The sequence below is a fragment of the Halyomorpha halys genome, unplaced genomic scaffold, assembly GCF_000696795.3.
Source record: "Halyomorpha halys isolate HHAL.00 unplaced genomic scaffold, Hhal_1.1 Scaffold1342.1, whole genome shotgun sequence".
Lineage (NCBI taxonomy): Eukaryota > Metazoa > Arthropoda > Insecta > Hemiptera > Pentatomidae > Halyomorpha > Halyomorpha halys.
In genome coordinates this window covers 402082-474170 of record NW_027111782.1, presented here as the reverse complement: position 1 = coordinate 474170, position 72089 = coordinate 402082, and the positions used below count along the sequence as shown (strand labels likewise).

At 29.9% G+C, this 72089-nt stretch overlaps 2 protein-coding genes across 4 annotated transcripts; one reads left to right on the top strand and one right to left on the bottom strand.

The window, feature by feature from the left end:
- Nucleotides 1-25054: 25054 nt before the first annotated feature.
- Invadolysin (leishmanolysin-like peptidase, invadolysin) lies at nucleotides 25055-50108 on the bottom strand. Of its 3 annotated transcripts, XM_014434296.2 has the most exons (14): nucleotides 49865-50108; nucleotides 46385-46485; nucleotides 41781-41811; nucleotides 38687-38769; nucleotides 35539-35656; nucleotides 34923-35098; nucleotides 32677-32877; nucleotides 32185-32410; nucleotides 29077-29264; nucleotides 28868-29000; nucleotides 28452-28611; nucleotides 26576-26742; nucleotides 26284-26403; nucleotides 25055-25350 (listed from the first exon to the last, which is right to left on the bottom strand). In XM_014434296.2, the coding sequence occupies exons 1-14, from the start codon at nucleotides 49976-49978 to the stop codon at nucleotides 25180-25182; spliced, it is 1989 nt and encodes a 662-aa protein (XP_014289782.1). In that variant the 5' UTR covers nucleotides 49979-50108; the 3' UTR covers nucleotides 25055-25179. The 3 variants fall into 3 exon arrangements, with proteins under 3 accessions (XP_014289782.1, XP_014289783.1, XP_014289784.1); XM_014434297.2 differs by lacking the exon at nucleotides 26284-26403; XM_014434298.2 differs by lacking the exon at nucleotides 49865-50108 and having other exon boundaries at nucleotides 41716-41811.
- A 5580-nt stretch (nucleotides 50109-55688) lies between these two features.
- Nucleotides 55689-71693, top strand: Sep2 (septin 2). Its single transcript, XM_014434301.2, has 9 exons — nucleotides 55689-55804; nucleotides 56131-56248; nucleotides 62112-62254; nucleotides 62479-62672; nucleotides 64509-64620; nucleotides 65822-66014; nucleotides 66206-66333; nucleotides 67719-67892; nucleotides 68727-71693. The coding sequence occupies exons 1-9, from the start codon at nucleotides 55778-55780 to the stop codon at nucleotides 68904-68906; spliced, it is 1269 nt and encodes a 422-aa protein (XP_014289787.1). The 5' UTR covers nucleotides 55689-55777; the 3' UTR covers nucleotides 68907-71693.
- Nucleotides 71694-72089: the final 396 nt, after the last annotated feature.

Below are 72089 nucleotides of genomic sequence, written 5' to 3'. Positions count from 1 at the left end.
TATTCCTATTAAATCCCCACAGCTTGAGAAGAATTTACAGTAGACAATACTTTCTTCTGCAAAACATGACTACCTCCAGTCCTGCTTCCACTATGGGCTAATAATGCCAAATTGCTGAACCATTTCACAATATTAAAAAAAAAAAAAAAAAAAAAAAGATTTTACAAAAAATAAAATAGGTTCAGATCTTTAGTTTCAAACTTTTAAACTGTTAATTATGTCGATATTAATCAATATGTGTATATAAATATCCTTCTTTATTGCGTTAATGAAACTATTGCTTTCAAACAGTAACCTGAGACTAACTGCTTAGTATGCAAATACACCAAGGACGGTGTATTCTTACGGCTTCCAAACTCTCATTGTCCTATCAATTTCTTTACCTCTGTGAAGTTGGCCCCCGTTCTTATAATTTAAAAATCATTTTTACATTAATCATTTTAAGAAATTATTCTGTTGTTTAAGACCCGAAAAATACCATTCGAAGATACGTGCAACATTTAACATGGTAAAACATTTTACATTTAACACAACATCATGAAGACCCCTAATATTTACACAATCGACCTGAGGATCCCTGAGCCCACTCTATCCCCCATGTGTAGGGGGAGAGCAGAGCTCAAAACTTCATATTAATTAAACAAGTAACACAAAAAAAATACAGTCCCAGAAAGCCTCTGGACTGTTGAAACCAACGCCAGGTTCCAGATAACCGGGAGAAAGAAAAAAGAAGTGAACAATTGTTATTTAATTTTTCTATACTAGAGGTATTCATGATATTGTGTTAAATGTAAAATGTTTTACCATGTTAAACGTTATAGGATTGTGAGTAGCCCTACTTAAAGTCATGTTAAATGCGTAAGAGCTCCTAGCGGATTTTCTGAGCAATTTGTTTAGTAACCTTTCCTTCCAAAACTTCATGTTATTGTTTACTTCTAAGTTTTGATTACAATAATTTATTACAACATGCCTAAAATAAGTGAAAAGTAGAAGTGTAAAAGTTTGGCTACTGATTGTCTTTTTTAAAAAGTCCAAAACACAAACTCCGAGTAAGTAACCTAACACGACAACAAATAAAACGGTGACAAGCTCAGCTGGTCTGCTTCGTAACGTCATTCTCCATTTAACAGACCAAGTAACAGACTCTCAGCCATGTTACATGTTATATCGTTTTAACATGGTAAAAGAAGGAAATATTTCTCCATTTAACATGTTAAACTAAAGATCATGAATACCCCTACTATCGAACAAGCAGCATGTTTATATCTGCTCAGTTGACTTGGTCACGAAATTCCGTCGAGCAATGGTAACAATGGAAATCAACATATTCTCCAAGATTCGTTCCAAAAAAAAGTAGTCTCGACTGAATATATCCATTAACAATTGAATCATATCATGACACACATTAGGCAATCCTACCGGAAAAATTATTGTATCAAGACAATGATATAGCAAGCGTCAACAGACGAGGCCAAGGCCGATATTTGCATTGTATTAATTATATTACACGAGTATCAACCAATTATTTCTTGATATAGCAGTAGAAAGTGATAATTTTAAGTAGCAATTCAAAATTTCTCTGGGAAAATGGAGGTATCTTAAAGCTCTCACTTACCTTGAACAGAGAAGACAAGTCGCATAAGAGTCGAAGATTGACAAAGGAAATATACAAAGATAAGCCTACAGAGGAACCTTCCGTCCCGAGAACAATTGTAAAAATGTTAATTTAATATAGTGACTAATGGTTAATATAATGTAGAGATACAGGGAACACGGAGTCAAGTTACAGGTATATACTTGCCCACATATTTTATTCCAAATGTTCATAATAATCGACCTTTAAAATTTCCTAATTCTAGATCGACCCGCTTCTATAAAAAATAATAAAAAAACAAAAACAAAAAACTGGCATGTTTTTATAATGGTTTATTTTTGTTTTGAAAAAAATAATTAATTTTACTGAAAATCAAAGGCACTAACTACTTTTGGTCAAAAGAATAGATTAGTAATTTAATTTGACATTAAAAACAAATCATTCAATTAAAACAGGATAAAAATATTGAATTGATTTTTTTTTTTAAATGATATAATGCAATAAATTTTATACAATGAGAAGGCTGTGCTAGACCAAGTAAGCAATTTTTTTTTTGTTTCGGTCTTAAATTGAGGAGGAGCTTCATATTTATTCTCAGATTCGACCATACAAAAAACTTGGGAATGGAATTAAAAAGGGAAATACATCAAGGTTATGGATAATTTTGTGTAATATTTATATTATTCCAAAATTCACTTATAATTAAATTATTAAATTAAAATATAAATTTTGGCTTGAAGACCAACTAATAATTTAATGAAAGTGGCGCGATTATCGTTTCCTGCATACCCATATTTTCAATATTTGAAAATATTTAGTTAAAAATCATCGGTTGAAAAGTGGAGATTATTTTTATATGAGATGTCGATAGAAAAAGTGGTGTAAATCTTTCAGATACCATCAAAATTAATTTTCAGAAAAATGAATTGATTAATATCTAATATTTTTAAATACACTGGATATCGTTTATATAATCGCTTATGCCTCGTCCATGGTAGGTCCATAAGCGATGTACAGTGAAGTTGCATATACTTGTGGCAGAAAAAGTTGTTATCCCTTACTTAACCACTATAGAATTTGCTGAAGTTCTGTTCTTCTCATAACTACAGGTTTGACATAAACCAATTTTGCATTCAACGACGCACATTTCAAACCCTTCGTCGGTTATAAGCAATCATAAATTTGAAAAGTTATGTAACAATAAAGATTTAAACAAGTTTAATTCAACTTAAAAGTTTAAAATGATTGTCTATGATTCACCTAAATTTGTAAGTAAGCAGCAATCATCGATTCCTAATTATATAACATCGACTTTGATTATCCCCGTTTTTAGTCCAATATATATTGATATATAACCGAATATTTTTTGATATTTTACTGAAAATTGGAGTAGCGAGACCCGTTGGCCAATAATAATGATGATTTCTTATCGTGAGGTCAGGGGGCAACCCAGATCCTTTAGGGAATCCATTGATACTATCTCTTATCGTGCCTTCTTTACGTACGTCTCTCATTACGCAATGTACATTAACTCATCCGATTCGAGGATAATTACACAATCTTTATTTTTTTTTTTCAACTTTAGCAGTTATGACCGAAAATATATAACATATTCCTTGACGCACATGTTCGAAAGTTCGAATAGTTGGATTAAACGTGATAAAATCCTACTGGCTAATAATTATGTACTAGCTGAAATAAAAGTCCGTGGTTTAACCCAAGAATACTAATACTTCTTAGTGAATACTATAGAAATACTAATACTAAATTGAGAGTTTCAAAAAAAAAAAATTAGTTTTTAAGAACTGTAATAACCCTTATGATAATAAAATTATTTACAAATATAATAAAAACAATTATGAACGTGATGGAGTCTTAGTAGAAATAGTTAATCCTATTAATTAATATAAGACGCCATAATTTCATAAAGCGAATCCCATGGTTTAACTTTAAATCACGGATCTTCTCAGTATGCAGGTAATTACAAATTATAAGTAAATTTTACTCTCTTGAAGAATTTTCAGGAAAAAAAATAGTTTTCAAGAGCTGTAATAACTCTTATATTAATAAAGGGAATAAATACCCTTATGAATGACAAATCATAGTTTGATATTTTTAATTCGACTACTTATCATTTCCATATATATATTGATAATCACTACTGTAACTAAGTAATTTTTTTTATCTACGCAACATTAATGTACTAACATTTTATTAAACATTCTGTACTAAGAAAAAATATATAGAACTCCAAGTGTTATTTTTTGTGAGAATATTACACACTGATACTAAAAAATATAAGTAAAATTTTATATAATTCATAAACACAATATTTCCACATTTAATATATTAATGACTAGTGAAAGAATATTTAGAAGAATAATTGTTATTAGCACAATAAGGTTTAACAAAAAAAAAGACCGAATTTCGAATTTTTTAAGTAATAATTAAAATCTTTATAAACTGCCTGAATTGTGACTCTTATTCCATTATTTAGTCAACTAACGTGCAACTAGCCCTTAGATTATATTATCTAACAATTATTCATAGATGTATTCTGAACACCAATATACAATTTAAAAGTAAAGTTAAACAAAGAACAAATGAAATAAAATCACAAAAATGGACAACATCGACTAATTCTTTTACAGTCGTACTTTCATTTATTTGATCATAAATGATTTTATGAAAATCATAATTATTATTTACAAAAATTTGAAAATTCTGCCCTCCATAAACTGATTTTATATATAGTTGTATTTTTTTAAATTAATTTTTGTGCAGCACAATTAATAATTACAACCAATTGGTTAAAAAATGTTCTTCTTTTTTTTTTTTTAATGACTTAAAACTTGAACTTGGTTCAGGAGAATAATTTTTTTTAAATTAATAATTAGACTGGTATTGTCGATTCGATCTTATTTTATATTAAAAATTTACAGAATTCTCATAAAATTAAGTAATATGGCCCCTAAAGTAAAAATAAATGACAGATTTACTCGTTAAAAATTAATTATTGACTAATTTGTCTAGATATTTATTTTATTTTACACGTATAGTTGATTTTTTAAATCTTACAAATATTTATAATTCTCATACTCTTCACATATATTTTTAAATATACTTACCCGTCATTTGGCGACCTCTTCACAACTTGTTATATCCTACAACAATCACAGTACACTTTACACTCACCCGACTCTGACAACAATCGCTATGGGAATTGAATAGTGAAAAGAGTTTTATTGTTTTCATTTTTCCTTTTTTTTTTTGGTTAATTATAATATTCGGTTATAACTTATAATTATTTAACGTTAAAATAAGCGCATTCTATTGTCCAGTCTTCGCCTGTCAATTTTTTTACGTGGTGATATAAGTTTTTATTTATTTTTTTTTAATTATGAATTTATACTTTGTTTAAAAATCATGAATGGTGTCAAGATATTTATAAATATCGTTAAAATTCATTATAAACTTATTTTTAGAAAAGGAATCGATAAAAAAATTAATTGATCTGAACTGACCAAATATTAGCTCTTATTTAAATAGGAAAAATAATAGGATTATAAATATGAAAAAAAAATCGTATTAAAATCATTTTCATGTTTAGTCAGTAAAAAAGTAAATTATAAAAAAAAAAATATTTTTATCCTTATAGAAAAAATTCGTTCCACGCAGATACCATCTTCTTTTTATGTTAAATAATTCTTAATCTTAATCGGTGTTGGTATAATCACTGTCAAAAAGCAAATGAACCCTAAATAAAATATTTGATCTTTTTTTTTTTCAATTTGTAAAAATACATCTGTTTGAGCGATAGAACAAAATCATATTTCGAAGATAAAAAGTAATGCCTCATTTATACATTAATGAAGAAACAGCGATAAGACTTGATCTTATTTTCAAATGCCTTTCAAATTTTTTTCCTTTACTTCATTATTATGCCTCGTTTTATGATTATTTCTGAGAAACGGAAACGAACTGAGACTCATACAAGTAATTAAAAATAATGAAACTATTGAGTCTTGATACGGAACATTTTACGTTATAAATAATTTTCATAAAAACATTGAAAATATCAAATACAGACAGGCTTTACAATAATTATGTTTAACACTCATTATAATAGGTTTCGGTTCATGCAAGCCATCTTCTGTTTTTACTATCATATTCAAATTAGGTTACCTTTAGCGAGTCTGATAAAAAAATTAAAACTGTACTCAATCCTCTTTAAATATATATTTACATAGTACACATAAAAAAAGTACAAATTAAAAAAAAAATACATAAGTAAAACTTCATTAATTATAGATCAAAGAATTAACAACCTTTTACAAGATCGATCTCTCTTGATAAAGTTTCTTAGGTGTATTCTTTTAAATTTCAACTTATACATTCTTTGACGTGTATTATATTATATGTATATAAAAAAAAATGCATTGAGTAAAGTTTTAATTTTGTTATCATAAGGAATAAGCTTAGTAACAAGAGATTTTTTTTCTTTTCAAAAAGTGTGGAATTTGTGTTCCCATTGGAGTATGTTGAATTACTTTAATATGAAATTGCCTCACTTAAATAGTGTTTACTTATCGTTTCCTATACAACAAAAAACTTGACTTGCTTAAAAAATATGAAACTTAAATTTCTTATTTTTCTAAGCAGAATAATAAACTCTCCAGTCCATCGCCATTCCAGAGGTCTAGAGATGGGATTCTAGTCCATTTGCTACCAAAAAGTTCTTATGAACCATGGGCCGTTTTCAAATAATAAAGCAGGAAATTTAAGTTTTGAGTGTTTTTAAGCAGATCTTGTTTGCTTGGTGATAGGTGGAGGTGATGGTGGGCTTTAAGAGTAACAAAAAGGATCTATTTGGACTGCTCTTCCCATTTAAATTTTGAATTTAAGTTTTTTGTTTTTGTTACATTACATACACTATTAGGTGAGTTGCAGGGTAGTTTTAAATTGCAGCGTAGTTAAAGCATAATTTTATTTACAAAAAAATTAGTTTTCATTGTATAAACCATATAAAGAGGTCTTTCAAGCGGCTAAAAAAGTTCAAAAAATCATTTAATTCAAAGCCAATTGTTTTAACAAAGACAATTTCCATCTGTATTTGAAGTATTTTATCTAGTTTTATACTACAATCCGTACGAACCTAAGTTAAAGTTCTATACTTCTATACGATTATATTTCTTTCAAGGCCAACTACCGCCTCTTCAAAAATTAATTTACCTATGCCAAAAAAAAAATTAATTTCAAACCACATTTTCTGGCAAATCCGGTGACCAATACCAAAAGAAACCTTGACTTCACTTACAAAATTAAAGTTTACTGAGCGTAAAAGGTTTTTAGAAGAGGGTTAACATTACCCCAACAGGGGGCTGAGAAAATCATTCATAAACAAAGTGTGATTTATAAGCAATAAATCAAACTTTTCGCTATTGTTCCGTCTGCTTGTAAGAGAGAGAGAAATACTTTATTCATCTATAAAATATAGATTTTCTCCTTTTATGTAGAGAAATACGATCTTTGTCCATATCAACTTGTTGCTCTTTGGTCGATCCTGATTTATTCAGTGTACGGGATATAGGTAGTTGGAGTAAACAGGTTTATCCACCCTAATATCTACGATTTGCACATAAGCAGTAGGGAAAATTAAAAACAAACATTTTTTTAGAATTCGAAGAAAATACCAGATCTCTTGTGTACCCACTCTCAGAGTGATTTTTTCCCTCATTTTCGTACTATTGATAGGAAGGGCCTCTGAAGCCCTAAAGTTGCCAGGCAACGGGCGATCATTGCATGCTATGGTTAGACCTTTGAGCCACCTTCTCTTGGCACCCGAATCACCACTGCGATGTCATCAGCAAAGCCTATTGTTTTGGTACTCTTTGACAGGCCTTCTCAACTTTTCCAATTGCCAGATCTATGTCTGCGAATCACATCATTGCAATGATCGGCGACTGTCTACCAACTGCAGGGCTTCTGAGGCCCTTCTTGAATTCTTGAAGAAATCACTCTGAGAGTATACAAGAGATCTGGCACTTCCTTGGAATTCTAAAAAAAAATTTTATCTTTGATTTTCCACACCACTTATGTGCAAATCGTAGATGTCAGGGTTGATGAACCTGTATACTGCAGTACACAGGATAAATCAGGATCGACCAAAGAGCAACAAGTTGATATGGACGAAGGTCACATTTCTCTACATAAAAAGAGAAAATCGATATTTTATGTTTTATAAGTAGACGAAACAATAGCGAAAAGTTTGATTTATTGCTTATAAATCATACTTTTTTATTAATGATTTTCCCGGCCCCCTGTTAGGCTAAAGTTAACCCTCTTCTAAAAAACCTTTTACGTTCAGTAAACTTTAATTTCGTAAGTTAAGGTTTCTTTTGGCATTGGTCATCCGATTTGCCAGAAATTGTGTGGTACAATTAGATTTTTTTTAGCATATGTGAATTAATTTTTGGAGGGATGTTAGTCGACTTTGAAAGAAATATAAAAGCAATGTAACAAATCCATACAGGAAACCATCAAATTAAAGTTTTATATATTTCGTTAAGTAACTCATGTTATTTTGTTGAATAGATAACGAACGTTAGCTTAAAAACTATAAATTTTTCTTGGCTTAAAAACTTCAACTTGGGTACTTATAAATTGTAATAGAATAAACTTTTCTTAGGATAAAATTTTCTTCAAAGACAGATGTAAATTGTCTTTGTGAAAACCATTGGCTTTCAACTGAATGATTTTTTGACCTCTTCATATGGTTTATACAATAAAAAAAATCTACTTTTTTTGTAAATAAAACTATATCCTGTTTACTACGCTGCAATTCAAAATTAACCTGCAACTCAGATAGGAGTACTACTACGTAACGTACTAGTTTTTAGTTTAGGTAGTACCCAAAACTCACGTAGTTTTTATCGATATCCCTTCTTATTTAACAAGGAAGGTAACGTTTAAAAAAACATAAAACTTAAATTTCTTGCTTTTATGAGTGGAATAAGACGAAAATCAATATGGACCTTACTGTTACTCTTGAGGTATACTGAATACTTTTTGGTATTGGTCACCCGGTTTGCCAGAAAATGTGGTGAGAAATTACTTTTATTTTTTAGCATAGGTAAATTAATTTTTGAAGGGGTGATAGTTGATAGCCTTGAAAGAAATATAATCGTATAGAAGTATAAAACTTTAACTTAGGTTCGTATGGATTGTAGTATAAAACTAGATAAAATACTTCAAATACAGATGGAAATTGTCTTTGTTAAAACCATTGGCTTTGAATTGAATGATTTTTTGAATTTTTTTAGCCGCTTGAAAGACCTCTTCATATGGTTTATACAATGAAAACTCTAATTTTTTTGTAAATAAAATTATGCTATAAATACGCTGCAATTTAAAACTACCCTGCAACTCACCTTGTAGTGTATGTAACGTTACAAAAAAAAAACTTAAATTCAAAATTTAAATGGGAAGAGCAGTCCAAATAGAACCTTTTTGTTACTCTTGAGGTCCACTGTCACTTCCACCTAACACCAAGCAAACAAGATCTGCTTAAAAACACTCAAAATTTAAATTTCCTGCTTTATTATTTGAAACCAGACCATGATCCGTATAATACAAGAGGAAGAAAAACAGGCAGTAATCGCACCCCAATTTTTGATTACTTTAATGAAAACTAAATATAATTACTATTCAAAATTGATGAGTCTGCCAAGTATAGGTAGAGGAAATAAAAAATGGCGGCTGTTTCAAAACCTTAAAAAAACATTAATGTTTCATTCAGAGCTCTATATCTTAAAAACAAACAACACTAGAAAATCTATGAGAACGTTATTTAAAGAAGAGTAAATTTGCTAAAATATTAGCCCTAATAGAGCTATTTACGTCCAATAGTTCTCCAGATATAGATTTTTAAAAAGCAAAATTTCTTAAAAATCTACTGAAAGATTAGTAGTTAGTTAATTTATTTTGAGAAATCTATATCTCAGGAACTATGTGACGTACCAATGTCCATTAGCACTCAAATCAAAGCTAGTTTAATGAAATATAAAGAAGTATATGACCTTTGCCTTCGTAGGAATAGTAGTTTTCATGACAATTGCTAAAATAAATTGATTTATAGTTGTTCAGACAATAAGTTTGATATATGAAAAACTTCATTTCAGAAACCATTGGACGTACAGATGTCTGCCAGCGCTCAAATTAAAGCTAGTTAAATTTACTACAATGTTGATCTTAAATTTATTACAATGTTGATCTCTTTATCTTGATCTACAAGGTTGATCTTTGTAGGAATAGTAGTTTTTTATGATATTTGACAAAATAAACTCACAAAATGTTAATTTCTAGTTGTTCTTATAAAATGTTGAATTTTTTAAAAAATATATCTCTAGATCCATAAGACGCACATATGTCTGCCAACACTCAAAATAAAGGAAATTTAACTTTCTATAAAGTAGTTTATGACACTTATCTTCGTAGGGGTAGTAGTTTTTATGATATTCACATATGAATATAAATTTGGCAAATGAAAATTTGTCCGAACAACTATAAATCAATTTATTTTAGCAAGTTTCATGTAAACTATTACTCCTACGAAGATAAACATCATAAACCACTTTATAGCTAAAACTAGCTTTAATTTGAGTGCTAATAGGCATCTGTACGTCGAATGGTTTTTGAGATATAAATTTTTTCAAGATAAATTCACTAACTACTGATCTTTCAGTACGTCCCATACAACATTTTTCTGATACGTTGCTTTTTAAAAAGCTATATCTCTAGTGCTCATATTTTAGCAAATTTACTATTCTTTAAATGACGTTCTCTTAGATTTTCTGGTGTTGCTCCTACAATCCCTTCTTTAATTAGCTTTCCGGCTACCCAAACTATGTTAAAGTCTGTTACAAAATAAGCTGAAATTCGTCTCCAGTTTCGTAAAACAACAATACATCCAGAAATTCTATCTCATAATTTCATTATTATGCAGCAAAAGTTCCGTGACACACAGAAACCATTTTTCCGATTCATTCTTTCAAACACATATGCGCGAATCATCAGTTATCCACTGGTTGTTCATAAAGTTTTATTGGCCTACACAATTGACAGTAAAGCATTATTGGAAAAGATCTAGACAAAATGTCAATGATTATCAGTGTTGATTTCAACATCAACTTCAACACTGATGAAGCTTCATTGCTAAGATTTTTGGGTGAAAAATTCAAGTTTAAATTGAAACTAATAAAGGTCAAACTACATCCATATCAAAACTACCTTCGATGCAAAAGTGTAAATTACTTGTATCATACTTCAGCTTTCTTAAACTTCTTTGTTAGAGTATGAATTAATGAAAATGAAGCCTCACCCATATTTTTTAACTATTTAAATGGACATTGTATATGTTTTTTTTTTTTTCTAAAAATTAAATCAGAATAGTCTTTGATTTATAAGATATAAATCCAGAACTTTTCGTAGAGCATCGTCTCTTCAGTATCCCAAATTTTTCTAAACATAAAGAGAGAGAGAAATATTTTATTTATTTATGCTGCCTAAATACATCAGGTTGCTATCTCACACAGCATACTTATCAATCCGTAATCGGACATATATAAATTACACATACATGGTATAATCAGAAAAAAAAGAGATACAATAATAAGATATAATAAATAATTTTTTTTCCCCTACAGTTTCCTTTTACAATAAATTTCGGTCTGTACAACACATACATGTTTCAATTCATTCCTATTTTTCTTTCTCATTTCTGCTCCTCCAATTTCACCATTTCACGATTTTTATTTCACCCGATCAATAAATTCGCTCTCCGGAATTCACCCTCCTAGATCCTAAAATAAATCAAACACTGCTCTTTTTTTAATGTAGACCAAAAAAAAGATAAAAATTGCAATATAGAAGGTTTGAAGCTAAAACAAATAACATATATTTCATTAAAGCAATTTAAGAACAATCGGAACTACAGGAGACGATTAACAAATATTTTTAATATAAATACATTTTTAAAAAAATTATTAATTGTTTCTTTTACAGATTTGTAGACCGCAATTAGTTATTTTTTATACTTTCTTAAAATTTGTACGGCTCATTGCTCCCACCCACTTCAAAAATTTGTTTTTTTAAAAAGGAAAATTTGGTGCTATTATTTATTTAATTGAACTTAAATAATTATGTAGTACCCTTTTTTTTTTCTTTTTTTTTAGTACTGTAATCAAAAGATTTTTTTTTAACGCTGCTGATAGATTTAGAATAATACTTGAATTTATGTAACTATTATATGCTGAATTATTATTGTTGGAGTTGTTAAAATATTTAACAAGTAAAACTAAAAATTACATAAAATTATCTCTTCCATGCATGTACTATGATATTTAATCAAATAATATAATTCTGAAATATTTACTATAACACTAATTTAGAAAAAAAAAATTATATATATATATTTTATTGTTATAAAATGATCCCCACTTCGACAATACAACGATAAATTATAAATAACAGACTAATTTACGTACCTATAAAACCATATGAAGTGATCAAATACAAGACAAAGTCATCTGAAACTCCTCGATGTCTCTAGAGTTACACAAATCAAAGTAATTGCCATTCCTGAAGATGGCCACTCGCGTTAAAATTTGTTATTGGTCCACAGTAGAATCACATCCAAATCGATCTAACACACACTGAAAGATTCATTGAAAATAATAATTCGTTATCATATCACTCTATACTGATAGATTCTTCTCAGCTCAGATAGAAGATATAACGGGGCTATCTTCAATACCAATAATCGATTCTCTACCATCCGGTTCATCAAAAAAAAAAAAAAATCGATTTTTTTCCTAAAATAAACGTAACAAGAGAATTTCAACTTTAAAAATATATAAATGATTGAAAAAAATACACTAATAGATTACTTTATACTCTATAATCCTCTCATTAGTGTGAAAGATAAATTTCAATGGGGAAATAAACCAATTTAAATCATAATTTTATTTGATTATCCACTATCTAGGAGCCACCGCTGCATCTATTTATTGAATTCCAAAAAGTTTGATCCCTCCGGTGGAAGATTTTCGCTTGATAGAACTAGTGGAACCAGAGTTTGATAAAACGAAGATATAATATTTTCGTTTCTTTTCTCTCTCGTTTATTTTGTCGCATAATTTTCTCTTTACATCTTCTGATTATCTCTCTTCTCGGTATTCTAACCCTTCAAGGGCGTACCCAGGATCAAAACTAGGAGGGACAAGCCATAGTGAATCAGGTTGTGACATTTCAGCACGGAGAAGGGGAATGAAACCAAAATTATATGTAATTATGGTAGTACTTTATAAGTTATTACAATTAGTATTTACTTGAAAAAAAAATTATTTTTAGATTTTTATTAAATTAATAATTTTTTTCACTTCTAGGGGGGGCAGCCGCCTCCTGCCCTCGCTGGGTACGCCCATGAAAACCTGCCTCTGAATTGTCCTATTGGATCGATATAACAAAAATCTCAAATGGGAGTCGCCAACAAATAATATCTGCTTTAATATCTGAGATTGAATAGCCAAGTAAAGGGGACGTTCCACATTAGACACCTTTTTTCGTTTAAATAATAACTTCAATAAAGGTATCAAAATAGTAAAAGAAAACTATTTTCCGTTAATCAACGTTTCGCCCCACTTTGCAGGGCTTCGTCAGGGCTGTCAGATTGAAACAGGACCCCGTGTTTGTTTATTCATATTACTATCTTTAATATACTATCTTCTTTCAATATGAATAAATAAACACGGCGCCAATCTTCCTTCAATCTTCTTCCAATAATTGTTTTTAAATTAAAAACTGCCAATTTTTCTTTATTTTTTTTCTTGGTCCGAAAAATTACTTTTTCTGAGCCCCAATTGGCCTATGTAAGACAACGACGCTAGACAGGTAGTAAGCATTAATTCCAAAAGTTTCTTTTCCCACTATACGGCCGAATATTTCTACCATATTATAATCTAAATATAATTTCTTTATTTCAGTTATTTTTGCGATATAAGACAAAGGTCTTATCGCATTTCCGTCATTGTTATAACCGTCACACTGGATTCCTGCTTAGGAATAGATTACATTTCCCATTGAAGTACTTCAAGTTTTAACTAAGCAGCCAAATTTCTGTCGCGTTGATTGTAAAACTGTGTTGATAAAATTACATTTAATTGTACAACCGAAGGTAGTGATAAATAAGTTAAATAAGAATTTAGCAATAAATTGGACTGTGTCTGCAATAAATCACCGTGAAAATAATACTAGGAGACGCAGTGGAGAAGAAGTTCTTTATCTAACGATCAGAAAAGAAATATAACCAAATATACTAATTATTTTATTAAATATAAAAAGGATATCCATAAGTACACATGAACATCTCCCAGTAGGTCATATGACATAGCTAGCTGAACAAAATTATTTTAATACCATTTAAATATTTTTGAAGCTGCTGACTTCGAAAGAAATGTTTAAAAAGTCGGAAATCGTTGATTTATTGAGACATACTATTAACATCACAAATATATGCGTAATATTTTTTTTATTTATTTATTTATTGCTATTTACAACTGTGCATTATAATACATTTAATAAATTTGATATCAGTTAAATTGTAGTGTTACAGGTATATAGAGAAACTACCCATTGGTAGCACTCTAATGACACGCAATAAATAAATTTACACTTTCCCATGATAAAGCAAAAATAATGGCACTGTTTTGAAATCTCCCAACTAGAACAGCCCTGACGAAGCTCTACAAAGTGGGGCGAAATGTCGGTAAATAAATATTTTTTGTTCTCCTTGAACGCACCCCCGACTACTTCCTTCATATTTTGAAAATACGGTCAATCGTCTATTATATAATTTTAATTTAATGTGTTTAATAGTGGAAAATAAGTTTTCGCGTGCTTAAGTGAGCGCTAAATAGCGCTTCGAAATAGAGGCCTGCTAAGGAAAATATTGTATGCGAAAGTAAAAGATTGAATTTGATGAAATCTATGTGGAACCATATTGAAACCAAGTCACATGTTATTGATTATTCCCTAAAATTAATTTAAATAAATTTGATAGACGGGCACGGAATCACAAATTGCGAGTGAAAATTTTCGATTCTGTGGTCGAACATTTTTTTTTTCATCCACTGAATAAATATACCGATTTTTTTTTTTTTTTTTTTGTAATGTTTAAAGTTTTGTTAACTGTTTAATGTCAGCTGAGCAAGGACACGGGGTAAAATGGCATAGCGAAGTCCCTCCTCCAATTCAGTATTTCGCGTATCTTATTGTCAAAAATATCATCATATGGGTCCAGGTTTATCATTAAAACAACATATTACTACTTATAAACAACATACATATTTATAAATTAGGTTACTGTGGTAATAAGAACTCTAATTTTTACAGCATTTATTATTTTTATAGCATGTCTGCTACAATAGCTGTTCGTGGAATTCGTTTAGTTCCTGTTAGTTCGTTGTCTTTAAAGTTTATACTAGTGTATAACAACTGTTTATAGAATTAGTTCAGGGATGTATGTAAAGTTTTTTCTCATTAAAGCATTATTGTCTGGTTTATGATTCTTTAAGACTTACAATTTAATAAGCAAAACCTATTTTGATTTTTAACACCGTGTCAAAATGAATATATATCTAAGACCTGAACGCTTCGAAAAAGATTCCATTGCAGCCACTGCAAGACTTATTGCGGCTACACTGTCAAGGTATGATAAAAAGTACGTAATTTTATTTACTATCGATTTTTTAGTCAACTCTTATCGAGTCTCGGGGAATTTTCTCCCTTCCCATTCCCCTGCTCGATGGTGGATCTGCAGTTAATTAATAGCGTTAACAATTCGCCAATTCCACATTTCCGAACACGTTTCTACTTTTGGATTTGATTTAAGTATTTCTTGATTCCTGTAGCAGCTAAAGTTGAGGAAAAACTTGAGATTTTACTGTCTATATTGGTAGCATGATAATTTCTTCGGTTACTGATATCAGTGAGCGCTCTTCTTTTATACTTTCTGTAAACAATTTTCCCGGGCCCTGTTTCATAATGAAAACTTATAGTATTAGTTCAAAATACAAGTATAGAAACAGCGTGTTAATTACACTAACAATTTTTTTTTTCATTATAGAGAGGACTATTAGTGATATTACAGGAGTTAAAAAGTACTAAAGTACAAGTTACTATTGTACAAGTCAGTTTAATTGTATTGAGTTAAATCGATAAGACTAATAGTATTAGTTTGTACTTTATTATAAAATAGGGCCCAGGTCGACTAGAACCTCATGATTTGAGATATTTTGTACCTTAAACGTAAACTCTAAGTTTTTTTTTTTTTTTGGACACCACGAGTAACAAAAAAACAACACGTTTTATTGATAATTTTACCAGATATCGTTTATTTTTTTTAAGGAGAAACTTCTTATTGAGTACGTGACGCATCAACCATCTCTCGAGCGACCAAAGAGATCTGTCGTAGAGTGGGATTGAGCCTGATCAGTGGCTTTAAAGTAATCATAGATTTTTTTTCTTTTCAAATATATATTATCTAAATTTCACTAGTATTCAACAATTATTAAAAAATGTAAAATGAACCAATTGTGTTACTTATTTAAATATAAAAATATTCTCCAAAAAAAATTAAATAGTATAATTTTTATTACGTGTTTATTTAGTTTTAAAAAATGCGTATGTTTTATATGTTTTCGTATATAATAGCAATTCCAATTTCTCATTTTTTTATACACCGAGAACAAAATACCCTTCAGTTCTAGAAAACTACTTCAGTCGAGAAATATACATGAAATACAATTAACATCCTTTCTGATGTATTGTTTTATTCATTTTGCTTTAAATAAATACAAACTGCAGCGGCGGTTAAGTTTAAAAACTTCTCTTCGTTCATGTTTGAAATTGGATAAGATTAGAACAGAAATAAAACTGAATAAAAGTAAAATATAATTATAAATGAAAACCAATAGTTTTAGTACTACAATTGATGGCAAGGAAGAGACAACTAAAGAGAAACATGGCCCGGTATGGGCATAGCTAGGTCGTGAGTAACCCCCTGATTTGGCTGCATTCCAGATTGGCTAGCAATAAATAGCCTGACCAGATTTTGCTAAAATGACTAGCTCATGCGAGGCGCGATTTAGTATTTTAGTGCTGAATATTAAATCGATAATTCATTTCACATTTAATGATTATCTATGCAAATTTTAATCATTGATCTATACATCAAAAGTTACTCTTTCCAAGAATCGGAATCAACACTTTTAAAACCCTAAATACGGAAGCTTTGGAAAAAATAAAGTCAAGTATAATGGTAATTAGAAAGGCTGGATGAATAATCAAATGAAAAAATTAAAATAAGAACGCCCGAGAGCCAAATTAAGGTTCCTGTAACGAAGACAATTTTAAGAGTAATACAAAGTCAATATACGCAGGCACGATGAAAAATCGAAAGAAAATTTGAAAAAAAAACGTTCGTGAAAATCTGATAAACGATGCTAAATTTTAAAAAAATGTCAACTATGATGGTAATACGAAATGCGCAAGCTCAATCAAAAAATGCAATGAAAACACACAATCAGAAACCTCAAAAATCTGAGAAACAGTTATGTGTTGAGCGGTTAAATATTGTAGGAAATAAGACAAAATGGTACAAAGTAAGCGGTGGAATTCTCTGTACATTCGCTATTTTGGATACATTTTTTTTTCTTTTATTTTGTGTACAATTTTGAGAAAGTGGCATACGCTAGCGACACCCCAGTCACACTCGAGATACTCCAGGGTGCCGCGGCACTCATTTTGGGAACCGCTGACATAGTGGACACTCGGGAGATTACAGCACATAGATGCGGACAGCAAAGTAGTCTAAGCCATTTTTTAGTTGGAAAGAAGCGCACGTTGGCTGGATGGGAAAGGCTGGGATTGTTCAGACTGTCAGTGAACCAAGTTTTCCATTTTCTATCATTAGCAGTCTCGGAGAGGCCCTCTTTGTTCCATCCTGTTACATAGAACAGTGCCTTGGAAGAGTGTAGAGATGTGAAGCAACTAAGTGAATTCAGAGTTGTCTCCGCCTTAACCAGTTTATCGGCTACCTCGTTTCCACTTAATTCACAGAGCTCCAATTCATCTAATCCAAATTCCAGAATCGATTGGAACACCAATGTCCATCAGCGATTTATCAGCTTCCTTGTTATTTGCCACTCAACCGTCATCTGGAGTTTGTTTAGACTTAAAGAAATAGATTGTATTTAGTGACTTGAGGGTTGATTAGGAAAACTGTTTTTTAAGGAATTGGCATATTTTCCTATTCGACTTCAGTGGAGTGCACTCCCTCAACCCCTTTATCATAGTTGTCAAGGGGCTTATCTACAGCCAAATATCCTTGAAAAAGACAAAAGTAGTGCCCGGTATTGTGGAACCATCATTATAGACGTTACCTCGAGTGGTGTGAAAGTGTGTTTGCCTTCGATTGAATGATTCTAGACTCTTTTAAAGCGCTCCCTCAATTTCAGTACTATCTTTTCTCGGGGTGAATCTAGGGTTTCTATCTGAATTTATTTCCATGGCTGTAAAAGAGGTTGACTTCGTAGCAACTATAATTACTCTAAAGGCCATATAGTGTATGAAGTATATCTTGCTTAACGTGATAGCTCTGGCTGTGACATTACTTTGCTTCCGTAATGTTTTATAGGCCAGTCAACAAAGTTTGTTGGCTAATTAAATGTCAGAAAACCCTGAAAATGGCTTTTATCTCTTGATTTACGGATGAAAAGCGTATATTGAAATTTGCACCAATATTCTGGTTATACTTTATGAGGAGGGCCCCAAAAACCTCGACATTTTCGGACTTTTCTCTCTATCCTATCCAATCCTATTTCATGGCACTATGGTCCTTTTCCTCCTCAGTGATCCTCCTCCACACTGACCTGTCTTCCACTACCCTTTTCCATTCTTCGGTACCCAACGACTGAAAGTCCTTTATTTCCTGCAGCCAACAAAATCTAGGTCTACCTCAACTTCTTCTTCCACCGGAGTGTCTATACATCATCACTTTAGGGAACCTACCACACTTCATTATTTGCATGTACCCCAGCTATCTTATAATTCTGGCACTCTTAATGATGGAAACAATACCTGATGTATTATACAAACTTCTCAGTTCCTCATTTATTTTCATCCACCATCTATTCCCATACATAGGGTAAATGAGTCTTCTGAGAAATTTTCTTCCTAAAACGGTAGCAGCGTGGTAACGCGCCAGTCTACCAATCAACAGATTGTCGGATCGTATCCCGGTCCCACCCGGGCTTTTTCAAGCACAAAATAATGCAAAACTCACTGACAATCTTCCCCCGGGCATTTGTGAGGCCCGTTAGCCAATGGGTGGCACTTACAAAAAATAGGCTTGGGAGTGACGAACCCACCCTGCGAAAAAAACACGTCAAGAAACGCTTGATGTATTTCCTAATACTGGGAATATTACATCCTAATATTGGGAAATACATCGGGCGAGGACTTAGGCCTCCATGGTCTGTTGCCCATAGAATAATAATGGTCTAATATGAAATCTTGTACCAGACCTAAATGTGCAAAGTTCTACGATTGTATTTAGCAAACACTGTCTATTCTTTCATTCCTGCTGGCTACCCAATAACCAATTTTATTGACTAGAGGGATTTAGAATCCCCTGCTGGAGATCAGCAGTCTCCCAAGGCCAGACTGGCAGGCTATCAGTGACCAGCCCTATACCCTTTAAGTATCTTCAATTTATATTCAATATCAGTCTATCATTACTAAGCCATAAACTACTAATAAAATGATAAAATAAGAAACACTAATAAAATTTTTTATAAACTTTATTTAGTCAAAACATCAGCTATAAAGTAAAATTGGTGATACAGTGGATGGATTTTAATAACTTCTTGTTATGAGACAATACATATTAATTAATTTTAAAATATAGATACTTATTGGTATTAAATAATTTAATATCTCGTAGTTTCACAATACTGAATATAAAATGTATATTTATCCATTCAAGAAAGAAAAGTGGAAAGCATAAACTCATTAATGTGCAATATATTACTAAATTGATTAAGAACTATTTAAAAACCTTTTAAAACAAAAGCTTTAAAACTATTCATGTACAAAGTTGACAACATTAGAATAAATGTATCTAGCATATTAAGCTTTGAAATAACAAAATATAAATGGACTTAACAATGAATAACTGAAGAACTAAATAATCAGACATACAAACAACTATTTACAATTCATTAGCTAAAGCTGATATTTTAAAATAAATAAGGCTAGAATATTTACAAAAGTATATTTACAATTCATAAAGAACAAACAACATATTTACATATTTATACTCTTACCTTGACATGTTAATAGTAATAATAACGACTTATAAGAGATCCTGATTTTCAAATAATATCAAATTACTTTTATGTAATAATTGGAAATCAGGAACACTGAATTAACGAACAGAAATAGATTTCAAATAATTCTAGGATAAAATCTTTTGAGCTAGAGGAGCCCAGAAGAAAATGTTAGTTCACAAATTTTCTTAAAATGAATTCATACAAACTGTTAAGGTAGGATGAACTATTCTTATATATGTTATATAAGTTTAAACTTATAAGAGTTTAAACAATAATTAGTGTTATTTAAAACCATTACATAATATGTTACTGTGGTAGCTTTTTGAAACTTTCCAATCAGATATCCAAATATAATTTTTTATTTTATTATTTTTTACAAAACCATACTCTATTAGGACAGACCCAAAATGATCAGAATTATTAATCAAGTTTGGGACAAGGGCAGAGTTGAAAAAAAAGAAGCGAACTATTCAGTAATAGTCGAAAAAATTTTATCAAGGATATTTTAGTCAAGGAGCCAAGGGTCATAGAACACCTATCTGTTAACAACTAACATAAGAGAACCTTATGGTAAAATTTTCAGTTGGATAGCCACTTTGCCATGGTTGGCTAGCTGAGAAGTGTAGTAAATAGGTTCTTCAACAGTAGAAGGTCCATAAAAAAAAATCATAAGTATAAAACATTATCATTTCTATAAGCAAAAACAACAGGAATTTTTACACACAAGACTCAATCCACCCTATTCGCCAGGTTAACCAGGATTATTTGTAAGAACAAAATCAAAAATGAGAAAATGGAGAACAAAAACTTTAAAAGATACCTTTTCGGAAAAAACTTTCAGATGGCCAGAAACCCATAATCAATTGGTAACTGGGTTCCTCATTACTTGAAACACTATCAAAAATGTCAGTAAGAAATATCATTACCAGAATTAGAAAAAAAACAGCAATTTTAAAATGATTCTCTACCACATCTATCCTACTTAACACTATAAGATAACTTGACTACTTTGTACGAATGAAACAAAAATAATTCATTACAACAATCTAGGAACCTTGATAAGAAAAATTTCAGTTGGCTGGTGAACTATTGCTGGTAACCTTGTCACTATTGAATTGATGAAGGAGGTGGTAGTAGGGTCACGATTTTATATAGGTGACAACTTCAAACAAATAAAAAATAAAATCATGACTAAAAGGTTTTGTAAAATGCCGTATTAGAATTCAAAACAATCATTAGGGAGCCATGCTGAAAATTTTTCACCTTTACTTTTCCATATCCAATTTTTTTTTTCTAGTCCGTAACTATCAATTCTTATCTCATAAGACCACATTAAGGTTGATCAATTAGTTCCATAATAAAGTTTAAATAAATAAAATTTTAACCAATTTAGTCTTTGTTGTGTTAAACATTTCATTTATTCATTGTTGAGATAAATTTTACTGTTGACTGTAATATACAATTTTAATTTTTAATTTAATGTGAAAAATTGATTAATTAGGGTAATTTATGAAGTGATATAAATGACCAGGGCAGAATAGCCTGTATGAAGTGGTTTTTTAAATGATTTGGTTCTAAAATTGTATTAAGATTCACATTGAGAATGGCCAAATCGTCAGACTTATAAAGGAATAAAAATGTTTTGAGACTAAAATGGATAAAATTTTATTTATTTAAACAATATTAACCAGTCTCATGAAAGTGTTAATATTCCATAATAATGTTAATACTTTTTGGTAAAATTTAAATGCACCTTTTATATAAATCATTTAACACACTTTTTTTTCTTTTTACCCTCCTTCCAATATCTTGCAAATTGCAGAATTAAAAAATACTCAATACATTTAACAAAAAAAGTATCAACATGCAATAAAACTTGCTATTAGCGAGTTAAAAGTTACTGGTAATCTTATTGTGATTGGCAATATGAAAAAGGTGGTAACTGGTCCCTTAGTAGTTAAATAACCATAAAAAATATCAACAGTATGAAATATTATTAGAAAAAATAACAGGAATTGGGATGAGACCTACATTACTCAAGGAGCTCTTCATCAACACCAAAAGCCAAACCTACAATCTTACAAATAAAGAAATAGGAAAACTGAATATTTTTTTTTTTAATAAATAAACTTAAAGGATATTAATTTTTAATTAGTAGGTATGGAACAAGATTTGATCACATTGGGTAAAAATTCATTACAATCAAGTCTGTTTTTATAGATAAAATCTTATATATATATATATATATATATATTGAAAAACATATGCACCCACACTTACACACACATATGTATATATATATATAAGTTATGGTCTGAGTCAGCGCTGTAATTTCAATGTCAGCTGACTGAGTGGATCAGCTGATCGAAGGTATATAAGAGATGTAGCGAACACAATAAAGCTAGTATTTTACAACAGTTCAAGCGTGTTAGATCTTCTCTTTTTTGACATTTTGCTTTCGCCCATACTTAACTGGTGCCAAAACCCGGGACTTTAAATACCGGAGTAATATTTACTTTAAAGAAGATTTTTTTTTTTTATCGTAGTTTTTTCAGCTTTCATTTTTTTTTCTAATCTCTCATTTTTTGTAACAATAATGGCTGCTAACAGTATCATCAGACAAGCGGTCATGAACTTGGAAGCTTTAAATCAAAATGGGAATCAAAGCTTGCCCCACTACCAAAAGTTTCTCTAGTGGGAACCCACGCCACAACACTTGAGTGGGTAAAAGTACGCACAGCAACTGCCCAAGACTTGAGGAAAGTCGTTTCTGACCTCGAACAATTTACTGGGGAAACAGGAGAACTGAGCCACTTCATAAAAGGGGTGACCGACTAATAAGGCGAATTGAAGCAAAGTCTATCAAAAGTCTACTCGATAGTGAAGATGCAGAGGCTTTAAAAGCAGCGGTCGTCTGCAGAGTGAAAAGGAGCATCCTACATCAGATTCAGGCTGACGAAGAAACCCCTTGGAGAGTTATCAAGGAGAGATTAAAGAAGGCGTTTGGAGGAGGACGGAGGGCCCCAGAGGAAGACATATTTATGATGATCCGAGAGACAAAGAAACCGAAACAGTCTAGTGGCCAATATGCCGCGGAACTCCTGTCACGCTTTAACAGAATTCAAGATAAAAAGTGTAGAAAGAGTCCATTTAAACAATACCAAGAAATAAACTATTTTTCACTTATTCAATAACTCGCAATTAAGATTCACAATAGCCCAATTAGTGTTAAATTTGGCACAGAAGTAATATGATAGGTTTAGCAGACAAATTATTGTTTGGCTTTCTGATAATTGTTTTTACAATGCCCGATTCTGAATCCAAGATAAGTGACACGCGCAATGAGAACTTCATGCCGTCTCTCAATGACAATAACTAAAAAATTGTTGTTGATGACATTAATGCTAATTGGAGACTGGAAGGGCTTCTGGCAAGAGGAGCAGCTATTTTGCAACTGCAAAATGGTCCAAACCTCTGGTCCATAACTTTTGATTCTACAATGAACAAGACTGCCCCGGAAGAAATCAATTACATCTCGGTTAAAGCACACCTACAGCAAAGACAGCCTAAGAGTGCTGTCAAAACTTTGGAAATTTATACATTTTACAACAATGAGACGTTTATAATGAGATGGCAGGCAAGATATGGGATGATGGCCTGTGATTGCTTCCCAGAGAGAGGAGGATACCGTTAGCTTGACGGACTAAACGAAACGGAAGGAACGATGACCAAGGCTATCTCAAAGGACAAAAATCAAGGAAGGAACGATGACCATGGATAGGAAACGGAATAGATCTTAAAAGATCTAACACGCTTGAACTGCTGTAAAATACTAGCTTTATTGTGTTTGCTACATCTCTTATATACCTTCGATCAGCTGATCCCCTCAATAAGCTGACTTAGACCGTAACTGTCAATATATATATTTGTGTGCATGTGTGTTTTTTTGTCATTTAAGTCAATACTCAATAATTGTTCTTGTAGAACTCAGTAATATAATGTTTGACTTAATAAATGGAAAAGGAAAGTATTCAACAAACAACTTAAAACTTTTAAGGATACTGTTCCAGGTGGCAGAGAAGAAAAATTCAAAAATAGTAAAAAATATTTATCATGTAATTTAAGTCAGTTGGAAGTTATTTATTGAATGCCATTAATAAGCTTCCGATAAATAAATTCCGATAATTTTCTTTACCACCACTCAAACCACCTCTCCTTGCTCCTTGGTTATCAATATAGTCAACTATTAAATATTTCATTAAATTTTTAAAGAGTATAAATTTTACTATAAAGATGCAAACAAAAAAATAGATCATACTCCTTAATGCTTTTACTAAATATATAGATTTGATTCATTACTAAAATTCCAAAAAAAAAATTAAATACATGTAGATTAAAACGCCTCAAAAAGTAAGTAGGTGAACCAAATATCACATAAATCAAAGATCTAGGAAGAAGTACTCATCAAAATTTTTGAAAAATTTAAATGTCTGGAATGTTTAACATTTACAAACAAAAATTTATAAAAAACTGAGGAATGGAATGGTATATATGGGATAGAACAAGGCATTGGTGGGACATTAACAAAGTCTTCCAATATTAATTTGGATATCAACATAGGATTATAGTGAAAGGATTATCTTTTGCATCCATCCTCTTTAATAATCATAGTTTTTCATTCCTTCAGCCATATTATATTGTTATTGATTTATCTAATAATTTACTTATGATGAAATAAAAATATAGGAATTAGTAATTGGCGTATATCACAGAATATGTCATTTAACATTTATCATTAATAATTTAAAAGCAAAATGTTAGTAGACTAATGTTAATGTTGATCATGAACAGTAATCACTAACAATAATACCCCTATATACTTGGCATTAAATATTTACACTTTACAATCTTATTTATCCCATACATCAACAATATACAAAAATGGAAACGAAAATATTCTATGTTCTAATTAATTCAGAGAAATTTAAGTACAGTAAAAAATTTTCTTTGACTAATTTCTTCCTCTTTTTTTCATGGTTCAAAGTAAATAGAACAATAAAAAACATTAAAAAAATTGTTTGCATAATTGTTATTCTGACAGATTCAATGCATTCAAATATAATTCCTAGATTTCTTCTAGCGCAAAAAATTACCAGTAACTATAATGACAATAATGCCAAAAACCAGTTTAAAATCTATAAGCAATAATGATCCGCAGCAGCTAAGAAAATCACTATGGTAACTAACATTTTCCGGTATTTCAGTCAGTGGCTCCAGACATGTTTCAAAAGGGTCAGGAAACTGTCCCTGCAGAAAATAATATATGGAATATTAATATAATATTTTATAAATAAGTAGTATATACAAAATATAAAAAATACCTAAACAAAAAGTGAATAAAGAATTAATTCAATACTTGTAATTAGTGTTATAACAGGAAAATCAATATAAAAAATATACATATTGCTCATTAAGAATAAAAGGGGATCAACTCAAAAACTATTTTCTTTAGGTAACTGCGTTTAAAGTTTTCACTATTGTAAACCTATTGTAAGTATTGTATCTGTTCTGAAACATTTTTCAATCATATTTTTTTATATTTACAGCAATAGCTATACGGTAGAACAAGGACTCATAGTTTATATCTGACTACAAAAAGTACATAGCTAAAATCATCTGAGTACTTTTCCAAATTTTTTTATCACAGTTAAAAGGAATTTTACCTATGTAATAGGAAAATAGGTTTATGTGTGCATAAGCGAATGTAGAGAATGGAATTAGACAAAATTGATAATAGCCAACCATATCGCACTAATCTCCAGCTTTGGATTAAATCATACAAACTATTTTTGAAACATAGGTGTCAAGAAAAATTAGTTTGCACATGTTTTACTGAAAGTAGTGGATAATATTTGATAACATTTATACTATGTTCCACCATGTTCAACTAATCACCAACCTTCCTCCAACTTTGGGCCAAATTGGAAGAGCCATTTCAAAGTATAGGTGAGTCAAAGATCATATGTTAAATCTTTTAGTCTTAGCATAATGTTAAAAGTTTTGGTACACACACATTATCAAATAAATATGAGAAAACAAAGTTAATAATAAAAATAAATATTATTGACCTCTTTTAATACAGTACAGATCACAAATAAACTATATTTTATAGTTTAAAAAAACTCTACATACCAGGCTGGTTTTAGAATGTTAAAAATAATTTAGAATATTAATTATTACCAGGCACATTTCTTCACAAGAGGGACATATAAGGGCACCATTGTGCAACCAATTATTTGCGAAAATTCTTATTGGATGAACCTGCCCAGGGAAATAACACGTATATGTGTGATTGTTTATCTGAAATAAATCCATTTTAAATGAGTTAAATAGCTATCATGCTACATAACAATATTAAACAGAAACATCTGAAATGAAAATAAGCTTTTTTTATAGGTTCAAAAACAAAAAATGCAGAATCTCTTTAATAAAAGCAATAATAAATTTGATCATAGTTCTTAATAAAACTCACAATAATATGCAAAAATCCAGAGTAACATTTATAACGGTAGCAGCCAGAACCCCAATGTTGCCACTGCCTTACTTGTTTACAAGTAAGTTCCTCCCACATTTTATCAGTGTGATCAAAACATCTTGAATCTTCACCATATTCTTCTAAAGCAAAATTTTTGTCTGGATCTGGAATAAATTAATTCAAATGAGGAATAGAAATTAATTTTATAAATAAAGCCACACTAAAAAATAAAGGAAATTTGACCCAATAAAAAAAAATGAATGAAAATTTTAATGTACAAAAATCAATGTAATAGAATAAAAAATAATTTAAGAGACATGTAAATAGACTTCAATGGTTCACAAAATTTTTTTAAACCCAAAATGAATGGACTAGGAGACAAAAACAGCAAAGAAAGGAAACAATGGAAAATAAAAAGCAGTTGGAATCGTTAACATCCCTAGTGAACTAAATTAGTCAAGGCATTGAGTTGGGGTGAAAGGAGGGGAATGCACAAACAGAGGAGAAAATCTAAATTAATTCCAATTCATAAAAAACAGAATGAGAATGAATTGTAACTAATGGATTGATAAAGCCTAGCATCTGAGAGATTTCAAATTAGATGTAAGTGATGATTAATAAAAATTGATCTTTTAGACCCAATGGCAACGCACTCTGTTATCATCAATCTCTCGGTTGTATGACAGCCGAAGTAACCTTCATGTTGATAAACAATAGCTGATCAAGTGTTTTAAATGTCAAAAGGTGGGATGTTTAGCACATCAGTGTTGGAACAAAATCTTGAATAGATAGAAAAAAAAGATAAATAAAAAAATCAGTGCAGTTTTTCATACCTTAATCATAACCATCTATATTAATATAGAATGAATGTAAAAAATGGCAATTTTCCAATTAGTTGGTATTAATAATTTTTCAGAAGCATTCTTGCAAAATAAAATCTTTTAACACAAATCTATGGCTCATATAGGGTAAATTTGTCACCAGTTAGCAAATTAACAGTTTAGAAGATACCCTGTAGCTAAACAAGAAGAGAATATAAAAAAAAATACTGGAACATATAAGAGATCAAATCCGGTAACTTTTATTTTAAGAAATTTTAGGTCAGTTCATGTTCAAAACAAGATAATTTCTTTCCTATAGTTTTATTAAATTTAACACTGGAACATGTCATTAGAAATATAAAATGTGCTGAAAGAGGTTCAACTAAAAGTGGTATATGGCAATGATTGAGTATAGTTGGGGGAAGACATAGATATCATTAAAATAAATACAACAATGTTGGTGAATGTTTGCAATGAATTAGGACTCAAAATCAATATTAAAAAAATAAAATATATGTAGAAAAATCAAATTTACATATATGATTGTATGTTCATAAATGAACAAAAAATAAAAATAGAAATCATTTGATAACAAAAAATTAAAAAAAAAAAAGAAAAATAACATTAAAACTTAACTAGTATCTATTTGAAAAATGTGATAGCAAAATGGGCTTATTTAAACTTTTATAAAAACTCTATAAAAAATATACAAAGGTAAATTTAGAGAGGACATCCTGGGATGAATTTTGCACCATTGAGTTCTCATTAAGAGCCAGACATGGTTGGAGCAGGTTCATTGAATGAGAAAGAGAGACTTAGCTGAAGCAGCCCCTCTCTGGATTTAAACATAACTATGGAACAAATTTTCTTTCCCCAATTACCTCAAGTATATATGACTAACAAATGAATAATTGAATATAAGATACATATAAAAATTTATAAAATTATATAAATTTTAAAAACAAATATTGAATATTTCGAAATACAAACAGATATATAAAAATAAAATACAAATCAAATCAAAGCAATGCATAATTTATACTTTTACTCACGAGGATTATTATCTGGATACTGGCAATGTGAACCACGTATAACAACATTTTGAGCTCTCCAAGTGAATTCTTGTATATAAGGGCAATAATCAGCCAAACTCACAACACCTCCATAAAATGACTCATTTCCTTTGGATATATGTGGAATGTAATCAAAATTCTAAAAAATATATATGATCACTAAATAATTTAAATAAAAGTTTGGATGATTCTGAGACATAAGTGATGTCAGATCATGACAAAGTAAAGTAGGAGACAAGATGTTGGGCAGAGGGAAGAATGGGGGGAAGAAAGGGAAAAACAAATGACTGAGTAATGAGAGTAGAAAAGTCAAGGATTGTAAGAGTTATAGAAATGTGGGAATTTAAATAATTTTTTAATATGAAAATAAACAATATTGAAAAATCAATCAATACCTGGTAATGCGATGGTAATTTTTCTGTATACTGAACCAGATTGCATAAAGCTACAGATGTCCTATCATCAGTGCATTCGGTTTCTAGAGGATCTCTTTTTACTTTATCACAAAAAGGATGAATAGACAAATCTCTAAAATTAAAGGAAAACTGTAGCGGATTTAATTTAAAAAGTTATTAACTAAAATAGTACTAATATTATGTCTTACTTTTCCCTCTTACTGTCAATCCAGTTCTTACAGGATTTCTTGACGAAATCACAACCAAGAGACTTCCCCCATGATAAAGGTTGTGCCATTGAATAATTAGCAGAATACCAACCAGTATCTTCCATTAAAGCCAAGGTAAGCCTTGAATAAACAGGATTTTGGGTGTGGGTACCTGTCATTGCCTCATTCTGAAATAAACAGTGAAAGACACAAAACTTTCAATCATGAAATGAAATGAAAAAATAACTTTATTCTGGGACATATGTCCCCTAAAAATAATTACAAGGTTCATATAGCTACATTTTTATCTGGCGAGCGTTTACAAATTTTCAGATAGTAGAATGAAATTACATTGGTATATTGGCTTTACTACTGTTTATAATGATAATCAATAACTGCCTATTTATTTGATTACAAAGATGTGGAGGTCTGGTTATTCACTAAATGAAGGAATAGGTGTTGTTTAAAGGAGAGAATGGATGAGGACTGGCGAATGGAGATGGGAAGAGAATTCCAGAGGGAGGTTGCACGTATGACGAAGGATTTGCTAAAGAAGGAGGTTCTATAGGAGGGCATATATAAATCATTCGGATGGGATCTGGTGTTTAATGAGTGGATGGATGAACGAATAGTGAGGAGATCTATGATATAGGTAGGTTTTTTGATGTTAAGAACTTGGAATAGAAAAACACCAAGGAGGTATTGCCTTCGGGAGGTTGGATAGAGCCACTTCAACTCGGAATACCAGCGGGAGACTTGAGAGTGCCTAGGGAACCCAAAGATAAATCTTACAAAACAATTCATGAGTCTACAAAACAATTCATGAGTCTATCATCAATTAATTAAACAATTTATACATAACTCTGCACCAAACCAGATAAATTAAAAAAAAGGAAAGAATTAAAAATAATGACTGAACATAAGAATCCCCACATTTTTAAGCCTGTACATTGAATAACCCAATAATTCATAGATTTGCTAATCTCAAAAAACTCTCTCATTCATACTCATTTTTTTTTGTCTTACAAGTAATTTTTAACATCTTATAAACTGAATGTTCAAATAAAAAATCTGGTTAGCTCCTAATGCTTTTAACAGAGGAAGGAGAGAGCGTTTCTATAAGTTATGGTTTAGTTACACTTTTTTTTTTCTATTGCAGCTCTCTCTTTCCAGTGAATGCCAAGTTCATTTCTGTTTTGTGATGAAACAGTGCTTAAAAATCAGCTTATTTTCAGCAATGTATGTTGCTAACAAAATGGAAAAAGTTATGGAAAGCACAATAAGATATGTTTTCAGGTTTGTAGATTAACAATGGTGGAACAGCCATCAACAGTTATAAAACATTTAGTTGATTTAGAATATCCTCTCCTATGAAATCCCCTTTCTCAAAATGAAGAAACTCCAATAACTTTTGCAGATTTCATCCATTTTGACAATGGTTTAGTGGTAGCAGGGGTCTTAACTGATGAAGAAGTTTTTTCTCCATCTCAGTATCTTAATGGAGAAAATGTGATGAACTATAAGGTGAGCTAAGGACTATTCCTAAAATAGTGAAACAATAAAGCAATATCAACAAGTAATAAGCTTAACAGCCATCAAAAAGACTAGTCTTCAAGCATTTCACTTAAAAAAAATTCAAATGTGCATTGTAATGTTTTACTGTGCTAAAATAGTGTTTATATGTATAGAAATATATTATTAAGATTTCAAATTCTAATGTTTAGACTTGATTATTGGATATCTCAATAGTTTGAATATCTTGATAATTCATATTTAATCCTCAGACTCTTGACCAGATTCTATTGTATTAACTTAGTAGTGTCAAAAGTAATGATTTTTATATAAACAAATAATAATAAATTTATTTTTGATTCATTGTTTATACTAGATAATAACAGTATTTTATTGTTTCTGGATAGTTACATTCCAGAAATATGTTTTGATTTTCTATGAGGTAATAAGCATTGAATTGAGGTAGAAAATCTTTTATTATTATGTTTAAATTAAAATATTCTTCTAGATCTTAACATTTAAAATTAAAAATGGTGGAGATATTATTAGACTAAAGATATAATTAAGGACTCATTCACCAGCACACATAAAAAGAAGTATTACATTTACAGTGTGTTTTCTTTCTTGTCCACAACCCTTAACAAACTTCTTGATTAATATTAAAAAAGCTTGACACAGGATACATGAAAAACACTTGGAATGATCCAAGTAGCCTCCTCTCTATTATTGTAACACAAGATAGTAAAAATATAACAGTGAAAGCACCAACATGTCTTAAGAACATCATAATAGCTCAAGCAATGGAATATGTTGATGATGTTTTAATATTGACTCCACCCAGCCCTGGTTAAATGATGAGCACAATGTAATAGGAAAAACATGGATATTAATATCAAAAAAATAAATTCTTTCAATCAGGAAGAGACCCATAGCAAGTCCTTTGGATTCCCAATGATCAGGAAGTTACAGATAAATGTTCCTTGAAACCCAACCAAGGAATTGAAACAAGAAATATTCCACAGCATAAAAAAAATATATAAAAAATTAAACTTATGATACATATTACTCTATCAGCAAAACAGCAGGAGAAAAATAAAAGGTAAGGAAATATATCAAAGCTACACATTTTCAAGGCTGTCTGCACTGCATCCCTATATGCCCTGATATATAGAGTGGAGTTGAATCCTATATGATAAATAATATAATAACACCAGAAATGAATTATTTGTGTAGAATTATTTGTGTAGCTCCTAAACAAGCTTGAATCAGAAGTGAGACAATCTGAGAAGATTTAAATAATATAGCTATGACAGAAGAGAAAGTTGAATTGGTAACACATTTGATAACCACAAAAATGTGGAGGTAGAACTAGTAAGCAGTTGACTGAGATGAAGAACCAGACTTGACTGAGATGAAGCTAGAAAATATAAAGAAAATAAAAACCAATATTTCGAAACACAGTTAGCAGACATACAGGTTTTGGAACCTCATAGTAGTTCTAGAGGACTTAATTGCAAAAAAAAAAAAGTATTTACCCAAAGGTATAAATTTCCCTGTTAGAAAACTTAAAATTATAATAACACAAAAAAAGCTCACCTCAAACACACGCTTCTCCCAATGAGTCAAAACAGTTCCTTCTTCTCCCTGATCTTCAAGCTCAGCCCCTTCTAGAGTAGAACAGTTAAAATGTTCTCTTACCTCTTTCATAACTCTAGGAGTTACCATTACTTGTATTTTACGTGAAATAGATCCACCATGGATATCCCATTTTTCCCTTACTACTGTTTTTATAACATTTTCACTCCACTGTCTAGCCTGAATTCTTAAAAAAAAAAATTAATATTGTATTTTTTTTTTAGTTAACTTGTTAAATACACAAGTTGATTTTCAATTTTTCTGAAATAAACACTATAGTTTTCAGCATTACCATCAAAAAGATAGCCTATTTTAACAATGCTCGCTTTGCTTAACTTTTAAAGGTATTTTAATGAAATTTCTGATTATAATTATTTGTGCATCAACACATACACTAACATCTAAGCTATACTAATGCCACAAAAAATTATTATACAAAAGCTTAATACAAACCTATGGTTTTGGACTGGTTTGCCATTTTCTTCCCGTGGAGTAAGTGGGTTGCCATCAGAGTCACGATAAAATGCAAACAAACTAATAGAAAATCCAAGTGCATGTAAGATTTCATGTTTGACAGTTGATAAAAGAATTTCAAGCTCCTGAGGTTTAGTGTTTATACTGTTCGGACAGAAGTTTGCATGACCAGCTATAGGCCTGTAAATAAAAGATTTTATTTTAAAATAGCAATTATTATGACTCTCTTTTTTGAGCTTTTGAAACCATTCCAAACTTCAAAAAATCTATCAAAAAGTAATATTTAAATCAGACTTCTAAGTGTTATAACTAAATTAACAAACACACCTGTGGTGAAAAAAAAAAAAAGATAATCATAATGATTAAACCAATAAATAATTACTTAATATTATCAATGTCTTAACATAATAGGTTGGGGAAAAATAAATCCATTATTTTTACATGAAATTCAAGACTTTATCTAACATGTTTCGGATTGTCCGATTTGGGGCAAATATGCACCGTTCTGTTCTATAATTTGTTACTATTTTGAAGGTAGCTTCATAATGCCTCTCTCATAGAAGTCTTCATCCCTATTGCCGAAAAACTCTAGTAACTGATTTTCATAGTCTTCTCTTAATGTCAATTTCTTATCCCCAAGAAAGTTTTGCAATGCAAGAAAAAGATTATAATCACTTGGTGTCAGATCCAGACTATATGGTGGATGCATCAAAACTTCCCAACCAAGCTCCTGGAGTTTCTGGTGAGTCACTAAAGATGTGTGTGGCCTGGCGGTACATTGATGGAACAGGAAACTTCTGTTGGCCATTTCTGGTTAATCGCTAGCTTCAAACAGTCCAGTTGTTGACAATAAAGATCCTAATTAAGTGTTTGGCCACATGGATGCAACTCATAATAAATGATTCCTTTCCAGTCCCACCAAATCCATAGCAGAACCTTCCTGGCCGTTATTTCTGGTTTGGCCACTGTTTGAGCTGCTTCACCACGCTTTGACCACAAAATGTTGTATGTGACCCATTTTTTGAACCATCACCCCTCCCCAGTCACCATCCGTTTAAGAAATGGATCAATTTCATTCCGTTTGGCCAAAGCTTCGAAGATGGAAATTTCATCCATCATGTTAATTGGTGTGGTACCCAAATATCAAGCTTCTTTTTGAACTCAGCTTAAAACTGTTTTATGGTCGATGTTTAGCTCCTGGGCGATGCTATGACAACTAACATCCCAGTCAACTTCGATTATTTCTGTAATTTATTTGTGCAAGGTGTGTCTTTAACATCAAAAATATGCATATGGAATTGACGAAACCAAAACTGCACATAATTAGCTGTTACAGTATCGGGACCATAAACACCATTCACTATCAATGTCAGTTGCCTGGCTTGCATTTTCGTCTTTATCAAAGAAAAACTGTAAAATGTATCAAATTTTCTCTTTATTGACTTCTATCTTTAACATCCTATATAAATAACACCCTATAATAACTCAAAACTGAATGGATCAAACAAAAAACAGCAAATGATTTTTTTAAGTGTGAAATGTCACCGTGACGAGCATAAATCTGAAATTGTTTGATCGATACTTTACGGGATATCGATTGCTACAGCCATCAACCAAAAAAATAATGGATTTCTTTTTCTCCAACCTAATATTTATTTTATTACATTCAAGTAATAAACAAAGTGCCTATAGCAAATCATATTAAATGAAAGTATAACAAAATTAATTTACTTTTAGATTTAGATTAACGGAATAAAACTAAAGACAATTTACTACTTAAATAAATGTAGATGGTATTATACTAGGAAATCTCTCAGCTTAACGTTAAGTGTTAACTTGGATTCATAAAATTTCATTACAATCACAATCTAATGAATTAAATCAAAAATCGATCTTCGATTTCAGAGAGAAATAAGAATCTACAGTGTTACATTTTATGTTGGTGATAAATTTGCAGTTATTATATATTGAATTAAAAAGCCTGATGTTTAATAGATGATCCACATTTAAATTTTGATTTTACAATTAAATATACAGCAACCATTCAACTGATATGAACTACCCATAAGATTTGGAAAAAAGATAAGATTTCTTTTGTAATTGCATGATGGTTTTTACTTCCTGGTACTGAATAATTCAAAAATATAATCAAAGCATGACCAGCTTCTCTTATATTTATATTTTTATAGAGTTAAAGCCTTATGAAACAATAATACAAAAGATACCTATCTAGTGCTGATTCCTGCTGACAGTGAGCAGCATATGCAACTGTAAGTCCTTTGTTACATCGTTCAGTGGCCATTGCACTAACATAGAACACAAAATCAGCACCTTCAATTCCCCTACCAGGGGCTCCATGCTCAGTACAACTTAATCCAGTTGCATTACAGGTTCTACAGACCTATTAAAGAAGTAAAATAATTAAAAATTAACAGTAAAAAAATTTGTTATTTGCTTATAACTTAAATATGGTAAATAAAAAATAGGAAAATAAAATGGCCTGAAGAAAGTTAAAAACAACTACTGTAACTGAACAAAGTTTATCTTAACAGGATTTTGAGATCCTAATTACTTCTTTATTAGCCACTAATTATCTTCAAGTTTAACAAACACTTATTTTTCACTTTTTTTTATCATTTAACTTTTCTCACCCACACTCTTTTTAGCAACAGTCCAAACTAATCATAAAATAAACTTTACTGATTCATTCAATGTAAATGTGCATCATGCTTTTATCTAAATAGTATACCAATGCTTTAGAGATATCTCAAAGTATTGGGTTCAAAAGAAAACTTAAGTCTGGGTCATAAGTAGGTTTTGCTAAAATATTAATATACTTACATCTAGATGAGATTCTGGTACTTCAACTTCACCACATAGTGTTTTTACTTCACATGAGTTTTTACAATATGAATGCAAATCACCTTTGCGGTAAAATACTTGGTTGTTCTCACATTTTCTAAAAATTAATAAATAAACCAAAAAATCAAACTTATTATTCGTGAATTGATAAATGAATAAGAAATGTGTTTTAATTACTAAAACAATCAGTTCTTTCACAAAACCTATATAATAATTATAGAGCCAATATTAAGGACAGTTCTTATTTTTAATACAAAATGATCAATAATTATTTTATTCAGGGAGGAATCTGATTTTTAAATACTACCAATATTATGAATATGTGCTCATAAGCAGATTTTCTATATTACCTTTTCAAACTTGTTTTGTATCAGGTTCGATTATAAGGGAAGATGTAGTTAATATATGCTATAGTGTAATATCCTCTTTTTTTTAATAAATAGTTGTGTTTTAAAAATAGGTGATTTTAGTTATGTTTTTATTTTTATGTATCAACATTCAATATTGTTCATTTGTTTTGTTGAACCAAAAAGTAAACTAACCAATTTTTATCAGTCAAATATGGTGTAAAGATTCATTGTTCAAAATATTTAAGATGGCGGCACGCATCCTTCAGGAAGTCTGTTGAGTACGTAGATTGAAATGTTTTAAACTTTTATAGCTTCTCTAACACAATTATAGTACAAATTAATCCAAGAATAAATAGATGACAATAGCAATTATCAATTAAGTATTTACATGGTGAATTATTGCAAGTGAATCATCGCGATTGTGCTAAAATTGATTTTTTTTAATCAACGAGTGAACGTTGAAGACAGAAAAGAGAGTGGAGTCACTCTTTGTTTGGATCACTGGTGGATTGTACGTATCCTAGAAGCAACAAGAGGACCAAGACTTAAGCAACGGTCAGTAGTAGCATCTTTAGAATGAAGATATCGAGAATCATCATTCATCAAAGATTATATAATTGGTTAGTCTTGCTTAACATAGAATTTAAGTATATTAGTAAAAGCAGCTATTAATTTAATTAAGTGCCATTGTGTTCTCATTGTCTGGAAAACTCGCCCTGAGATAAGAGTCAATAATATTATATATAATTTAAAATAATATTATCATATCTATTTAATATTTAATGTTTTCATTTAACCTTGTCATCTTCAGAGCTATATTTTAGATCTGAGAATAATAAAAAACTATTAAATTCACTTTTATTTATTTTAAATAAATTTTTAATATTACAATAGATACTAAGAATTTGCTAATCGATTTGGTTTTGGAATGGGACTAGAGTAAGGAAACATTATTGTAATTGAATATTCATTAGCAGCAGCTTCAATGACCCTAATAATGACCAAAACACCGAAGAAATCTGTAAAATAACAAAAAAATTTATAAGCGAGTGTATGTTCTTGGTATCGATGAGATTTTCATGAACAGTTTCTGGAAGATTCAAAACCTACTATTCTACCTCAACAAGGAACCTGGAAAATTTAAAAAAAAAAGATACTGGAGTATGTGTACAATTATAATCATAATAATGATATATAAAATTCATCTGACTATACCAATAATTTTTATTTAATTTATTTGATCTAATGACAACTGGAACATAAAACTAAAATTTTATATCCAATATAGGTAATAAATTCTATTCATGTAGTTGATTTCAATTTGAGAATTAAGTACTTTATTACTCACAAAAATATTCAATTGTAAAGTAGTTTATAGTAGCTAGACAGTACTCATAAGGAGAATATAAGTACAACCTGTTTTCATCAACCATATACTAAAATACTGATAAAAATACGTGGTACTTAAATAATTATTCAAATATATCTATTCAAAACTCATTTGAGTTTTTAAGTAAAATACTCAGTAATCATAATTTATAGTAAATTTTGCTCATATCTGATTAAACCTACAAAAATGAATTCTATGAACCTATTCATGGTTGAATTTAGTAAATGAATTCAGGTTGAATTTAGTAGAAAATTCCACCTCTCATCAGTATCTAGAGGATTGTGAGTCTTGGAACTGGCCAACAGAAGTGAATAATGTTTTCTAGAGATGAAATAATGTATGAAATTTTATTAATAATATTTATTTTACAAAAATGCAATAACATTTTTATTTATTTCATATTCTTATTTAATTATAATTATTAAATAATGATTTATTTAATTACACTATTCATTCATGAAATTATAGTTTACATTCTCATTTCTATCATTAGTAAATGTTGATATAATTGACTTTTGATAGGTAAAATAAGAAATGTAAACATTTGATTAAATGTTTTCAATATGTCTTGCAAATTCAGCATCCATTGTAGAACCATCTCTTGTAGTACTTGCTAACAGTGAGTTTGTCAATCTTGAAAGTAATTTATTTTGTAGCCAATTTATTAATGGTTTAGATTCTTGGTCTGTAAAATTTATAATGAAATCTCCACTTAATTATTGGAATGAAATGTAAATTTTCATTGAAATGTTGAATCAAGATACAATTTTGAATTATAGCTCATTAAAAAGAAGATGAAATACCAAATATTTCCCTCACATAAAATATGTAACTCCGATTTTTAGTTTTCAAGATGTTTTAATTCGAATGTTCAAAAACTCATAATTATTCCATTTTTTGTGCAATCTTTACCACTTTCTGCCTCTCTAACTTGGTGCAGCATCAAGATACAATTCTAAATTATAGCTCATTACAAAGAAGATTAAATGCTAAAAATTTCCCTCACTTACAGTAGGCAACTCCCATTTTTTTTTTTAAAGATATTTTTATTTTAAATGCTCAAAAATTCATTATCATTTCATTTCTGGTGCTATCTTTTCCACTTTTCGCCTCTCTATCTCAGTATAGCATCAAGATACAATTATTAATTACAGCTCATTACAAAGAGCATCAAATACTGAACTCCCCCCCTTTCATTTATAGCACACAATTCTGATTCTTAGTTTTCAAGATATTTTAAATCAAATATTCAAAATCTCTTTCCCACTCTCTCTCTCTCCCCCCTTTCCTACCCTTTTCATAAGCAATAAAATAAAAATGAGATCATATATAACATAAAAATTGTGAAAAGGTAATCAAATAAAAAGAATTTTTGATATTTACAAACCTATTCAATCTAATAACATTTTCAGTCCGACGAACCATCAAAGCTTGCTCCCAAAAATGAATAGCTTCAGGTAAAACAGTGTTCTGTAAAATAAAAAATGTTTACAATAATTACACACATAAATAAAAATATTACACTCATTAAACATACATAAGCACACACCATATCACAAACAATTTCATCATGTAGTCTTTTAAAGCTTAAGTACTGTTTCATGTTACCATGCAGTAAAATTAAGAGGCCTGAAGTATTTGCTATGAATTCATGAGCAGATATTAATGTAATAATGTATGATATGTATCAATGTAGACCAAGTGATAAGGACGAACTTTTCTATAACTCATTCGAAAATATTCTTCTCACATTTGTGGAAAGTCTGCGTACATTTTTTTAATTATTAGGAAAAACAAGCTTCCGTTATATTCCATTTATTAAAACCTTATTTTTACAGCAATTTTATATTTTAGGGTTTCCTCTTTCCTAGAAATATTTTTCTTATCACTGCACTTATGCTTCCATTTCCCATGTTTTTTTTTTGTTTATTTTCGGCCGTCTCCCATTGGACTCCTATACTGCCTAACCATGGCTGGGGGTCAAAGTTTTTCATTTTGTGGGACTGCCACTCAATGAAAAAAGTCAACACTCCAGGCCAGATTCGAACTGGCACCGCCAATAGACATCAAATTGGCAAGACAGTGACCTAACCACTGAACTACGGATGGCCCTTATTTCCCATGTTACATAACAAATTATTTTGTCACATAATAAAAAAATGTGAAATATATGGCTTAACTTAACTCACTCTACAACATTGTTTAAAGTATACTCCTTCATCTAGACTTAGATTAAACATATTTATTATAGAGAAAATTTTCTCATATTACTAATCGCACTGATCAGAGGATATAATTTCAATCACTGTAGCAGTTTTGAAGTTCAAAAGATACATTATTTGCATAAACAATGCCAGGAATATGGTTTCATTTATCTTACTACTCATAAGACTCATTTAACACATTGTGTTAAGTTTGTCCTTTCATTTAGTATTAAATTTATCATCATAGTTTATTATTGTATTAAAATAAGATTTTTCTCATATTATTTATTGTATTGATCAGAAGATATCATCAAAATGATAACTTTAGTAGTTCAGAAGTTTGAGAGTAATACTATCTGCATCCTTATATTTTCAATTATATTAGGTTTCATGTGTATGTCATAATGCATCCTTTCAAGTTCTGTACGAGGAAGGAAGATAAAATTTAGTCTAATTTAGAGGATGCTGTTCCCCGTTATGTTAATAAAATGTTTCTTATGCATCATATTTTAAAACAAAAACAAAATTAATAATTTCATTTACGATCAATTTTATATGAGGGTCAATCAAATACAAACAAGATTGTTAAGTGACAATCCAGCAAGATAGTCAAATGATTCGAGTCAGAGGTAAAAAAGTAGAGAGCAACTAAGAGAATGGGAAATGACCATTAATCTGATCCCATAACAAGGAGAGCAGCAATGGAACTAGCAATTGTGGGAGGCACCAGTCCGGCAAGTGGACATGACCTCATGTCATCATGATCATAGTGACCTAAGATGAGATTTTACTTTATTCATTACACTTTATTTTGCTGCATGGCCTCATACTACTCATTTAATATGCTAAAAGCTTGATGAAATGTTCTTGAAAACACTTAAACATTCACAATCTAGTCCAAATTTATCACTGTGTAACTTTCATATTATTGGACTAATAGAAGCTTTAGGAATGCAATATTTCATTGATGATTCAGGGTTTGAGAGAAACTGACTCAAGAAAAATCTTGATTTTGTGGGCAATATGAGTTAATTTGATGAGGGGGGAGACAAATTATTGTTAACCACTTACTTATATTCATAATTTTTTTAAAGTAAACTCATTCATATTACCATGACCCTTGTAATTATGATCAATAGATATGTATATATTATTCATAAACTTTAAAAACTAGAGAAGTGAAAGCAGTTTACTATTAAACATTTAATATTTTTATATTAAATATAAAGAGGAGTGATGGCATAAGAAGCACAATTTATATAATCTAACCAATCATACTTCAGTAATTTATACTTAAATTCATGTAACTAAGCAACAGGTTAAAGGTTTAATTTAAAACTATAGTAGAACTTCGATTAAGTATATCTTTATTACTCATGAAAATGATTAATTGTATTCAGTATTCCAAAAAAATTAGTTAGTCACACATTTCGCCCCTAGGGAATTTTAACTGTTCTATTTGAGTAGTCTGTAACTGTGCTAGGAAAATTATAAAAAAGTGATCATTATCTGACATGGAATCTATTGTTTTTGAATAATTTAGACAGAAAAGTACAAGAATAATTGTTTTTGGAAAGGAAAAATGGATTCTTGAAAATTAAGGAAATATTTAATAATTCATAGGCGTGAAAATTCAGATCAGTCAAACATTGGAAAAAGCGATATCCTCCTGAACTTTTATGACCAGGAAACATTTTACTTCCACAATGCCATGAATTCGAAAATAAATTAGAACTGAAGTAAGGAAAATCATTCCCAGTGGCAAAACAAAGACTTTTAAGCCCTGTTAACTTAATAACATGACATTATATACAATATGTGTATATGTAATTTGTTGAATAGAAAGTGTTTCAATTAATCATGATTTTCATTTATCCATGTGACCCGTCTCCCATTACAGATAATCGAGGTTCTACTGTGTAGCTTAAAATTTTCAAGTTTTCCAAAATGACAAAATAGTAAAGATAAATAAATTCAGAAAGTTTTCAAGATAAGTATTGAAAATATAAATTATTATAAAAATAAAAAGAACTCAGTAGTAGAAGACTATGGTTAAACAATTATAGTAGAATACACAGAGTAGTAATATCAAAGCAACATTAAAAACATTCCAAACACCAGAAACAGTTTAGTAAAAGAAGTCAAGGTTAAAAAAACAGTTTCATAACATGGTTAATTAAATAAATCTAATCTGATACTAATGACTAAATACCTTTTATATATTTTATTCATTTATTCCCATTAAAAAATTATGAATAAAACTACAGGTCAACTCACATTTATAAGTAAAAATTTTTCTTCTTCAAGCCTGAAAAATAAACAAAAATGTTAAGTAAATGTACTTGCATAGATCATACAATATTCTTATCAAATGAAAATTCTGATGTAATTCATCATTATAACTACATAAATATATAATTAAATAGTAACTATATAAAAAATTATTAGGTAAACCTGCTAGATACTTTTTCTAAGATTTTAAAGCTCTTAATACTAAAGTTACTCAATTTTCATTAAAAATATTTTATTATTATTATTTTCAGATTTGACCAATTGGCCCATTAATAAGAACACTTTAGAGGAACAAATATGCTATTTCAACTGTAAAACAAACTTAGTTCTAGCAAACATGTAGGAATAATCCTAAACACAGGCTATTTTAATAAACCCTTATGGGAAAAAAGTACTAACATCAACAAAGAGCTTAACCATAACAAATTAAATAATAAAGCTATAGAAAATAAAAATAATTAACAAGGATTTATGATGTTAAGACAAAGATAATTGAGATACACTTCATCAAAAGTTAATATATCAACTTCTCATTAATAAAGATCTTCCTGATAAATTAAAGTTAAATCTAATTATACAGTTTATTTCAAAACTTGAATTTTTCTCCATCAGATAGATATTAAAAATTAACATTTTTAATAAAAATTTGGCTTATCTACTTGAGATGCTCCCATCATTTTTTCAATAATAATTTTTCAAAAGTAGTTATACTGACTTTTGAGGGTTCCAGAGCAATAAATGCTGGCTAACTCACACTATTTACATCCTCATAATTTTCAGATCTTTACTCCCCTACTATTTCCCATAATTACCCTATGTATCATGAAACACTGTAGTTTTTCTTAATAATGTTCATAAGCACTGTAAGTGAGAAAAATATTTCGATGTGACCTTAAGCCATGGGCTTCATAAGCTATCAACAGAAATTTTGGGTTCATACTACAATATTTAGAACACTGCATTTAATTGTTTACTGGGAAAACTCAAAAAGAGTACCAAAATTCATAGTAAGAAAAAACAAAGATATAGGTCATCTTTATCTAAGCAATATTTGCACCCTATTTTTTTTCAAATTTGAAGTGGTGCTATAGATTGAAATTTTTTGAAGTTTAACATAATCTATTCTGTTGCTGTTGTTTTTTTTTTTTTTTTCTTTATTAGAAAAGGGTTTTTAAATAAATAAAGATCAATAGGATTGTAATTATTTTTTCTCAAAACACTGAGGTGACAGAAATTCACATCATAATTTTTTTAAAAAACTGGAGGCGAATCTCAGATTTTTCTGTAGTAGTCATGAACCTAATTTAGATTAAAGATTAATGCATATTAAACAAGTTTACCTAGGAATAAGGAACTTTTAATTCAGTAGTAGTAGACTAATAAAAAAATAATTAATAAATCATAATATAATGAAAAACAGAACTTTACACTATTTAACCACTTGAAAGCCCACTTCAAATGTTTTTAACAAAGACAAATTTAACTTTTATGAATATGTTTTTCCAAAGATTTCATTAAACTTGTTTCTAAGCAAACCAAGCACTCTAGAAACTGTTTTCAACATTTTTCAGAGTTATTGTCAATAAATAGACATTTTTCAGTGACTCATTATTTTATGAATATTTATATTTTTGTTAGTCAAAATAAAGAAAAAAAACTTTTTCCTTTTCCATATTTCATTATTTAAATAATAATTGAACTACATAGGTTGAACTGATTTCTTTACAAAGATTTTTTAGATAAAACAGGAGGGATTACCATACTCCCTCAATATTCTTCCTAATTGCATTGAATTGATATCTAATTCATTGTTAAATGGAAGAATAACGATATATTTCCAGTAGTTGATGGCAAGCTCTGGTAGAAATTCCTATTGTATATGCTCCAACTGGAATCATGTATACAGTTGTGTATAATTTTTGGAAATTGTTATGAAAGTTATAGCAAGGCAGCTATGGCTATCCATAAAAATATTAGAGCCAAAATTTCTTGATCTGAAATGTTCTAAAGAGGGCGTAATAATGGCGGTAGCAAATTCACAGGTGGAGCATTTTTCTGTGGCGAAGTAAAGAAGAATAATTGTTCAAATAACTGTAGATGAAGGAGTATGGGCAGTCCAATACCCTCATATCTATGCTGGACTGAAGTGCAACCGTAGTTGGGGTGCTGACTGTCATGGAATATCAGAGCTAAACTAAATGAGAAAAGGATTTTTATGAATTATTTACCCAAGACTAATTTGAGTTTGATGAAAATCTAGTGTCTGTTGTTTTTCTAAAGCTAAAGATAATCCCATACTTATAGGTTTATGATCAAAACCTTTGCTGGATCAAGAATAAATAATTTAAGGAAGGAATAATTAATTGCTAATCAATTTATTACCCAATAACTGACTAAAAGAGGAAGTACTAATTTTATATAAACATTATTATGATATAGTCTAATTAAAAATAAGATTTTTTGAATTGTAATAATAAATGGATATTAGCCATCTCTTAGTAAGGTTAATATAAATGTTTTGTTCAATTAAAGTTTATTTAAATTATTAACATAAGTTAAAAAGAATTGTTCAATAGGTTTGTCCAAAGATTAAAATGTAATTAAAAAATAGCAAATCTGACAGTGAGTAAACCAGAAACCACTAATATAATTAAAAATAGCATTAAATATCGTACAATTGAAAGTTTCCCCACTAGTTGGAGCTGGTGATATAAACCATAACCAATCAGAATAGAGAGATGAACAGTATACATTATAAATTGTTAAAAAACAATGGTGTAATTAATGTATTGTAAAAACATTTGATAAAGATTCAATCAATATCAATACTAATTGAGTTTTGATAAAAATAATCTATGAAAAAAGAGTATTTTATTGTTTAGTGTTCACTACTACTTGTTAAGAAATAATGATGTACAATATTTTATTGGATATATACATGAGGTTTTTATTGAACTGAATATTAATTACTTTATTAAATAAATTATTTACGAAACAACAACAGCTAATATATGAAAACAGTATAATAAATGGAAATGTAGTTCAATCTTGCTAAAAACAATGATTTATAATTTTTTACTATGTTATTATAAAGCTTAATCAATAATAATGACATAAATAAAAACATTAGTTAAATTAATGAAAATTGAAAAAATTAATATCCTAACTGGAAAACATTATCATATTATGAAGAACAAAATACAATAAAGATAAATAAAAAAAATAAGACAAGGTATACAGATAAATTTAAATATCAATATTTAATTAATGGAATACCAATATTACTTAATTGTCGACATTTGTGGGACCCCATAAATAGAAATATTGATTTTTTTGCCAAAATATTGTAATATTATTTCGATATTTATATTCATAGAGTTCTATGAATATATATATATTCTATATATCATATATGTCAGAACTCTATGATATATATGAATATATATATCATAGAGTTCTGCGAACTGATCGCAGATACTGCCACAAGTACAGCAGTAGGGGAATAACTCTTAATATACAGCGTCCCAAAAAAAGTCTCTTCTTCTAATTATCTTCAGGCAAGGATTATCTTTAGTTGCAGGAAGGCAGGACTCAAAAGCTCCAAATTTTGGAGAGTGGAATTCTTGTAAACCGGTTAAGAAGAGGATTTAGGCAAAGAAGAACGAATGAAGAGTAAATATTTACAGAAGCTCAACAAGATCAATCTAGATCCATAAAACAAGGAACATTTACTGGGCTATAAACCTGGAAACACAAAAATTCATCTTCCAATGAATACTTAATATTTCATTAATCCAGTCATTCATCAATCAACCAGTGTTGGAATGGCCATGTTGGAATGAAAAACCACAATAAAAAAAAATGTGCCATTATCTCTGCCTTACGGGTGGTGTGGAAACAAGGAAACAAGTATAATAAACAATACTAATCAAAATTATTATTATTATAATATACAATAAAGATAAAACTAAAAATTAATAATTAATCAATAATAACTTAAATTTCAGGTACTAATAAGGCATTCATAGAGTTCTTAAAATTTACAAATTAACTTTTATATTTAATTTATTAGGTACTTATTTATGTTCATTGAATGCTGTCCTTCATAATGTGACTATCTTTTCCTGTTAGGATACTATTATTTTCAATTTGCACTTCATTTTCACTGATTTAACTAATGTGTGTTTTTATGGGGATATTGTAGTTCAGGCTTTCTATAAATACATCAAATATGGAAAGCAGTTAGTGTATCATACAAGATTTAATTAACATTTCCCTCTATTCCGCTGGTATTCTCTAGTAATCTAAAAGGTATTTGTGGTTCTGTTCAATACATTTGTTAGAACTTAAACTGTTTGTTAAGTATGTGTTAATCTCTTTCCTTATGGATGGTCAAAACTTGTATGATCATACATTAATTTTAACAGTCTTAAGCTATTGTTAACATAAACAACAAGAATTCATTAAATAAACACTTATGGTCAACTAAACTTCTATTATGTTAAGGGTAAGAAAAAACAAAGATGTAATTCCTAATACATACTACAAACATTTCAGAATATATTTAAAGAAAGTAACCAATAATTTACCTATATACACTTTGATCATAATAAAGTAATATCCTTAATGGTTGATCAATACTCCTTTTCTTCATTATATGAGCTGATTCTATGTGAACTCCATGAATAACCTACAAATATTTGAAATTTTAAAAGTAAGTAAACACTATATAAATCATAGATAGTGGCAGAGGCAATATTGAGTTATTAAATACCACTTCAAAAGAACATTTTTTCTCCCAAATGAATACATTGATACCAGAATAAGCATAACAATATGAAATAGAAGTATTAGATGAGCACAGACTAATCAAAATATTTAAAACTAAGTATTTTGGACTGAAATGGTGATTTTTTAAATATTTTAATTCATTTTTTTAATAAGAACATACCTAAACTAATGGAGTATATGCATATGCCATAGATTTTAGTGAAACAACTTAAGAACAATAGACTTACTATTAAATTTCAGAAATTTGAAGCAAACCTGTTCATCATTTAATTTTTTATATGCTTATCAATTTTTTAACAATACAAAACCCGCAATGCAGCAAACAAAACGTTATTCCTTGCAGCTACTGCAGTCCTAATGTTATCCTTTAGCTGGTAACATTGTTTTTTCTCTGTCCAATGATTAATATTTAAAGTAATGGATCATTTTGTGCAAGTCATTTTAGTGGTAATTTCTTAAAAATAATTATTGGCATGCTCAGATGAAGATAACAATCTGTCCTGAACATGAAGTTCATAGTAGATCTAGGCGAAACTTATTTAAAATATTTTCAAAATAAATCATGCAATAACCTGAACTTTTTTTTTAATTTTACTCAAATTATATTTGTTAAATGCTAATTCATAAAATGAAGTTACTTCATGATTGATGAAATAATTATTTCTTAAATGATTATTTTATACAATAATTTTTTCTGAATTTATAATTTTGGCAAGAAATAAATTTAGGTTCACTTTAGACAGTCAAGAGTAAACATCTTGACAGCAACTTCCACATAATATACACCATAAAAGTTGCAGCTGTAACAGTGTCACTGTGTTCAACAGTTTAAATGTGACGCCAATTGAACTACCACTACATGTACTGTCAACTATCAGCCTGACCTAGTATGACAATATTGTCACGATAGTAAATACTGTCATAACAGCAACAATTATACAGTTTTCACTATTTCAGGAGCTATAACAGTTGCTGCCATGGCAGTTAAGTGTTAACATGTAAATATGTTTTAATGAGACAGTCGCTTCATTACTGCTGCATGTACGATAAACTATCAGGCCAAACCTAGTGAGCCAATACTGTCATGATCGCAATTGTCAAACAATTCACACCATAACAGTGATTATGACAGTTACTGCAATGATTGTATTCATAGATTTTAAATATTATATCAGAAATGTAGATAGTTATTTTGGAAATAGTTATTTTACATTTTTGTGAAATAATGTATTTCAAACTTAAGAAAATTGTGAAATAGTAGTTATCAGAAAATCATTTCAGAAACAGCTGTTTGAGAAATATATTGCTTTATTTCAATGAATGATTATTTGTTACAAGAAACACAAGTTTATTTATTGAGGTTATTACAGCAAATAATCATTTAACAAATAATAATTATTTTTAAAAATAACCCTTAAATTTATATGGTAAATACATTACTAAAACAGCACCAAGGTCTAGTTTATAGACACAAGTGAAGTGTCCAGCAAGTTGTGACGTCATACCTGCCTCACTTGTCAAATACAGCATTCTTATCAGTTATTCTAATAGCACGGCTTAAAAAAATGATATCGTTTGAACCAATAATAATAGAAAACTCTGGTATAAGTATTTTGTAATAAATGTGGGTTGACAAAAACAGAAAAAATAAAAACATGCATATACCCCATTGTGCATGTTGTTCCCAACCATTGCAGTTATACCCTACACCCCACTAGTATTTATAAAATCCCAATATACCTCCCACTCAGTAACATATTAAAAAAGTGAACTTTTCGTATTAGAACTGATTGGTCATAATTAACCAGTTAGTTTGATTCAAACAGGTTTTCAAACAATATGTAGAAATTAATCAAACGAAAGAGAGGAAAATTAAAATGCCAAACAGCAAGAAATTCACTTCTAACAGATATATAAATAGTAATATAGTTAGGTTAATATAATTAAGTTCAAATCAAATAAACATTAGAAGTTATATATATATTAGAACACTCAGAAGTATTTATAATTCCAAAACACTTATTAGGAGCATTTACTTTCTTATTTAAAATGGAATAAAACAAACCGGAAAATAGTTAACAATAATGAAACAGTACTACATAAATAAATTAAAAAAAATTATTTTAAAATTAAAATTAAAAATCAAAATAAAGAGGAACAAGTTCAAATACATTTATAAAAACAATTTAATTTTTAAATTAAATATTTAGTGAATATTAAAATTAAATATTTTATTCATGAATTATGAGGAAATAAAACCAATTAAAGTGAGTTAAATATTTTATCAATAAATAAATCAAAGTAATAGGAGTATTTTTATTTCTAAAAAAATATAATTACTCAAGAATAATGGTTAATTTCAGAATAATTACAATAAAAACTTATTTTAATTTTGTTTTTTTAATCTTAAGAGAGTTCTCATATGGTTTTCATCTTTTGACACATCTGCCACCTATGATGTAAACTATTACGAAATCATGACGCAACACTAGGGGCAAGGACAATTTTATAATGGTTGAACTCAGACATAATATATAAGAAATAAAAATTATCTGTGAATAAAGATAATCAATCAACCATTGTAAAACTATAAAACTTAAAGAGGACTATATTCAGAATAGTAAGTGATAAAAATGAGACATGATTCTTGTTTACAATAAAAACATCTTGTAACAAATATTTAAATAATATTAACTCTAACAAAAAGAGGATTATCAAAGATTTTCAAATGATTTTAGACAGTACAGTACGAGAAGAAAAAATCCGAACAATCACACTACTGCACTGCTAAAAATACATTTTCCATCAAGATAATAACAATAAAACTTTCGTTAAAAGTTTTTAAAAACTGGAAATGTGAATTATCATAATAAAATCATTTAAAACTAAATATAAGGTATATATTTATTTTATGAAACTGAATGATTTTATAATAAGAAACATTGATAAATAATACATTTAAAAATATGTTACTTTTGAAGAATAAGTACAATTTTCAATTAAGTTACCTTAGGAACTTTCAAAATATAAAATGTAGATACATGACCATTCATTTGAAATAACTTTAAAAAAACAAAACACAGTTGTCATGGAATAAGAGGCTTATAAATAAAGGATTATTTAAGTAATAAAGAAATTAACATTTTTTTTTAATAAAGATAGAGAAAATATTTTTTAAATCAATTAAGAATGTGTTATAAATAATAAACAACATAACCGAGGGAATTAATTGTTTATACAATTTTAATTATAAACAGAATAAGACAAAATATACCAACTTCGTGAAGTTTAGGATGGATATGTTTACAGTTTCTATGAGAAAACAAGCCTTCTGCACTAATTAAAATTGTAATAACAAACACAACACAGAACCTCCAATAAGAGTGTATCATTTTAAATTGGAAACTCCTTTATAAAATAAGGAAACTTCCTGCAGCGTTTCATTCCACAAAACTTGATATCACACTAACATTCGAACAACAAGGATCATTTCTGATACTAGATTTCAAAAAGTCAAACTGTTATAAATTGACATTCACGAGTGAAAGTCGGTATTATTCCAAAGCAACAATAAGTTGATGTGAACGTACTCTTCATAGTCTAATTAATAAAAACGATATAAGAATATAATATTAATATTAATTTCGCGTGTCAACATTGAATTCACATGAAATTTTATTTTCACACTGTAAGCGATATATCATTACTAAAATTAAATACGTTAAAAATAGCTTTTAACGTCCGACTCATGAGAAAAAAAAATATTAGTCATTTTCATTTATTAGCACAATAAAGGGTACATAGAAAAAAGCAAAATATCGCACACAATTGGAGGGGTACGGAAAGATGTCAATCACAAACTTATCACCTTTCATCTTGCAATAGAGCCGAGTAACTGCAAAAGCGTCTGTAAACAGCATCTTAAAAGACAGTTAAGTTGGTTTGGGCTTATATTTCAACAAGTGACGATTGAGAGTCACTCAAATATATGGATATAAGCATAGTTAAATTAATTATATATCAATTTTGGGTCAAGATTTCACAAGAACTGTTCAAGAAATAAAGAACTTTGCAGGAGACAAAAAAACTTATTTGACTCAACAACGCGATGCTAAATGATACGTAAAGGAAGTAAATTTTGTGGATTCTATTAAATGTGGAAACAATAGCCTTCAGGATTTAGATTTTCTTTTTTTTTCAGGTCTTCATGTTAATTGTAGCGAGAGAAGCAAGACGTTCATCTACAATCCACCATTGCGCAGTAACTCGCGCCTCACCGAAGCCCTAAAATTGATATATTATTTTCTTTTATATTTATTATCTTATATATTTATATTTTATTATTATTTGAACATATTGCTTATTTTTATATATACTACTGAGTAATGTCGATAAAATAATAAATAAACGATATCAAAATAACGCACGAAACTACCACAAGCAAATCAGATAAGACCGCTTCTCGGTCACAGCCGTATGCATTAGGCTTATAAATAAGTGTCTTAAAGAACTCCTAATTGATCACTGATCCACAGCCTCTACTTGAGATAGTTTCGGTTTATAGCCGATCTTGATTTCTAAAGAGTTCTTATTTTTTTGTTCACCCATGACATAATCTCTTTCCTCTACCTGTTATCCCTTTGTAGGCGGCAAGCTACCCTCCGGGCTTACATTCCGTCTTCATCTCTATCGGAATAGTACCGGGTAGGACGAAGGCACCTTCCTTCATGATCTCACGGCTAGCTACCCTCCAGGCTTTCATACCTCCCTCGGACCTACAGGAATAGAACCCGGTAGGACGATGTTACTACCCTCTGAGATATAACTAACGGTGTCAACCGTTAGTCTCCTTCTATCTAATCATCTTCCTTGTCAACCATCTTACCTTTACAAACTGAACACGCATTGTCGAGGCCTTCTGGACAAGCAGAATCAGAAAGAAACGAAACGAATCCACCTTGACAATAGGTGACCCCGACTCGATCCAAGCCGTTGCAGAGAAGCCCGACGTGATAAAGACATAAAGATGACAGGAGTGGAGGAAAATATGAAGATGCAACAGGAAACCAGGACAGCAGACACGAATCCCCTGCAGATAGATCTCCACCAGGACGCAATAATAGGAGACAACAGACTCCAGCGCAGACCTGTGTTACGGATTTCATGCTCAAAGAAGGACAAATCCAAGCGATATTGAGGAGACCACTAGTAACAACGTCTACACGAAAAGCCAAACACCTAGGCGCCGCTTGTAATCACAGCAGCTAATGCCTACCACCAATCAAGACATGCTAATTCAGGACTAAACAATCTTCCAAAATTTAAGACTCAATGTAAAGACTTTGTGAAATTTTCAAAATTCAACCGCAGTATCATCTTTTCGGCAAGGACCAACAGGCCAGCCTATTTTCAAGAATACCGAAACCTCTATGTCCATGCTACCAGTCCGTATAAGACAGAGCAGCACTCCCTCCGACTTCGCAGGTACAGCCGGCGTCTACCTACAACGAAGTCTCTCGAGATGAGGATCTATGCTTCAATAACTTCTTCACTGGACCTTAAATCCTCGCTGACGAAGAAGGAAAAAACTTTTCGGAACTCCTACACTGATACAAGTTCCCACCAACTATTCCTAAAGAGTTCTTATTTTTTGTTCACCCTTGACAAATAATCCAACTATAATCCCTTGACAAATAGTCCACCCTTGACAAACCCTTATGGTAAGTCATAAGAACACTAATGAAGTCCGATTATTTCCAAACGAAAGGCACGCCCATTCGATGGGAGAAGCCTTCTGTTAAGGCTTCCATCAGAGCCCTGAATAATACATTAGTGAAGTGTAGCTTAAATTTCAATGTTCGTGAGGAGAGAGGATATAGATAAGGAAATGAAGCCTCGTTCTGAAAAAGTTGTAAGACCACAAGAGGAGTCAATAACTGCTCGGCTCTTATGGGAGACCTAAGGGTCAGGAATGACTAAATTGTGAAAAAAAATTTTTTTAATTTATTTATTGATATTTACAACTGTACATAAATACATCAAGTAAATTTGAGGAAATCATAATGGTATGGTACAAGCATGTAGAAAAACTACCCAATGGTAGCACTCTAAAAACATTTTTACAATATAAGGTCTCGAGGCCATCTTTTTTTCAGACGCCTCGGAGGATTGTCCGGAATAAAATAGGAAGCAAGATTAGAAACTAATGGGTTTGAGTGTTTAGGGAGTTTGTAATGGAAGGGTTGATATCTGGTTTGTTGGGCTAGTTCGGTTACAAATGGAACATTAAAGTCTTTTTGGATTATTTTATTTGTGACGAAGTAGGGAGCATTTAGGATTTTACAAAGGATTTTGGATTGTAAGGATTGGATACGAGAGGAATTCGAAGGTTTAGTGGAGCCCCAGAGCTCAACGCCGTATGTCTAGATAGGCCTTATAATTGTTATGTAAATCAGTCTTATGTAATGAATTGGAAGTTTAGACCGTTTTGTGTGAGGATTCCAGGTTAGTCGTTTGTCCAGATGTAGTCCAAGGTAGCGGATCTGTTCAACAGGTGTAAGGGCAACATTATTGAAGTATACTGTAGGACAGTCAGTAGGGTTATGACGTAGGGTAAAGGTAATTTGATGGGATTTGTTGTAATTTATTTTAATCCTCCAATTACGACACCATTCTTCGAGGGCTGTGATATGGGATTGAAGAGTTTGGGATGCAATTAAAGGGCTATTATTAACAGCGAGCACACGTGTCTGCTGTAAGATTGTGTAGAGGATGGGACCGAGGATACTACCCTGAGGAACACCAGCGGACTGAAAGAAGAGGGATGAATAGGAACCATTGTGGTTTACTTTAAATAATCTGTCAGTGAGAAACGAAAAATAATGAGAAAGTAAGTAGGAGGTAGGAATTAACGGAGTTTGTAAAGCAGTCCCGGGTGCCAGACTCGATCAAAAGCCTGTTCTACATCGAAAAAGACCCCCACGCAGTACATTACGCGCCCTAAAGAAGATGAGACAACGTCCACTACACGATGACATTGCTGAATAGTGGAATGAGAGGTTCGGAATCCAAATTGGTGATCTGGTATTATATGATTGGAATCAAGGATGAGGTATAAGCGTTTCAAAATGAGTTTTTCCAGGATTTTTGCCCATGATAAGTAATAAAGAGATAGGACGGTAGGAATATGGGTATTCTGCTGGCTTGTAGGGTTTGGGTATCATTTTGACTATAGATAATTTCTATGGGTCAGGGAAATATGTGGAACGGAGAACGGCGTTATATATGTAGGTGAGGAATAGGATGGCTTTTCTAGGAAGAAGTTTTAGGATATAGGATGTTATTAGGTCATATCCAGGAGCTTTGCGGTTAGGTAATCTCTGAATGATACTGGATATTTCTGATGGATGAAATGCTTTAGGTGGAAGGGTCATTTGGAGTGGAATATTTAGTTCTGCTTCAATACATTCAAGATGAATTAGGTTAAGGATATCAGGATGCGGAATAAAGGTTTTAGAAAGGTGTTGTCCGAATATTTGCGATTTTTCTCCGTCAGTTTTGGTCCAGCTTTGGGATTCAGTGATAAGAGGATAGTTAAAGTCTTTAAAATTCAGCAAAAATTTAGTCGTCCGCCATAATGATTTGTTAGTAGTTGTAAGATTCTCAGTAAAGTTAATTAAATTTTGAATTTTCTAATTTCTACTTTAACTTTGTTAGTCAATTTGGTGTAATATGTTTTGTCAGTTGAAAATCTGCTCCAGTGCCACTTCGATCTTTCTCTGCGTTTTTCCCTTAATAAGATACGAATATGCTGTGGCAGGTTAATTTTCTTATTGTTATCAATTCTATTAGTCGAAGTATTGTCAGTTATGCTTGTTCTTATTGTTGACTTGAGTTTTTCAATAGCTTCGTCAATGTCTTGTTTTGTCTTCAATCGAATGCTTAAGTCTAGTTTAGTTTCCAGGTCACATTTAAATTTCTTTCAGTAAACTCTTCCTGTAATCAATGAAGGAGCGGAAGGCTTAGGTACGAAGCTTGAATGTAAAAAAAAAAAGAACTGGACTATGATCTGATGAAAGGTCGTCCAGGGATTCAACAATGGCTTGGGAGGGAGAAATCTGGGAGGTGATAAATATGTCAAGGATATCAGGGTGCTTTTTGAGGGATGTTGGGCAATAAGTCGGATTTTTGGGAGAGAGAATGGAATAGGTGTTGGAGGTGGAAACATGGGATAGGATGTTATCACGGGAGTTAGATCTGCGGCATCCCCATCGTTGGTGCTTAGCATTGTAGTCTCCTCCAGCATTGAAGTGTGGTCAAATCAGGGAAGAAATAGGAATCAAGGAGGTTATAAGAAAGATTATTACCAGGAGGACAATATACAGCTGAAAAGGTAACATGGAAAGGGGTGTTTGAAATGATAACCGAGGTTGATTGGATAAATTGTGAAATATAAATTTGAAAAAGTTAAATTTTTCATTGTTATTAATTATTTTTTAAAATTTATAACCGTCTTTAACTTTATAAACGACCATTCAATGGGGAAGCCTTCTGTTATAGGCTTCAATCAGAGCCCAGAATACTACATTAGTGAAGTGTAGCTAAAATTTCAATCTTCGCGAGGAGAGAGGATATAGATATAAATGCATGGCTCTTATGGGAGACCTAAGGAATGTTTTCAGGAATGACTAAATTGTGAAATATAAATTTGAAAAAGTTAAATTTGTCATTGTTATTAAATCTGTCTTTAAATTCGTGGTAAAAGATGTATGAAAAAATAATTTTTCCTTTTACAAATTTCACGTTTCTAATTTTCAGTTTTTAATTGCTTCTAAATTATATCGAATTTAGATTTCATCTTGATCTTAAACACGTTTGATACTTTGAAATTCTTAAAGATTTTAAAGTTTTCTTTTCCTAACCTCCAGACCCTCTAGTAATTAAACTCGCTCTTTTTGAACCAAAACGTTTTTGTAACACTATTAATGACAGTCAATTGTCATTTCAACATTATTCTATTTAGTTTTAAGAGTACTAAGTAATTATTCTGTCATGTTTCGCTTTCTACCTCATTGTCACATTTTTTTATAATCTATGTTTGAATTCAGATTGAGCTTAGAGTCAGTTGTTGAACTAAAAGTAGTTCGTTGTTTAGTATCTTAACTGTTTTCAAAATACTGTAAAAGTTTAAGATGTCTGTTGAAGTTGAAATACCTCAGGTATCTATCTATTTTTATATATTTTGCTCGTGAAATTAAACTTTTAAAATGTCATGACTTTTTATCATGCTTATAAATTGTATTTGTTGTGTGATATTTAACTATAATGTTGTTTATTGGATTGCTTATAAGTATTTTAACTTAAAAGCAAATGTCTTAAGATATCTGAATAAATTTTATTACTTTTATATTGTTTCTTTTAAAAGGTTTTTAAATATAAATTGTGTATGCAATTCTTTTTATCATTTTTACTTCTACAGGTTCTTGTGATAGTGTGTCTATTTAAAGAATAGGTATCTTTAACTGTTCCATGTTAATTGTTTCAGGTTGAAAATAACCTGAGATCTCTTAATTTATCAGGACATGTTGGTTTTGACAGTTTACCAGATCAACTTGTAAACAAGTCTATCCATAATGGTTTCATATTTAACATTCTTTGCATTGGTAAGATAAAATTTTGGCTCATTTATTATCCAAAAGTAGATATATTGCTGCTCTATAGACTATTTTAGTATCATGCTTTTAATATATTTTAAGTGGTTCATTAATAACTTCTGTTTTAATTCTTAGTTTTATTCTAAATTTATTTACAAAATCTCTTCTATCAGTGACTTGATTGTATTTTATGAACCTTCTCAAATTTAGCTTTGTGTTGTGAACAATGATTCTCCGTTTTATTAAACTAAGTTAAAATGAAGATTTTGTGATACTGATGATTCATCACATAAAACCAAGTGGAAATCATAATTTTATGATATCGATGATTCACCATATCTTAGAGGAAAGTGAAATTAAAGGTTTTGTGATATTGATGATTCATCACATAAAACCTAGTGAAAATAATAATTTTATTATATCAATGATCCTCCATATCTTAAAGTTAAGTAAAAATAAGGATTAAATTATTATTTATAAATTCAAAGTATAGATGATAATTAAATATTAAGACTTTTCATGCTTGATTATGTTATCTATGAATTCTAAAACAACTAATTCTATTATTCGAAATATGATCCTCTGACCTTAACTTCGCTAATTTTTTATCGGAAACGTAACAACATTACTTGAATATTAATTCAATTGTGGAAGTTTTCTGTAGAATAAACATTTTCGTGTAATGCCCTATCTGTTATATGAAGACATCTTTCATTTCTATATATTTCCTATTTTATAAATGGTATAGAGTGCCTAATGAGATAAGAATGATGCTAAGTTAATTATTTGTTGTAGTATAATTTAATTGTGTGTTGTTATTACAATTAATAATACTACATTTTTTAATAATTTGAATCAACCTTTGTTGAAGAATCTATAGAAACTTTTTGTTTTCAAAAAATAAGGAAACTTTGTTATAGTGTATTAGGTTGATCAAGTAGGAAAAAAATTACTGAATAATTTTAATTAGTGTTTATATGGAAAAGTATATCGCTTGAGTGGTACATCTGAGAAACTGTTTACCTACTCACTTATACAAAATCATTAAGTGTCAATTTATGTGTCCAGAATTTGGTAAAATTTTATAAAATGTACATTCATCTACATTTGGTACGTAGTACATATAATCTCTATGAAGTTCCATTACCTCAACCAACCTTTAGACATCTTGTCTATTTTGAATGCAGAAAAAACTTAAATTTCTTTGCTTGAAAAAAATCTTCTATTGCTAATTCCACCTCTTTGTTTTTTAATTATTTCTTCTAATCTGTTAAACTTCACATATTCTTATTGTCACCAGTAAACTTCCTCAATGATCATTCCATTAGGATTTTACAGTTAAAGTCAAAGGTTCCTTTGTTTCATTTACATTTTGATTACTAGATTACTGTTTAATATCATTTTCCCCTGTAAACTGGGTATAACACTCGTAACTGAAGGTAACTAATCCATAATATTTGTACTATAAACAAATTAATAGATAGGTTGCTCCAGGATATAAGGTATTACAACCAACTTAGATGTATAGTTGCGGTGCTATTGATTGTCGAATTCAGACAAACATTGTACACACGTGCAGCTCAAGTAATGGCATGGTAAAAATCATCTAGTTTATGGCGTTATCTAGTTAATGTTTTCTCTTAAAGTGAACATGGTTTTCTTCCATTAATTTAATGTGTATATGTTAAAGATTGTAGAAGAGGAGGAGAAAAAATTTTTTTCATAATTGATCAGATGCAGTCAGTTATATTAGAATAGTATATTATTGTCAAATGCTTCTTTTTAGTAATTATTTCATAATAATGTATAAAAAAAAATTTGTATTAAGAACATTATTCATTTGGAAACCTTCAATTCATTTCAAAGGCTTTTAATGTAAAATGTTATAGTTTAAAGATACAGGATATATTTTTTTCTCTTCTGGTCGTTTTTCATAAATTATCTGACTTAAATAGTTAAAAGTTGACTTCCTGGTTTTTTATAAGGTCATAATGGAGAACATGTTTTATAGGTTGTCATCTTGCCAAAGTCATTGACATTTGTTTGAACTTTAAGATGTTTGCCAAACTTGTTTTTTGTCTTCAACTTTTTTTTTTTTTTTAAATTCATTTTCTTTCATGAAATTGTGAACCATTTATTTATGTTCATGTTTGGTTTTATAAAAAAAAAAAAATGTATCAATGTTGTATTTAAATCAGACACATTGATTTTGATTGTATGGATATGACATTTATGACATCGAAGTCTCACAATCAGTTAAAATCTAAAATATGTAGGTTATTATTCTTTGTGGGTAATATGGTTAAAGGAATTTTTACTTTTAAATTTATATATTCTAGAAGTAGAAGCCTTAAAACTTAACATCTCTTGTTCAAACATATTTGATTATAGCCACGTATTTTGTTGCAATTAGAAGCTCAGGTTTTCACTCAGTATTTATGCAATTATATGAATCAATTAGTAGTTTCGTGTTGTTTAAATCTTATACGAAGTTTTCATATTAGTTTCAAAAACAAAATATAAACATTGTTAAGTGGTTGGACTACAAGAATATGCATAGAAAGTTTTATATAAATGATATAAAAAAAAATAAATAAATGAATAATAAAAATAATATTAATGAAAAAATTAAAGAATTTATTTGTATGGATGAGTCAGATTTATGTCTTATTATCAATCTAGTTATAGTTACGTCCTTCCTGTGACCAAAGTGCTTTGACGTGGTTGATGGTTTTATTGAATGTTTTATACTTTTTGATTCAGCAAAACAAATGATAGCAAAATATTGAACATTGATACATAAAAAATAAAAACAACCAAAAACCATCGATACATAAAAAAGAACTATTTATTAAAAAAAGATGATATTATAATACACATATATATATACATACACATACGGAACCAGGGGAGCAGGTTCAAACCAATGAAGATTTGGTGGATGAAGATCAAGATGGTACAATTGATAATTTATCAAAAAATCAGTTTCTTGTACCAGCAGAAATTCGCAATAAAGATTTAGAAATTTGGAGTTGCGAGAATCTTTCATTACCTAAAAAATGGGTTGATGGAGACTTCTATTTCATCCCAGATGGTGATGGCTTTCAACAGTTTGACTTATCACAATTCGCTGTTTGAGCACTGCTGAAACCTTCGTACTTTTCATTGACAATAAAATCGTTGTACTGATTATTACTGAGTCCTAGTTAGTTTGGCACTACTACACATTGATGTGTCTTAGCCTCCTCATCCAGCAACCTCTAGAAGTTTCTGTCCTGCGCTACTGCCATCCAGTTGTGGACTCCCAAACCCCTCACATCCACAGCCACACAGTCAATCCATCGAAGTCGGGGATGGCCAACTCTCCTCTGGCCATGAACTATCTCCGTCAGTAGTAAGCTTATAGGAGTTTCCTGTTCCTCCATCCTGGACACATGTCCAGCCCATCTCAGAAAATATCGTTTGACAAGACTGACAACGTCTAGCACTAAGTCCTAGTTCTTTTCATTTCAAAAGAATGAGTCTCTTTTTTTTTTTTTTTTTTGTCTTGAAGTTGCAGAATGGAAATGTTTCCTAGCTATCTTAATTTTATCAGGGTATAATCAGCACCCTAGTGAATGGCTATACTGGGATTCAGAGATAGATATGAACAATCAGCTCATTGCAGAAGCCAAGAGAAGGGATCATTTTCTCGAAATCAAATGGTTCCTTCATTTAAATGACAATATCAACCAAAATTCAGACAAGCTATTCAAGTTACTACTCTGCATTCAAACGCTCTGAACTTGACTTCTGCAATTTTTTTTCCTCCAAAAACCTTGCTTATGCCTAATACTTCAGGAAACATTCTTTAAAACAAAAACATGTTTCAGCTGTAACGTTTGGTGCCTGAATGCCATAAACAGGTACCTTCTAAACTTCAATATTTACACTGGCTTTTGGTAAGACCACAGCTCCTCACAGATGTGAACATATATAAAAAAAATGGTATACGAAGGAGAAGTGGTAGTTTTTTATTTTACCGTGACTGGTCGATATCACACTAAATAACGCTTACCTCGTCCATCAAGCACCATATAACCGAAGATGAAATTTTTGCATGAAATAGCTCAAACATACCTCAGGAGCTAACGAACTCCTTTCTCATATCCAGAACCAACTGCACATGCCATAAATCCAGTGCTGGATGCTTTAAGATATGATGGAAAGGACCATCTAGTTTCACCAACTGAAAACGGAAGGTGTGCCATAAATAAACCGTGTGCCTTCCTTTTCAAAATAGTCTCAATGAAATGTGATGTAGGTTTGTGTGTATTGTGCTTCAAGAATTTCTACACTAAATAAACATACTCCCTTACTCACTCAAGCAATATTTATGTAGCCTAACTATCATTCCTTAAATTTTATACAAGTAAATTGAGTGCAGTTTCAGAAATGTATGATTATTTGTAGAAATAAAACTTTTTTGAAGAATAATTCATTTTTGTTCTCAGAAATGACATCACAGTGCCAATTGTTACATTTATGTAACAGGTTTCCATGGGTAAGATTTGTGAAAAACATCGTTTTTGTATCTACTGAGGTCCTATCTAACAAGAAATATATGTAATTCTCTTTTATCACAAAATTTGAATTATCAGCGGAATAGGGTTAAATGAGTCGGTAATTATAGTTTCTGCCCTAAGAGAAATAATTGTGTTGGGGGAATTTAATTTGGCCTTGAACCCATTTTCTTTTTCTAGTTAAGGGGCTATAGAGTTATGAGAGAAGGGAAGGTGTAGGGTTGAAACATCTCTCATGTTTCTAGTGAAGTTATGATAGAAAGATAACAAGGATGTAAATCAAGGAAAATATAATTTAAAGAGAAAGGTTATCTATTTCTCATTGAGGGAGTCCGCTTGATGTGTCCATTCCTAGAAAAATTGACACATATTGATTCCATGGGGGTTATTCAATGTTCTCTCTTTACCAGCAAAATGTGGATTAGATCATGAAACTAAACTTAGTTAAATAAAAATCTCAATTTAAACAACAGGAAACTAAACTATTTTTCTTCCAGAATCATTCATTTGGAAAAATTAAAAAAAAAAAAATCCTTTAATAAGCGAAAATTTAGCATTAAAAATCAAGGATTGGCTTGGAGTTCTAGAAACGTTATCGATGTGGATAATAAGATACAGACAATATATGGGTGGGTGAAGATCAAGATTTTGTTTTCCCCTACTTTGTTTCTGGCAATGGGGCGTTATCCTACAGGTTACCTACCTATTCCAGCAGTAGTGGGAAGATTGAGAATTTTCTATGGGTCTAGATTCCTGCTGAGGTAAAAGATAAAATAAAAAGAACAAACCATATTTTAATGATCAGTGTCTAAATGGCTAAATTAAAAGCAGTGATGATTATGTTGTTGACTTCAGAAATTTGAAAATTTAAACATCTATACTTACTTTAAATAAAAATGATTTTTTTCAACAAGATTAGAGAAATAGAAACTAGCTAGCTCGTTGTATGGAAATCAACAAGAGATTCTTAGGATTTCCTCTCTTCCCCTTTCTGTGTCCCCCCTTTGACCTCTCTCCTTTCCTCTCCAAAAAAAATTGACAAGGCAGTTTTCTGAACTTATATAGAGAGGGAAAGCTTTCCCTCCTTTAGCGCAACCTCTCAGCCTGAACTGTACCCACAAGATCCTTCTTAGTTTTTTGTTTATACTCATATCGCAATTTCATTTTATCCTAATTTTCATTATAAAACTAAATTATACTATTATATGTACTTTCTCTTGCTGTATGAAAAATATTTTGATCTTATATAATTTATAAGTCATTGATTTAAAACTTTAAAAATGTACATTTTATTATTCTTCTTGGTTTAGGTGAGACTGGTCTGGGAAAGTCTACTTTGATGGATTCACTTTTTAACACCAGTTTTGAATCAACACCAAGTCCTCATACTTTACCATCAGTAAAATTAAAAGCACATACTTATGAACTTCAGGAGGGCATTGTTAAATTGAAAGTAATTAACTTTATTTTAATTAAATTACTTTTAGTGTTAATTATTCTCATAATTTTTATTAAATTAACTCATCCTTTGTCTTTAGTATATTATTTTGTTGCAAATATCTATGTTCATTATTTGGCAGCATAATTCATTTTTGTGACTTAATTTTTAAACTAATTTTGATTTTTCCAGCTTACCATAGTAGACACTAATTTTTAAACTGATTTTGATTTTTCCAGCTTACAATAGTAGACACTGTGGGATATGGTGACCAAATTAATAAACAAGATAGTTACCAGGCTGTTGTTGATTATATAGATGCTCAGTTTGAAGCTTATCTGCAAGAAGAGTTAAAAATTAAGCGTTCATTAGCTCAATATCATGATACTCGTATTCACGCTTGTTTATACTTTATTTGTCCAACTGGTCATGGGTATGTTCTTTTATTTAATTTACTTAGTCATGATTCTTCTATTAGCAAAGAATTTTTTTAGATATTAAGAGTTTTTGCTTTATTGTTTGTTGAAGTATCTATAGATTTAGTAGAGAGACCTTTAATTAAATTGCTATATAAATTATAACTGTATTTTTTATCTAGAATGGGTTTTTTTTATCAATATCTTAATATCTTTTAAACAAGTTTATATGACTTGTTAGTGTGCTTGAAACTATTGATGTCCTCTATTGTCCAAAGAAGTTTAAAATCTTAATCTATATCATTCTCTCGTAATTTTTTAATAACTTACATTTAATTCATCTCTATTTCCTCTTATTCTTGGCTCTTGTATTCCCTTTTCAAAGATCAAGAGGATCATTCATGTATGTGTATATATATATATATATATACACATACATACATACATATGTAACAGGACATACAACCTACTACATATGGCTTTATTTGTTTCTTTTGATTTTAAGAATTTTAAATCTTTATTGATACTCATATTAATATTGTTTAATTAATTATAAAAAAATCTAGTAAGAAGCATGTTTCACACAACTTTCATTTGCCACTCTTCAATTTCCAATGGATAGAGATATTTTCAATGAATTGTTCCCATAGAAAATCTAATTTTACATGAATGATGGTTCTGCACGTCCTGAAGGCATAAATAGCCAAAATCTATGAACAATTTTTTAAGGTTTGTTTGCAATTTGCGAGGAAAATTGAACAAACATATTGAAGAAAATTGTTTGTAGGTTCAATTTTCTGTAAAAATCCATCATCATAATCTGAGTATCCTATGGTGGTCTCGACCATGATCGACTGAGCAAATGCCTGTCATGATAATGGCTTAAATTTCCCAATTATTATGAAGGATTTTTACTAGAAATAGAATTATTAAATGATTTAATAGATAGAATTATTCTTTACACTGCAATAATTGTGTAAAATTAATTACGGTTTTTGGCGACTTGCACTTTCAGGATGCCTGAAATTGAAAAAGTGCCTAATATAAGTTCTTTTTAAAATTAGATTTTCTATAAGAATCCTCAATTGGAAATTTTCTGATTTAAGTGCCATAGGGAAGAACTGGTAGATATTAGGGTATTAATTTCACAACCAAAAGAAACTTTGTTCTCGATTACTTACACCTACTAAGTTTCATTTTGAAAAGCTCAAGACTCAAAAAAAAAAAAAATTAAAGACCACTGGTATCTTGAGTTTGACCAAAATCATTACAGCTGTTTTTGAGAAAAGTGTAATAAAAGGTGGCACTTCTGGTGAATCAGTTCTAGAAAAAAAAATTTTTTATATGACATCAAAAGACATATACATACTTTAAACACACAATGTCAGTTTTTTTTTTTTTACATCTTTTTTGTTTTTGATCTTGGCTATTCATATACTCTATGTCCAGATGGACCATTTTGGGAAACATAGTTCTTTGGACTCAGATAAATGTGTAAAACATGTATTTCCATTGAAAACTTAGATTCAAAATTATTCACTATTGCAATACTTCAACATACCATGTATTTCATATATAAGTAATAATAATTATTCTGAGACAGATTGTTCACTTACAATATCTCGTCATTAGTATTAATGCAAAGTTATAATATCCCTAAGATGACCTGAGGGAGCAAATGCCTTTTTTGCTATTTTTTTTCTATGACATAATCGTTGAAATTTATTATTTTCCAAAAGCTGTGTACAGATTTCATATTTGTCTATGCAACAACTTTTGGCTTATTTGCCTTAACATAATGTATGAATTCATAATTTCATACTTGAAGGATTTATACTTTGTGTTTGTTACAGATTGAAATCAATTGATCTGTCTTGTATGGAGAAGCTTGACAATAAAGTAAACATCATTCCAATTATAGCTAAAGCAGATACTGTATCCAAATCAGAGCTTCAAAAGTTCAAGGTACTTTAGTTTATTTAATCATAGTTTTGCTATTCTTTAATATTCTGTTATTAAGAAGAATATAACTAAAATCAGGTGCTATTTTGAATTGATTCATTATTGCTGCATTATGTTTGGAACAGGTAGGATGACCAAGTAAGTTAGGTACTGGACTCCTAACTACTGGGGCTAATCTTGAGTGGACAGTAAATTTATTTTATGTTGTCACGTGTAGATTTATCTGGGATCAGTTGGGTACCAATGAAGAAACTTAAACCTACAATAAGTTGGGAAAAATGGTTAAGCTGACCACCTTGAATAGGTTTGATCCTTGCTAAACCATTGGTCAAGAATTGGGACTCCCTTTAGAAAGTAGTGCACCAAAGACATGGGTTTATTGGTTGTAGTATTGATTTGGTTTTCCTTCCTATAGTGTTCCACATTTAACATTCTGTACTACTAATTTTCAACACTTTGCAGAAACTGAATAACCCCCTCTGTTTCTCAACTGCTTAGTTGATCCCTGTTTAATATAAAAGAAAAATCAATATATTTTCAGGGATAGAGAAATAAAAGCCATAGCCACACTAGACCCAAACCTGTTGGGGCCTACTAGTTAGGTCCAGTTAGGTTTATCAACAGGACTGCCTTAGGTCTTAATAATATACTAAAAAGATGACAGTATATTTAAATATAAGATTAAGAGATATCTTAATTACTACTGTTTATTATTTTGTCCTCAATAATGATGTTTTTCTCATTTATAAACAGAGTGAATCCTAAGACAATTTTTGTTATTAAAATCATCATAAAGTTTCCTTTTTCTTCTTTTTTATTATTACCGCCAGCAGTTAAATCAGGAATGCCTCATTTATAATCTAGAATCATCTAGGTTTCCTCAGATTTTGCTTGTTAGCTCACTATGGACTGATCGTTTGTACTTACATTGATCTTAAAAGAAAGTTCAGTATTGAAAATACAGGACATGTTCTATAGTCTAGGCACTTACTTAAAAAAGGTAGGGTGAGCTCTCTCTGAATATTTTTAAACCCATAAATGCATATCATAACACTTGTTAAATTTCTCCAGAATGTATTTAACTTTATTCTCTTTTATAGGATGTTATGTAAAGTTTAATTGTTGCAAGCTATAAAGAAATAATCAAGTATAAAAATAAAGTCAATTGTAATGTACTTAAATTTAACTTTTTAAATATTTTTAGTCCAAAATTATAAGTGAACTCATTGCCAATAAAGTAGAAATATATCAATTTCCTACTGATGATGATCAAGTTGCTGAACTGAATAAGAATATGAATTCACTTCTACCATTTGCTGTTGTTGGGAGCACAGAGTTCGTTCGTGTTGGAAATAAAATGATGAGGTCGAGACAGTATCCTTGGGGTACAGTACAAGGTAGTTTTTCAATTATTTAAATTATGTAATAGTGCCTGCTTTCTTTTAAATGATAAGGTATGTTTAGTTAGTGTTAATTGCTAAGTTATCGAAATAATAACTTCTTGTGTTAATTTTGTGATTTGCTTTACTATTTCACTTGAATCGAATTTTTTGTTCTGGCCAGTGATTTGTTTTTTTTTATGTTTTAGTGGAAAATGAATCACATTGTGACTTTCTTAAATTGAGGGAAATGCTTATTAGAACTAATATGGAAGACATGAGGGAGAAAACACACTTGAAGCATTATGAGTTATATCGAAAAAGAAGCCTAGAGCAGGTATAATTTTAATGATCTATTCAACTATTGATAAAATAAATAGAACCAGAAATAAGCTTTATTCTCAGATTGCCCCCTAAGAATAATGTGTGGACAAATAGAAATTACTTCTGTCCAAAAGGCATTTTAGAATAAATAAAATGCATAATTTATTAATAAGATACAATATAATAAATTAAATTTTTCTAATGAAACAAAACAACACAATTATTACTGATAAATGAAGAACAAATAAATTCTTTCATTAATTTTATTTACCATTTTAATTATCTTTCAATCAGAATTTAATTTTTAAATTTTTAGTATATTCTTTAACAATGAATTATTCCTGAAAGTTATTTTTGGGAGAAATAAATAGGATTTTTTGTCCATTAAGTTTTCTCTTAATAATAAAACAACTTGAAGTTAAGTGGTACCTCTCTACTCCCTAATCCTGTCAAATCCCAGTTGAAAAATGCTGATACTGTGTTTATGAAGTTTTCCAGGAAGCATCACCTTCTCAATATAAATAGTAATACTGCTTGGAAGCATTACTATTTCTGAGAAGGTTACCTTCCATTAGGCTCCTTAATCAAGATGCCTTCTTACTCAAATTCCTTCCATAAAATGTCACATTCTAAAGCTGTTTAGGATATTTGACCCTCTTCTATGGTTGGCTCCTGTCACTTTTTGAGCCATTCTCTCATTTTAGTGGTTATGGAGTTTTATATGGACTGGGATCAATCTCCTTTGAACAATGTTGTTGATTATTGGTATGCTTTTCCAATCTGATCTATCTTCTCTCCCTCGACTAGTTCCTAACATTGTCTTGACTTTGTTTTTTAACTTATTGGGTTAGGTTTCCAGTCACCTCCTAGGTTAACTACCCTACAAAGGTCTGTTTTATTGTGAAAGTTTTATTTAGGTTTATTTTGGATCAAATGCTTATATAGAGTCTAGACAAAAGTAAACAGCATATTATAGAAATCATAAACACTAAAATTATTGTTTCATACTTTTTAAATTATTAACTTCAATAATTTATTTATTTTTCTTCATCCCTAAAATGTGTACTAAAAGCAAACATGAGGCTAAACTGATGCTAAACATCGTACATGTTATTGAATGTTAGACTGTGCTAAGAAAAATTAGTCTAACTTTAGAAGAACCTTTTTTTTATTCAGCGATATTAGATAGATAAACAAAACAATTTGTCCTCAGTAACCTTGATTTTTCCCCCAAAACATAATAATTACCAAAAAATCTTTAAGATGAATGCTGATTCATTTCTCAATATTGGACAGTTAATATTTATTACAATGAGATAAAGTAATTGATTTATTTTTACGAATTATCAAAAATGCTTTTAAATATTGATAATATTTTGTATTTTCTCAACCTTTTAGATGGGATTTACTGATGTTGATTCAGAAAATAAACCTGTTAGTTTCCAACAGTCCTTTGAAGCCAAGCGACTAAATCATTTGCAAGAATTGCAACAAAAAGAAGATGAAATGAGGCAAATGTTTGTTGTCAGAGTCAAGGAAAAAGAAACCGAACTGAAAGAAGCTGAAAAGGAAGTGAGTTTAGTACTAATTTATTTTACATTAATTTTCATGTAACATATTTCTTATCTAGTAGAATCAAACTAAATTGTAACATTTCTATTACTTTTTAATAAATTTGACTAATGCTATATTTATTACAATACCTGGTTTATTCAAACAATACTGTTGATGTACAATGTATCCATCTATTGCTCTGTTATTACTCAGGCCAACAAAGACTATTTATTAATTTTGTATTTACTGGACTCATTAGCAATAAGGGGACCAATAATATCAGCCCCAGTAATAAAAAAAAAAGGTCTTGTTTGAATTTTAATTATCAGACACTAATTGGGATGGGTCAAGTATAAATTGGTTTGTAGTAATTTCCGTATCACCTTCGGCAAAGGGCAGAAGATGCTTTTTAATAATTGTTTTGAGTTTTGGATTGAATGTGTGGAAATGAGGTATTTATTCATCGTTAAGTATTTTCATGAATCATTAGATTTTTTAAGTTACCCAGTCAAATAAATTGGTTGCGGCCTGTGGACAGCCATTGAAGTTTAAATGTTCATTCAGTCCTTTCTAGGACAAGTTGTCAAAGAGGTGGCTAGTGAATTAAAAAAATATATCTAATATTTACCCTCGTATATTTATTATTGGATATAAATACAATTTCTAATTTATATTCTGTTGGCCATGTATATGAATTTCATATATTACCACTTAATATATTTTTAATTATGTTTTCCAAAATGACAGTGTCACATCTATTTAAAAATTTCTAGTAGCTCATCTGTTGTTGTGTTGTTAATGAGTAATTGTTTGTATTACAATAACCAATTAACTTGATCATTTTCATTTTAGCTCCATGCTAAATTTGACAAACTTCGTCATGAGCACACTGAAGAGAAAAGAAAGCTTGAAGAATCAAGGAAAAAGCTTGAAGATGATGTTTTAGAATTTAATAGAAGAAAATCCCAGTTTACACAGGCTGGTTCTACTTCACATCATACTCTTACTTTGGGAAAAAGCAAAAAGAAATAGCCCAAAGACTAAATTTATTTTTGTTTCTATTTGCCAAATGAGTATTATAAAAATTTTGGGTTCTATTTATTTAGTTTTAATTTAAAGTTCTTATTTATTGTTTTTTTTTTTTTTCAATTTTGTATCTTTTAGAAAGAAATAGATTCAAATACCTGAAGATTGCTATTTTTAGTTTATAAGTTTATAAAGTATATAATGTTAATTACCTTTGTATTTTTATATTTATAAAAAGAAAATATTAATATGAAAAAAAAGAAAGGCCAAATTCTTATTGTAATATTAGGTAAATAAGCTTTGCAAATATTTTGTAAAAATTTATTACTAGTTGTACTAGCAGTCAAGAAAAATCTCGTATTCAGTGAAATTTAAAAAAAAAAGCAAATACAAAAAAATTTAAAACTTTTAAGTATACTTTTACAATTAATTTATTGGCATAAAATTCTTTGAACACAACTAATATTCAGACTTATACAATATTTTCCTACTGAATTCAGTCATGTGATGTTTTATTAATTTTATCATCTGTTATGGATACTTGATTAAATACAATTTGCACGCTAGTTCTAGTATGAATTTTGAAAACAGTCATTTATTATTTTAGGTATATTTTGTGTGTATTATTGTATATATATATATTAATTTATTATGTTTATTTACAATTGTACATTTTATCTTATTTTTTTTTTTTTTCATTCTCTTCCAATTCCACTTTTTTTCTTTTTAAACGTTGCATGAACTACCTGGAGGGCTTTCAATTCATCCTTTAGAACTTCTTGTTCACTTGTAAATGCAAGGTTAACTCAAACAGTACACTAAATTTTCATGGCATCTTACTTTTTCATACAAGACCTGTAGTATATGGTATCTGATACCAGTCTACCCTGCTTATCAAGAATTTAGTATCTTCCAAAAGTTATTTTGGGATTCTATTATCACTGATCCAAAAAACTACTTATTTAGTTTAAATTAGTTGTAAAGCGGTAAATTCAATAGCTTTCTTAATTTTAATGCTATATACTTGTTACTAGAAAATCGTTAACTTATTGTAAACTCGTGACCTACTACTTACTCGGTTAGTTTGATACTATAATCTTACTAAGCAGGACAGCAGGCACCTTATGAGTTGCTGCAGTTTTATCTGACAGTGTCTAGCCATTCTGACGAATGATTATGATTCTTTCAAACATATGCTTGCATTGCCCACCATTAGAAAAATAGGAGACATAACACAATTCAAGTTCCATAGTTTTTCATAAATAAAATTATAGTAAACCAGTTATACATATTTGTAAATTTTTTTCTTGTCCTACATGCTGGACATGAGCACTTTGAGATGGTTGAAGTGGAACACGTGACAGTTTTGTGATAGATGGTGATTCCCATATAAGATAAAGGGTTAATTATTAATGATCTTACCAGGTTTAATTTATCAAGAATGCTAAAAAAAGAATTGTGGTGGTGTTGTCAATAATCTGTTAAGACTAAATGGAGATTCATCGGTATATGTAAATAGATAGTTTTACAATGTATTTCATAGATTTATTAATTTTTGCACACATCATATGCAAGTGATTTAGAATGATTGAGATGGATCAAGAGACAGTCTTTAGGATGAATGATTATTCCCATTTAATATCAGTTAAGCTAGAATCCTTAGCAATTATTATTATTTATTATTTTTTTTTTTTATCATAATTCCTACATAGCATAATTTAACCAAAGTATGCATTCAGTATGTACCAGCAGGGCATGTAAAAGAACCAGTTAAATGATCCTTTTATGAATTGGTATTGAAAATACTATTAATTTAGTTTTGCTTTTTTTATTTTTCTTATGGATCATCGTTTAAGTTTATTTAAATTTATCTTCCCATTTAATGTCTTTATGATTACAGGTTTGTTTGCCTATTTTTTTTTTTTTTTCTTCAGTGAAATGCATAAATTTAAACCATTTCATGTTCATAAATTGGATGCAAGTTATAATAATAATTTGGTTATTACATCTCATTAGCTATATTCAGGATGCTGAATAATCCTTAATGCTTGGGGTTTTATAAAAAGATGTAAAGAAGTGTAGTTATCTCTTGTAAATTACTACTACCAATTAAATTTAAGTAAGTTTGGTGTAAAACATATTACAAATATTAATTAAAATTATATTCCTCTGAGACTGGGGTGAGTATTATGTATACAAACTAGATTCAGAACCTACCTGACCTGAGATTAAATTACATTAGATTTCCCTCTTTAAATTGTAGGTAGATAATTTGTATAATACTACTAAATTTTATGTAGCTGGTCAATCTTGATGGATATTTATAGTATTTCTCAGCCTCTGGGCTGCAACATAATAAATAAAGACTACTGTTATTATTTTTGAAAGTTTATTTTAAAAATTTAATCTAACTTTTGTTTAAATAGAAAAATATTAAATATTAGATTTCTCTCTTATAAGTTGTGGTAAAATCACTTGTATAATATCATAATGTATATAATTGTGAAAGTTAATTCAGAAAATTTTAATGTAAATTAACATTAGATGTTTTAGGAAAACCTCTGCCTCTGAATCCCATCATTATGAATGCTTGTCAAGTGCAGGCTACTCTGTTGGATAATTTTCTTAAAAAGAACAAGCTATTTATTTATCCATCCTATATAACTCACTATATGATCATTCATATAATTAATTAGTTCTAAAAAAAGAATTGTTCTAATCGCCTAATAATTGTATATATGTTTGAGTTGAGATACTTCATTTGTATGTTAATACATTACATCTATAAATTAATTTGAGTTTCTCTATTGATGCCTGCTTATTAATTCATTTGTTAATATGCTGTTTTTATATCTATTTATACTTTTTAGATTGATTGCAATGTTAGCTGAATACTTGAAACAATGCAAGGACTTAATTTACCAGCTAATATGATTTTTGTTTTGTCTTTTATTATACAGTCATTGTATACACTTAATCAACATCATTGAACTATTAAATTTTTACCTATAGAATTTTTCAGTTCTTATTAACCTCATTTTTATAATTAACATCTGAATTTTAATTTAATCAATTCGACTAGGAATCTAATTCTATGAATTCTTATACTTTTTTTTTACATATTGTAAAGACTCTCTGGCTCCCTTCATCAAATATTGGGAGGGGGTAGAGTCCATCCTGGGCACCATG

Excerpts from the sequence above, each read along its gene's own strand:
- Invadolysin (XM_014434296.2), bottom strand. The coding sequence starts at position 49,978 with ATGATACACTCTTATTGGAGGTTCTGTGTTGTGTTTGTTATTACAATT. Across the intron at positions 46,486-49,864 it reads TCCATCCTAAACTTCACGAA|GTTATTCATGGAGTTCACAT; the intron begins GTTGGTATATTT and ends AAATATTTGTAG. Across the intron at positions 28,612-28,867 it reads AATTACCATCGCATTACCAG|AATTTTGATTACATTCCACA; the intron begins GTATTGATTGAT and ends TATATTTTTTAG.
- Sep2 (XM_014434301.2), top strand. The coding sequence starts at position 55,778 with ATGTCTGTTGAAGTTGAAATACCTCAG. Across the intron at positions 62,673-64,508 it reads ATTTGTCCAACTGGTCATGG|ATTGAAATCAATTGATCTGT; the intron begins GTATGTTCTTTT and ends TGTTTGTTACAG. Across the intron at positions 67,893-68,726 it reads TGAAAGAAGCTGAAAAGGAA|CTCCATGCTAAATTTGACAA; the intron begins GTGAGTTTAGTA and ends TTTTCATTTTAG.